The sequence below is a fragment of the Cygnus olor genome, chromosome 16, assembly GCF_009769625.2.
Source record: "Cygnus olor isolate bCygOlo1 chromosome 16, bCygOlo1.pri.v2, whole genome shotgun sequence".
In the NCBI taxonomy this organism is placed as follows: Eukaryota; Metazoa; Chordata; class Aves; order Anseriformes; family Anatidae; genus Cygnus; species Cygnus olor.
The window spans coordinates 10,842,080-10,913,349 of NC_049184.1; the positions used below are offsets into that span (position 1 = coordinate 10,842,080).

Here is a 71,270-nt window from a genome sequence, read left to right on the forward strand (position 1 = left end):
GCTGACCTGAACGTATGTCTTTATTCGCTAAAAAGCCCGTGTTTCCTGTAGCTGGAGGCCAGCGCGGGTTTCCACCAGCCCTGCAGCGCTCCCTCCTTTAGCCCCGCGGTCGGGACCCGGCCTGGAGCCGTCGCTGTGCCGAGCCGCGGGGGCACCCAGCTCGCCTCTCCGCGTCCCCCGCGCCCGGCCGGGCCCGGCCCCCGCGGCAGGAGGCGGGCAGGCGGCAGACGTCAGCCGCAGCCTCTCTCTGGGCCGCTCCGTGCTGCATCATCCCCGCCTCCGGCCGCCTCCCTCCGTCCCTCCCGGCCTCTCCTCGCGTCCCCGTCAGGCCACCGGGAGCCGCCGCTGCCCGCCCGGCCCGGCCTGGCTCGGCCCCGCTCGGGGGCGCTGAATAAAGCCGCGGGGCCCGCCCGCTGCCGTCCCTCCCTTCCCCTTCCCCTCCCTTCCTCCCTCCCTTCCTCTCTCCGCCTGGTGCCGCCACCGCCGAGGAGGAGGAGGAGGAACATGGCGAAAGCGGAGCAGGTCCTCAGCCTCGAGCCGCAGCACGAGCTCAAATTCAAAGGTACGGGGCCCGCCGCCGCCGCCCGCCGCCGCCTTCCCCGCCCGCCGGCCCCGCTCCGGCGGCAGCCATTTTCCGTGGGCCGGGGCCGGGCGCCCAAAATGTCCTTCAGCGCCGCGGCTTTCCCCGTCCCCCTCCTCCTCGTCCCGCCGCCCCCGTCCTCCCCGTTCCCCTCCCCGTCCCCTTTCCCGCACCCCTGGGGGCAGCGGGCAGCCGACAGCCCCCGGCCCCGCGGGGCCGCAGCGCGGTGCGGGGGGGTCCCGGGCCTGGCCCCGGCATGGCCGCGCTGCGGGGCCGAGGGCGGCCTGAGGGGAAGCCGGGAGGGAGCCAGGAAAGCTCCCGTTGTGCCCCCGGGAGGGGGAAGGACGGAGCCCGGTGCCTCGGGGAAGAGGAAGGGAGACGTGGTGCCGGCTGAGGCGGGGGCAGGCGCTCGGCCGAGGTCCCCGAGGAGCTGGGGCACCCCCGGACGTGTGCGGCGGGGCTCGGCCGGGCTGCGGGAAACCCTGGGCCCCCCGGCTCCATCCTTGGTGGCATTTCATGGCGTGGTTTTTTTTTTTCGTTTTATCTTTGTTACCATAACGCCGTGAGGCATTTAGACACATTCCTTGTGAATATTCCGCCTGCCCCAAACCCCATCTTTCCTTCAAGTCCAAAATTTGAATGGGTCGGAGCAGTTGAAATTCCAGTGTTGTGACCTGACAGCGCTGCTGTAATGCAATATTCGGGGATTACAAATAAGCATTCGGCAAGTTTATTTATGCTGCAAGAGTCAGAGGTTCTTTAGAGCTTCAGATGAATATCTGGCAAATCTTCCTTTTTTAAAAATAGTGACCTATTTGCTGGCATCTGGTAAAACTACTGCTTACTCAAAAGCCTTTCATATAATGTTTTTACATGTAGGAGAAGCCTCTACTTTTATTTAGTAGTAAATATTTCAATATAAGCTATTAGTATAAACTGGGCTTACAAAAAAGCATGATAATAAACAGTGGCTGGAGTGAATGTGTCTTTGTTGTAAGCTGAAGTCTTTGCATGTTGTTATGGCAGCAGAATCAAACATGCTTAAGAAGCAAACTGTTCTAATACTGTTTACATTAAGGCCTGATATTCATCTGATCGTGTTTGTTGTGAATGTGAGTAATGTTACTTCCATCAAGAAAGCGTATCCAAGCTGAGGCGGGCAAGAAGAGGGGCCTTACTTGGTACAGACTTGCCAGAGGCACCTAGTTGTGGTTCAGGGCCTTTTCTTATCACTTGGTCGCAAGCAGGTGTAAAACTAGCCAAAAACTGTGAGTTTTATTTGTTGTTGTTGTTGGGATAAAGCTAACTAGTCCGGCTGCCTGGTCCTCAGTTGAGGATCTAGAACTGCTGAAGTTAAATCCGCCAACCGTAGAGGTTTTCTTTGTCAAATCTTTAGCCAGCATCGTACGTTCCTTGTGATGTAAAATGTTGCTTGACTAGCTGCAGCTAATATATGGCTTAGTTTAAAAGTATGCTTAAATATTAATGTTTGAATAGGCTTAATGCTATGGATAGCCTTCATATGCCTTGGCAATAAATTCTGTCTTACAGCCCTTCCTGACAGGCAGTGCTGACCACTGTCCTTCATTCAGGAAAGGCCAATTTGAAGTATTCATGAAGTCAATTCCGCTCTAAGCAATTCTCGTCCTGTTTTTGTGATGGCCTGGTAACGTGGCAGCAACCATTCTCTCGCCTTTGTAAACAGTTGCGTTTCTTTGCGAAGCATTGCTTTGCTCAGTGCGCGCAGATGCGGACAGGTGCCAGTAGCGCTGCCGACTGGTGCGGCTCTGCTCCCTCGCTGGTGTGCCCGAAAGATTCGACGCCTTAGGGCAGCGGTGGCAGCGAGGTGGGATCCTAAACCGAGTTTCACAAACGCTGGAAATGGATAAAGGTCTCTGACAAAATGCAGACGGGTAGAAAAAGCAGAAAATAATCAGCTGTACTGTTGTCACGCTGGTCTGTATAATTCTTAAATATAAAATCTAGAGGGAGGTGTGACATTTATGAAAGGATGCAGGAATAAGATACCGAAGTGAGGATTCATTCTATGTGTCCCAATGTGTGGGATTGCAGCAGTCTCTGTTAGACGCCGCTTTCACTTAAAAGAAAGGATCTGAAGACCTTTTCTAAGAAGCTTTTGTAACCTCTTGTTTTGCAGCAGTTCTTCTAAATGCATTTAGGTCTTTCAAAATACCATTTGTGTCTTTTTTTGCACAAATATCAAAGAAGGTATTCATGCCAGAATTGCTTTTCATGGCATGTGAGCGTGAGCAGGGTTGTCTTTCCTCTCCATCTCCTACACCATAACACACGCTCCAAAATAGCATCACCATGTGCTGCGCTGAAATGCAGCTGTGAATAGCGGGAGGCAGGACACTCCTCTCCTGACCATAATGTGGCTGGAGATGCCTGTTTCTTACCCTGCTCATGTGAAATAGCAGCTTTGCAGCTGTGCCAGTGACTTCTGTTGGTCACTGCAGTTTTGCTGCCTAGGTGAGAAAGCATTGAACTACAAGTTTATCATTTAGACTTTATTGGTAATGAATGGTGAAAAAGACCCTTGTTGTTATACATGACAACGTTTGCGTTTATTTTTTCCTTCCTTTTTTTGTTAATCAAGGACACAGCATGCAACAATCAGATTTTCTGCCATGAATTAGATCACGATATTCGAGGTCCTGACTTAAGGAAGCACAAGCTTTAAACTTATGCAGGGATATGTAATTCCGGCCCCTTTTGTTAGATGGGTTTTGATAGCATTGGTAATTACAGTGCCACACTTGTGCTATGGGGCACTGCCTCGTTCACTTTGCGGGATGGCCCCCAGTCAGGCAGACCTATCCTTCCAGCATCACGAGCCCACCTGAACAGATTTATTTAATGCCAGCAAGTGATGTTTTGTTAGAATAGAACTTATTGTACGACCCACCTGGGTTTTCAGCTGCTTGAAATGCCGCAGCATCCTCTGCAGGTGCAATTTGGGGTGGGGGTGGCTAGCAGAGGGCTTGTGCCAGTGGGTGGAGGTGGCGTGGGCTGCGGTGCGTGTCAGAGGGGTTTTGGGGGGTTGCTACAGGTGAGCCCGGGCTTATGACTCAGCACTCACTCTGTTGCAGTGCTCCCCAAGTGGCAAGTAGCAGTATTGTGCAACCAGATTAATTCCTCGCCAACCAGCACAAGTTGTTGCCAGTTGGTAATGCAGTTTCCTGTGTCCGGTGTGTGATTTTTTCCACCTGCACGCCTGCAATACGCCTCTGTGTAGCCTTGCTTTCTGAAAAGGGCACAATAACAAACCAGAATGACCGCTACTCTCCATTCTTAATCGTACTGCTCCAGCAGTGGCTCCAGGCCCAGCAGTGTTCCTTCCAAGCCATCGCCCGTCGCTGGCTCTGCTGCATCCCCGGGGTATGTCAGAGCTGCGGACGACGGTGCGGCCTCAGCCCTTGCAGCACACTCCCAGGTGCATGGCTCTGAGCTCCTTTGCATGTCTCTGGGCAAGCTACAGCCAGATCCGTGCCTTGCAGGTTGGCAAAACCTCCTCTGCCCGATGCGAATGTCCAATTCTTACCGGAGACCAAGCGAAGGCTTTTTGGTCCAGCGGCTTGGCAATGTTTGGGACGTACGATCAGCCTTGAATCTGCTGTCGTCAGGGCTGGGAAGAAAGGCTCAGGACCTAGCGGGATGTTGTGACTCAACTATGTACTTACCGCTCCCTCCCTGTCATGATCTGTGTGTAACGGCCGAGGCACTGGAGGTATTCAGAGGGATTTGGCTGCCTGCTCATCCTGTTCTGTATTGGATAAACAGGGATTTCTCATCCCTGCCTCTGGAACAGGCTTTGTTTAAGAATGTAAAATACTGACAGTGTTATGAAAAGTTGCCTCTTTAGTATAATTAATATGCATCTTTTAAGTTGAAAATTTATACAGTGTTTCCTTTTAAACTGTTAGAGCCCTTCTGGTGTTCACAGCACAATGGCAGTCAGCGCTAGGATTTCTTTACTCTGTGAAGGCTGCTGTGTCAATGGCTGTCTGCTCTTCTGCTGGAAAATGTACCATTCTATGCTTGCTTCAGTTTAGCCCAATTCCTAACAAAATCATTGTTAGATCAAATATGAGTAAACCTTCACATCCTTCTGCATATTTGATCAAGTTTTACACTTAAAAATAGAACAGTATTTAAATAACAGGCAGGCTTCATAAATCCGTATGAATCTATAGTTCATTAGTCGTTTTTTGGTGACACTTAAATATTTGTAGTTCATCTTATGCTAGCTATTCTTGCAACTTCGGTAAAATCAGTAGTTTATTCTAACTATTAAGTGTTCACTATAGTCGGACAGACTTGCTGCATCTCATTGAATTATTCTAATTTCACGTGCGTTAATTTTATAATTGCCTCTTCGCTTTCCATAGACTCTTCACTTAAAAAGAGCAATGCTTGGAGGAAAAGAGCTGAAGATAAAGGCAACGGAATGATGCATTGTACCTATTTAGTGACACATCTCATTTTTTGAAAGGTGGGATAAGTTAAAGACAGCGTTTCCTTAATCAGCTGGTGTTCTGCACGCTAGAGACATGACACTAACAGCCCTGCTGGGAAAGGAGGAGGAATTGTACGAATGTGGGCTGCAAAAGTTTGAAACTTACAATAGGATGCATCTTTGGTTAGAGCGCCAAATAATGATTATTTGAGATGTGTGAAGCAAATAAAAGAAGTTTAGCCACGTTTTCTGTTAAATTTAATTAACGTATTTAGGTCTCCTAAGATTATTTCCAAAAATCTCACAATCTACTTGAAGGTTTCAGCCAGTGCAATGTATGGGTTAAGGGCTTTTGAATAATTTTGTACTGCATTGATTCTAAGAATTGCAGTTGAAGTAATAAGCATTAATGGGAGCAAAGTATTACTATCTCAAGGAAGAGCCTAATGCAGTGATAAAATCAGCATAAGCAATTATAATTTGGAGCTTACTTCTTCTCTTCAGTTTGTGGCATTTTGTGTTTTTAATATGATCAACTCCTTGCCTTTATTGGAAGGGGCACGTACATTCAGAATTTCCAGTTTCATATGAATCTGATGTTTGTGCACCGATTTTCGGCTAAGTTAATTTTTAGTGGGAAAATCATACAGCTGCTCTTTTAAGAGGTCATTGTAGTGGAAAGACGTGCTCAGTTTGAGCTATGGAACCATTGCGATGATGGGTGACAAACAAGGGTGTCCAGCTGATTATTGAAAGCTCCTTGGTGGCGGAATGCCAGTCTGAACTGGTGACGGCATGTGTCCTCTGTTCATCACTTCTGAAAATATGCCTGGGTGATAAACTGTATTGAAGGTAACGGGTGACTGCCTCTACAGATGCAGGTAATGTATCGTAGCAGATGTAGATTCACGCATGTGCATAGCAGTAAATCGTCTGTTTACCAGCTGCAACCCACCAGGCCGTGTGCGATGTCGTAGCACCTGTGAGATGGGAATGTGGAGTCAAAATCTGTGCAGGAGTTTTCTGATAGTTTCTTCTCCCCGGAAATAAAATGATTGCATCTGTCTTCTCACTTCACAGGTTTTATAAATCATTTGTGAATCAATGCAAAAAGAAATCAAATTAAAGAAATTTAAAATTTTATTTTAAAATAAGTGAGCTACATCTGAATACAAGGCTGAATTTTGCCTAATTGTACTTTAATTCAGAATTAGGATTGTAAAAATCAGAGCACAAGCCTTTAAATAGATTCTTGGATCTGTTTTGAAACTCAGCTGGAAAAATGGCATCATCGCCATAGTGAGTGATCCAACTTTATGAGCTCGGCTCAGCTTACATCTATGAACAAACACCTGCTTGAAAAGAAGCTTAATTTGTTGCATGCACCCTGCTCTAGAAGGTATTGATTGCATCAAATGAGCTTTGGATCAAGCGAGCAACTTCTGCATATGTTGTAATGCAATTTTTGCAGAAAACCGGGTGACCCAGGGGTTTGTCTTGTTTCTTGCTTTCGGAGTGCCTCCAAACAGAGCTTTTTGCCTAGCCGGAGACAATGCAGGAGTCAAATGACCCTTGCTAATTCTACCCACATCTTGCAGCCACACTCATTTTCTACTATCTTGTTACCATATTGGTCTTATGTTTGCTCCCTGCTGGGAACAACTAATAACTACTGAAAGCATTTCACAGTTGGTACAATAACAGCCTTTTTGCTTTTTCTGTCAGTGCAGTTGGTTGGCTCCGAGAGCTTTTATTGGTGATGTTTGCAACAGTTTTGTTTGTGGTACCAGCTGTTGTTTCAGGCTTCAATTTCATCTTCGTTTTTGTAGGGAATACGATCTTTCACATTATCACTGTGCCACTGCAAGCCATCCTTTTCTCCCTGTAAGCAAAACCTGAGTGATTTCAGTGGGGTCCCGGCCCAGTGACGTGGCTGAGGGCCGAGGCCTGCTTCCCTCACCGTGCCGGGTGGTAAGTGAGGCCGAAAGAAAGCCTGTGCTGCTTACATACATCAATATTTAAATGGCCCTTTATCTAAATTAAGGGCCAAACTCATGCCAAATCTCTTTTTCTGACTTTTGACACCAAATTTATTCAGTATATAAATCCTTTCATACCTGCTTTGTAGACTGAGAGCTCTATCAAAGGCACATGGAATATCTGTAATGTGTCTGGGTTGCTGGTGAAGTCTTGGCCTGCTAGGCGGCCCTTCAGAAGGAGGGATTTGTGCCATCAGTCCAGAGCAGCTGTCGCAATCTTGCTGTCACTGAAAACATATGCAAAGCAAATCACCATTTCCATGTTTAATTCAGTGCGGGATTAAAATGCACATGGATAGAAGTGATTGAGTGTTTACACTAGCAGGACAACCCTACTGAAAGTTGACCGAGCCTGTCCTTTCTGCGTTATAGCTGTTCTGAAAATTGCTTACCTCTACTGGAATCCTTCTTGCCCCAAAAACGTTTGTACGTGTTTGTACAAATTGGGTGCTGCTGCTGCATGCAGTGCTTTATCCCACATTATTATAAATACTTTATGAAAATAATCTCTTTATTAAACTACCTTAGTGTCTAGCTTTCCGAGCTGTAAACGAAGCCCTTCATACCATGGTGCTGTGGATGAAAGATTTCATAGTTCTAAATTTAATTCTGTTTTCTTGGTTGGTTTCCACGAGGTGTGGAAAAAATAGAGAAGGGGGAGGTTTGCCTGGTGATCCGTTTACTTTTGATGCAAATTATAAAATCGTGTAGGTGTGGGACTCACTATGCAGCTAAATCTTATGTTTTTGCAGACATTTCTAAAGACTTGATTCAAGTTAGTTGTGTTTGTAGAAGCCATGTCAAGTGACTATGGAACTCTTTAATTAAAAAAAGAAAAAACTTTTGGTTTTCCCCTGACTGCTTTTTTTCATCTAACCAGTTATTTCATCTTTGTTGTTGCTTCTAATGTTTCTCACAAGCAGGAGTCCAGCCCTCCAGTCTGCAGTTGTGTGTTTGGGCTGTCACCCTTGCCTGTTTATATTTGCAGCTGTTGAATTTTGCAGTATGTGACTTACCAATGCATTTTGCATCTTTTCAAAGTGTTTGCATGCATAATTTCCGCTGGTTTGCAATATCTTCTCATCTGGCCTTCCTACATGCTCACCAGACTGAGAGCAAAGGTCAAAGGGCTGTAAAGTATTTTAAAAATATTTTTATAGCTGATTTTACTCTGAACTTCTTGGTTTCAGTCATACAGGGATGCAGATAATGCGTATGGGAGTTTAGGTTTGTAGAATGCCACTTAGCACGTTTATCTTGTTCTATGCCAAATGGTATAAACTGTCAGGTATTTTTCCCCTTTATTAAGGTCCCTCACTGCTTATGACTAACTTTTTTATTTGTTTTTGTTTTATTTTTCCTTTGATCTTGAAAGCACAGTTAATGGGCTAGTTTTCAAATGGTTCCCAAGAAATGTATCTTGCTCAATTCAGGATTCCTCCTAATTTGTAGATATAATTAGTATCTTGCTGCCTATTTAGATTTTTTTAACTTGGAAAAGCAGCTACTCATTGTGCGTCCCAAAATCTCTAATTTTGCTCTTTTCTTCTGGCATTTACAATTTATGCATAATTTTGCAGTTAATATTTGTTCAGTTGCTATTTAAGTTACACATCAGACTTGTCTATTTGAAGAGTATATACGAGCATAAATTAGAGTAGTTATGTTGTTCCTTCCCTACCATTTGAATGTGCATCTGAAATGGAGATTAGTGATTAAATTAGACCAGGGAAAATTACTTCACAAGAAGTACAAGAAAAAAGGGTAATTTGGGATGGGGCGGAGGGGGATAAAACTGTGATGCCTCTTCCAGGGAGATGCTTCACACTGACTTCAGTCTTCAGCCAGCGCTGTTTTTGCTGGGGAGGCTGGGCGCCAGGCCGTGGTGCTGCGCTCCACTGCTGCATCCATGCTTCTCCCCAGGGCCCTGCGCTTTGTTTCAGTATCTTTTTGGTACCCACCCAGCAACCCGTGTGCATGAGGCTTCGAGCTGCGCAGAAATAAGTAGGTATCTTATTATATGTAGGTCTTAGTATTTCCTGGTTATTGAAAGAGATGTAGCTGCTATTCCACCATGAAAAGAGAGTATGCCACTATTTTTCTGAGCTGTTTTCCTACCTGGAGAGAGTTGATATGTGTGTATTTGTGAGTGGAATGAACAAAGAAACATGATATGTTTGGCACTTGGTTCTAAAAGGATATGAAAGCACATTTGAAATAGATATACCTCTAAAAGCTGGCCAGCTGCTATCAGTCTTTGGTTATTCAGTTGTACGCAGAAATCTGCACTAAATTGAGGATGTAGAGAAAATATTTCTTATGTGATTTTGTTGTTGAAGATCCCTGTAAGTAATGTTCAGGTCTAATGAAACTCCGAATAGATCAGTTCAGGGGGAAAAAAAAAACAAATGGCAGTGGTACCAAAATTACGTGACGGACATGTTCTTCCATTTCGCCAGGAACCTTATGTGTGGCCTCACAGCTCTTACAACTGTGAAATCAAACTGTTAATGATGCTCTGAGGAATAGAAGGTGACAAAAATTACATGGTAATAGATATTCTGAAAATAGTCATCAGACTCATGTTGGCTTTTTGTCTTTTTTTCCTCTTGAACATGAGGCATGCTCTGGCAAAAATGGGTTGTGTCAAAATAGGCCAGGGAAGGACACCGATTAATCCATCCAAATGAAATCATTTACTGCCAGCCTTGATCCATTTTGGCACCTGGATCGTGTAATTCTGCTGGCTTTCTGTGTCCTTTTTTTCCCCCGTTGTAGATCATTTTATTGATTACATGATATTAAAAAAAAAAAACTCACTGCATAAATTATTTCACAGAGAGGGATTTGGATGGCACTTCTTGTTATATTTTTTTTTTTCCAGCAAGGCTTCTACTGCTTAGCACAGCAAAAGTGGAAGTGGCCACTTCCCTCCCTTCATTTTTGCTTCAAGGGCTCTTTTGGGTGAGGATAGGCACGGTAAGAGTAATGAAATTGATTCCACAAGGGCACACTTTTCTAGCTGCTTCCCAGCAAAATCTGAGCTGAGACTGACAGGTTTATGAGTGGTTTATACAAGTATTAAAAGCAGCCTAAGTTTTTCTTTAACATAATTACCAAATTTGGGATAGCTGGGTCTTTTCAGGGAGTTACTTGTGAAATAAGATGTTTATGCAACACAGGCAATTCTTGTTTCTCATTCTTCGAGTTCTTTGATTTCAAAAGTTGCTGATGCTCACTTAATTATGAATGTCTCCAGAGCCAGATGGTGGTGATGATTAAAACTTGGCATACAGTGCTTTTTACAGAAAATCTTGTGAAGATTAGTGTTCTAATTAGGTAAGTATTCTCCTGACTTCACAGAGAGACAAACTATAAGGGCCCAAACCTGCTCCTGTTTTGGAATTGCTGTCAACTCTTAAGGCTTTTAATAGCAGAAGATCAAGCCCTTAAGTGATTTGTCTTAAGACAAGTAAGGTAGGGGGAGAGTTTGATTGGATCTTAGGTGTTCTTGATTCACAGGCACCTGGCTGATAGCTCAAAATGCATTGCTTGACATTTCAGAGTTTGTTTTTAAAGGTCATCAACTTTATATGTAACTTTAAAAAGAAGTGTATAGTAAGGCAATTCTACACCTGTTATTGAGCCTTCTTGCTAATGTTTTGCCAATAGTGTGTTTATTTTAACTATCTCTCTGCTGATAGACACCCCCAAAAATAAAATGGCAGAAGCTGTGGATAGAAAGTGAAATCAGTACTGCCAGATGCATAATAAATTGAGAAACAATTTGGATATAGTGGTAAGAAAAGCTGGAAGTTGAGGGGCCAAAATGCTCCAGTGTAGAGCTGACTGTGCTTTTGGGCAGCCCCCAGTCTGTCGGCAGGTTGATGCTGGCTGGGACCCAGCAGAAGGCTCACACGTACTGGGGCTGGAACAAGGGGCAGGTGTGCAGGCACTGCGTGTGTGTGGTAGGGAAGGGAGCCTGAAGCATTGTGTTCAGCCCCCACGCTCTCACTCGCACACGGAGTAATGTGGCTCTTTCAGTCGATGAGTTATTGCTCCAAGTGGACATCTAGTTAGAATGCATCAATGCGTGGGGCTTGGGCTCTTGAGAACAGCCACAAAACAATTTGTTTTCCCCTTCTATTGCTCTCTACCATCTCGCTTATTAAAGATTCCTTGGTTACCTTTCTAAGGTTGATGACTATATCATGTGATTAATGACTTTCATCTGACACATCGATGGGATTCAGCCGTGGTGAAATATGTCCTTCCCCTCCCATTGTAGCATTCGGCTGCTTTCCCCAACGGAACTACAAGCGGCTGCATCGCTCGAGGCTCTGGTTGTATTTCTGCCTGCATCTGGGTATTTTGCCTTCTGATACACGTCTGTGGTACTGAGATGAAGGGGTGAAAATTGTTGTTTAGGAAAAGGTGATGAAAGTGCATCTAAGACATTCTGGGAATAACATGGGAATTTATTCTTATCTATGCTAATTACTGATTGCCAGTTTAATCTGACTCGACTCTGGTTGTACCAAGTGCTGCTGTGTTGCATTTGCTCCGAGAAGCACCAGTTTGGGAAATTTGTTTTAGGGGATTCCCAGCATTAAGCAGATAAGAATTTGCATTAGATTTAAACGCACAACAAAAAAATTAGGCATGTGCCTTAATTACTTCAAAGGACTATGCCAGCGCTTCAAGGGAAAGTGTGACTGCAGAGCGTATACCTAGATGTGCCAGCTTTAACCTGCTATATACGAGACCTTAGTGCCTTAATCTGGCAGAAGGCTGCTGCGCAGGAAGATGCGGTTTGCCTGATGGCAGCTTCTGAGTGCTGCTCGATCTGGCTGAAAACTGATTCTCCTTTTTCTCTTCCCCACTACCCCCTCCCTCACTCCCTGCCTTTAAGTGGATTAATTTTCAGCCTAAGCAGCTCCCTGGCTCAGCTCTCCGTGCAGCAGATGAACACCGCAGCTCGTACAAGCACTTGGTGGAGAGGAGAGGTCAGACCACCTCCCCTTGCAGCAGTGAGACAGACGTGCGAGGATCAAGTGGCCGTGAAACTGCCGCCCTACAAGTTTTCAGTTAACTATAAAGAAGAATTATTGGTAGTATTTGCGCATACAAATCTGCAAAGTTCCTGCCCAAGCATGTGGCATCAAAGCTCTGCCTCTGATGCCTACACTGACTTTTCATGTGCCAGACCATGCTCCAGCAGTAGTCTTGCAGCACTGAAAGTACATATGTGTAAGGATTGTTTATTTGCCATGCTAAAGCAAGAAGTTTTGGTTAAGATGAGAAGAACCCTAACGCAGTTTTGTTCTGTTCAAGTGCAGTAGCTGTGTAGCATGATTACTGGGAGCAGCCAGTGGTGCGAAACTTCAAGCAAAGCACTGTGCTAACCAAAAAGTTCTCAGCCTGGATTTGCTGTTACAGTTATGTGCACTTCTTTTTATCGCAATGAGACTTATTTAAAATTTAAATAGAGTTGACATCATGTTCTTCTGACCTAATTCTCAGCTTTTGTATTATTACTAAAATGATCTGGGATATTATAATGCAGTACGCTGCGGAATGACACTCTTAGGGAAGATTGATACGGCACTGGTGTTTGAATAGGAAATGGAGCGTGGCAAATTCTGAGATAATGCTGTGATCTTCAAATGTGAAGGCTTGTATGCATAGCTCCTGGGTGGAAAGCCACAGCTGTAGCTTGAAACTAACCCTGGTGAAAAGTGACCCTGTGAAAAACCGTTACACTTGCTGTTGCTTGTTGTTGCATGAATATGACATCTGTGGTGGTTTTTTTGGTTTCGTCTCGGTACCTCCTTGTTTATGTTACGAGATGCCCACGGTTTGCATTAAAACAAGTTGACTTTATCCTAACCGGCACGAAATTGTCATTGGTCCTTGTGGAATATTCCAAACTTTCAGCACCAAATTCAGTTTGCTGCATTCTTCCTCCTGGACAGCTCGCTCTCATGGTGACCCGTGTCAGATGATGCACGTACAGCCCGTGAGTTTCTCATAACTTTGTCCTTGGGATGACACCAGTGGCATTTTTCTCATGATCTTTAAAACATGGGAGAAAAGTGTTTTCCTTGTTTGTTTTGTTTGTTTGTTTTTGAGTGTGAAATGTCGTTTGGAAAGCGCCCTGCCCTTAAACTTGCTGGGTTTGTGTTTACAGAAATATAAGCTTCACTTTTCCAGCAATATGGAAAACAATCACAAATACATTCTTTTGCTTTGAGTTGACCCCAGAAGTTTCGATGCCTTGCATTGAAAATTGAAGCTCCAGGGTCAGTCTGTGTCTCGTGTAACCATTAATGCCCAAGCCGCCCTTACCTGAAATGCTCAGATCCAGCCATTAGAAAGCAAAGGCGCCTCTCCGGTACAGAATTAGGCTGTGCTTAACCCAGGGTCTGTTCCTACACACCCCAGCCTCCCCCCAAAAGCCTAACATAGGCTGGGATCCTTTAACAACAGCTGTTGAGGTTTCACCCAGCCGGAGCTGGCAGGCCGCAGGCCTTGCTCTTAGAAGGCAGGGACCAGGCCGATAGTATTTCATCGCCGTGCCCTAATTATCCAAGTAGTACTCGGTTGCCCTGTTTCTTCTTCTGTTACACACTTCAGAACACCTATAATGGCACTGTAATCCTGCGTTTGTCTGTTCCTGTTGCTTTGCCTACGGTATTTGGATAGCGGTGCCAGAAGGAGCGTGCCTGGCACGCGTCTGCTGAAAGCAGGCATCAGCCTTGTGCAGTTGTGCTGGCTGATCTGTGAAACCTGGAATTTGGGGAAAATGCATCTAAAAACTTTCTGTAGCCTAGCGGGCAGAAAAAGAGGAAAAGTCAAGCAGACAAGAATGATTTCAGTCTGCTGAAAGGTTTGCTGCCAACGAATTCGGTATGGTCCGTGTTAGCAGTAAGTAAATCCATTTGGAAATTATTTTACACGCAGACTTTTGTCGTATTACTATTACAAACAGCAGCTTGAAGATGGGGCGCACAATCCCGCACGCGTTCATGGATCAGCCAAGTGAAAACACGGCATTTCCCCCAGGAAATTATCCCAGCATGCAGACTGGTGAAGCTGTTGAGGACACAGCTGCACCCGTAGGGCTGCAAGCAGATGACCCTGACCCTCCCTGTGTGCTGTGCTTGAGCTGTGGTGTTTCCTAAGGCACATCCATAACTGTGAGGCATCAAGTAATTCCTTCGGAAACATTAGACTTCCCCCAGTTAGATCTACCTTGGAGATCTGCTACTGTCTTTACATATCTAAATGTCTGCTGGATTTTTCTGCTAGCTTGGCTTGTTTAATGTCTTTAACAACTCACAGCTGCTCTGCCCAGTTCTTTCCCATTAGACCTGCAGACTCCCTGCCTGCAGCACACAGGCAGAACTCCTGTTTCATTCTTATTCACATCCTGGCCGTTTCATCACCAGGCACAGATTTGGTGAAACCTTTGTCATCGGATCTGAAAATTTCACTGCTTCACTTTTTTCTGCCAGGTTGCGTTGTAAGCTCAGGACTGGCTTGTTGGGAGCACGGGCAGCACGGTCCCGTGCTGCTGTCAGGGTGCTGTCTTCTTGTGTTTGTTTAATTATTGCTTAAACAAATTGGATTGAGGGCTATGGCTGCAGGACGGTAATCCTTGCACAGCTGTGTTAAGTGGCATCTTAGGAGATGAATTTATGTCATAAATTAGAAAAGTAAACAATCCTAAGTGCTTTTAAGCCAACCATGCTGCAGTTGAGAACCAATCCTATTTTCTGCGGAGAGCAGGAGGATGACAGGGGGATATTGCATGTTTTTATTAGTATTAATTATAAAAATGATCATTCACCTATTTTTAATTTAGGACTTTCACTCCTGAAGGTAGATGAAAATATTTTATTCAGGCATCAAATTAATGTTTTTATGCAGAAGACAGTTGATCAACCGTGTTTAAATTTCTTTAATTTTAATTCTCTGTGATCCGAGCAAGCAGTGCAGTCGCATGCTACCTGCCTGATTTATCAGTGCCTTACAGAAAAACAGTAGCCAGCCTTTCCTCAAACTGAAGGGATTTGGGCAGTTTCAGGTAGGCAGTGAGCCTACAAAACACCCATTTGCCTGCACTTGGTGTTGCAGAAGTTGACGGTGGGTCGGATCTGGCTGTGCTAATACAGAAGTCACAGGCGGTGCTGTCAGCTCCCGGGAACTTTCCTGTTTCCACAGGGTTGTTTCCTGTCTCTGAGGCAGGATTTTGTTTATGGAGATTGCTTCTGATGTACCATTTCTAGCAGCCAGCAGAACTATTTCCCCCCAGCCCACCTATTTTCGTCCTTACACAAGTGTACGTGGTACCCGCGAGCCTGCCTTTACTCTGGTTCAGTATCGGAGGGGAAATAACTCCGGTACAGCAGAGGACTTGGCACCGTTTGAATGCCATGCTGCTGTGTTGGCAGCATGTAGAAATGATCCCCCTTGTTGTTTGCTATTAATGACCAACTTCAGCTGTGGTGCAGTGAGCGTTCGGGCTCGCTGCGTGGCAAACTGCTCCGAGGCCTCGCTGCATCCCGGGCTGCGTGCGCCGTTACCGTGCGTGCCACAGATGGAAGCCGAATGTCTCATTACTTTGAGATTTGTGAGCAGAGATCTGGAGCCTGCTCAGCCTCTGCTTGAGAAGTGCTTTCTGTTGTGATTTAAAGGCTGCTCTTGCTCTCTTCCGCAGGTCCTTTCACAGATGTAGTCACTACAAACCTGAAACTCGGCAATCCTACAGACAGAAATGTGTGCTTCAAAGTCAAGACCACAGCACCACGCAGATACTGTGTAAGGCCTAACAGTGGAATTATCGATGCAGGAACATCAATTAATGTTTCTGGTAAGTCATCCAGGTGTCTTTTTTGGTAATTGAAAATAGCTTCATCAAATGAGTTATTTCTTGGAATGCTTTGCCATCTGAAAGTATTTGTGGAATGCTTGTAAAAGCAAGAGGTGGTTGATTTCATAGGGAAGCAGCCATTTCATCTGTCTTTACTTCCCTTATTCCTGTCTAGCAGTAATGGGCTTGTTTTGACATCTTGTTTTAGGGCAGGGGAGGGGGACTATATAAATAATTTATGTAGTTCCATAGCAGCCTTAGCCAGCCTATCCAAGTCAGTACCGCTGCAGCCCTGCCCTCCCTGTGGGATTATTTTTGTACGGCTAGTTTTTTGCCAGCTTAACTTCCTGAACCAGCTCATTGCAGGGTCAGACAAGTGCTTGGACAGGCACATTGAGGGAAGAATAGAACTGGTGGACTGCAGCCACACAGCTTAGACTGATAGGCTTTTGCCAAACTGCCTAATACAACCAACCAGTAATGCAAACATTTACTTTGCAGCCATGCTTGTTTTGTGTTCCTTGGGATGCTGTATGCTTTGGTGCTAGAAATGTCAAGTGACTAAATCTTTGCTGTTTCATAGGAAAACTTAATGATTTTCTCTAATGAGTCAGTAGCTCTTGGCTTGCCTAAGTTTGGTAATGGAAAAATAAAGGAGTGCGTTACATTAAAAGCATAAAGGACTGATTAGTTTAATAATCTAAAGGACTCTGTCAAAGCATTTAATAGTGTCAGGCTGCAGAAATGAAGTCTGACTTCTGAGTTAAGAAAATGATATCTGTAAACATGCAGACTTGTTTTACTATTTTTAATAAATTTTAATATTGCATAATAGAAGCACACAAGGTACTGGCCAATGGGAAGACCATCACAACAAAAATTACTTACTGATAGGTTGCATGGTTTGCCATTAGTCTTACCAAACTTCCTAACATGTACTAAATAATTTTGTGGTCTCTACTACTCTGCTTTATACTTCAAAAAAAAATCAAAATGTAAAAAGCAGGACTTAAGTTACTAATGAATAAAATGTAAAATATTTAAATGCTTTGTTCTTGGAGACCTTGCTTCAACAAAATAAAAACTGATCCCAAAATACTTCACGTTATAATATTTAGAGACTCTAATGTTGTGAATCTTCTTGTACATGCCTGCATTTGCAAACTCACTGGTCTTTGTCTTTGAGGATTCTTATTGTGTCGAATTAAGTGTGCATATGATTGCAGAATTGTACCTCGCTTGCACTTAGTATCTGGAGAATGTCACAGAGTGAGGAGGTAACCGGTGCACTGTGGTACCTACAGGTGGGACAGGCAAAGCAGTTCTGCTTCAGGAGAAGCCTAGCACGTATGCAGTAAGCTCTAAAATGACTGATATGTAAATGAAAAAGATCTCCAGAGAGGAATCGAAATTCTTATAAACTATGGACAATTCCCAAGTATAGCTGGTCCGTCATCTATACTAGCTGCAGGCAAGCATATTAAATGCATTGAAATCAATGAAGCGATAAAGAAAATTAGTATGGTTTCTAGCTACAAATTATCTATATGCTATAAGATGGCAATTCTTTCATCTTTCAGATGAACTTTCAAAATTAAAAGCCCTTTTCCTTTGCTAGTGCCTCATATACTTTTTAAAATGTTCTTTTGAGCTCAACATTGATTTTTTTTCTTAAACTTCTGCTTACAATGACCCTTTGCTCTACCTTGAGCAGTACATAGGATAGGCAAGTCTTGTGTGAACCACAAGACTTATTATGCTACCAGCATGATTACATCTTACGTGCTTTCCAACCTCGCTCTTACATAGCAGCCTGCTGGACAGGATATGGATCTAGTCTAAGACTTGACTTAAAGTACCCAATTTTGAGAGATTGCTGTGCTTACCGTAAGTTATGCTTTGCTCTTGCTTACAAAGCTTTGAAAAACTTCCCTTTTGATAATTTCCTTTGTAGTGATTTATGATTCAGTTTTGCAAATGGCTTTGGTACATTTAATTACAGAAGTCACATTTGTGGTGTACTTCCATACTGCTCTTGACTTAGTAGTAATAATAACTATGCTGAATTGCCAGCCCTTCTATTAACATTGCATATTAAATGCAAGCAGTACACATGTTGTTCCTCAGGTGGTACGTTAAGTAATTAATTTATTAATAGGTAAATTTCTAGGTAGATATGTTACAGAATCTTCAGGGTTTAAGCATGTTAATTCTTCATTTCCTAAATGTTCTAAATAGAAGCTGTCTTCGCCTTGTGCTGTGGGTGAATTTCTCTTTAGCAGAGTTGTATTCATTACAGTCTTGCTTCTGGCTTTTATAAACCATGTGTGGGACTTAATTTTGGTACTGAAGATGGCAGCATCATTGGTTCTGATTACCAGAAGGGATCTTTTGGATATGAGGGACTGAAAGGGGGACTTTCTGTTAACTTACAGATCAGAATTGTTTTCAGCTCCTTGGAAAAGGAGATGTTTCACCTCTGCTTTGGAGTAATACTGCTTAGGAACAGAGGGATGATTTTGGATTTAATAAAGAGAAATATAAATAGAAAATGTTTTCTTTGCCTCTGAATCAGTTATTCTTCAGTCATGGGATTCAAGTCTCGCATAAGGCATAAAAATAGGACTTGAATTCTTCCAAACCTGTATATTCTAGCTGCATTTTCGCTAGATGTTATTAGAATATAGTTCAGTAATAACTTCCAGACACTTAAACTAATTGGGGTGTGTGTAGTTTATGCAACGTGTTCTCTTGAGAACTGCTGACTGGCTTTAACACCGTGGCACTGCGTTGGTACTGCACCTCGTGTCTCCATTAAAATGCAGTGCCAAAGCACAATGGAGTTGAAGCTCTGGAACAATTTGTGTTTCTTAGAATATTACGGACTGATTACGGCTTTGGGACAGCCTCTGTCTTCCTTGCGCTGTAGCAACTCGCTGCCTCTCTTCCATACAGTCCCACAGGCGGATCCTATTTTAATGCAAGCTCACGAGAAGGTGTTCTGTCCTTAGACAGGCAGCCATCTGAACATTATTTCTTGCTAGTATGTTGGCTCATTTAACACACACAAAACACTAGAAAAGCAAAGCTTTCCTTATTCTAGTGAAGTGTCAGATACTGGCTGCTTATGCTGTACCACAGCTTTTCCTAAATACCAGCATTTAAGGCTCTGTCAGCATGCGCTGCTTGCTGCGATGGCAGGTTTGTAGTCCGTGTTTTCACCTGTTATATAATGGCATGTAATTTTAACAGCTGAGTTTATGTAACTGTCGGGAAGTGTGCGTATGTGCTGTCACCCTCTTTGATTGCATTTGGTCTGAAGCACTTGGAGAAGAAGGGTATTTGCACACATTCTGTTTTTTGTTAAACATGCCTTACTCGAACAAAGATATCTGATTGTGCGGCTCCCAAGAGGCTGAAATCTAAATAAAAGGCATGAATAGATTACAAGGGAAAAGTGAGAAAATATAAGCAGCTGCTGATGAGTCTTGCAGCTAGGTGTATAACGGGAGAGATGAAGTACAGATGGTGCCATGTGCGTGCAGCATCCTGCCGCACAGCGCAGAATGAACGTGCTCCCTGGAAACTGGGGGCTGAGGGCATCCTTAGGGGGATTGTTAGTCTTTTATAAACTTGCCTGAGTTGGAAAAGGCAGTTTGCGTTTTCCTTTAGGACTGTTCTGGTCACAGCGGGTCTGCACCCTCTGCTAAGACACCAGCCGCTGCTGTTCCCCTCATCCCCCAAGGCTACGTGGTGGTCCCTGAGTCTGGGGTTGGTTTTGTCCGCTTGCCTTAGAAGAGTCTATCTTGATCTGCAGGAGTCAACAATTTTTAGTGTTACTGCAGTATTTACAGAAAGAGCTATGTAAACATTGAACAAACAAAGGGATGCAGTGGCTTCTGCTCGTTTGTTGACACGGGTGTCCTTCGTTCACCTCCGGCACCGTGACCTTGAGGCTCATCCCTGTAGCAGCGTGGGTTGTTTGTGTGAAGGTGAGGCATGGTAGTTCTGATCTAACCAGACCATAAAGAATTTCATTCTGTGTCATATAGGAAAACCATTATTAAAGCTAGAAAAGACACAAATAGATTCACAGACTACTGAGGGGGCTGCTAAAGAGTAAGCAGTGCTGCGGTGGATGGATAGCTTTTGAACTGTACCAGGAGGAAGTGACCAGTGATGTTTCTCAAGAATGATGTTTGGTATTAAGCTTGCTTCATGCTTTTGTAAGCAATTCTGGCACAAAGAGTACACTAAAAACCCTGATGATGATGTAAAGTTGGGAGGGCGAAGATATGCAGCAAGAACTAGGCGTCCTTGAAAGCTTCAGTAAGAGAAACAGGATGAGTTTCGTTGCAAAAACTGCAAAATCATGTACTTGGAGAATAAAATACTTCTGCTGTAATTACAAGCTTGTTGTACAAACTGGGAGGGTTATTGGGATGTTGTGACTAATCATAGGGTGACCAAACTGTTAACATAATGTGGCTGTGAGTATGGCAAATGTAGTACAAACAGTCTAGGTAATGGAGAGAGAGCATAAATGCTATTGTCCAAGGCACTAATAAAATGTTGTGTTTGTATACGTAGAGTAACTGACAGAGAGGAATTCGAGGCGGAACAGGTGCCGAGGATGAATGGGGAGCCTGACCCAGAGAGGACTGACAGTCTGGCTTATTGGTTCGCCAGGAGGCCAGGAGTTGCTGTGATTGATGTCTTGGAATGCACTGGAAGTAAAGGACTCTTCCCCTTCTGTGATATTTAAGCATAAGGGCAGCGTTGGTCCAAGACCAAGTAAACAGCCATTAATAAATTTAGATGGAAGGCAGAGGAAGGTTGCTGACGATCTGAGCAGGGAGACTTTTCTGTTCCTTCTGCTCTTGGAAGGGAGGGGTAGATCCTGGCAGGCTTTTAGAGCAGAGTTTGGCCTTCTATCTTCCTTTCTTGCTTCAAATTTCCTCTGCCCTTGATATTGATATTAGCTTTGCCCTTAAACCACGCTGGGGAAAAAGGAGCATTTTAGCTCTGCTTTGCTATCTACGGATCCTCGTGTAACAAATGAAGGGGTGTAACAGGAGCCTGAGAGGAAACTGGTGGCCATTATGTGGAAACGTTTCAGGACAGGATGTACATCAGGTTGGTCCTTTGAATTTTGGAAAAGGCAACTGGGCTAGCAAGTACAACTGATGTTATTTCTTATTCCGTTGATCTCCCAATGGCTTCGCAGGTTTTGCTTGTGATAGGATGTTGCTGGTGCTTAGCTGTAGGGCCATCAATGTGGGCAGAGGGATGCATATCCCAGCCACTTCCTGATGGATGCTGGTACCAGTGTACTTGAAACTCATGTTAATCATTTTGTTGGATCACTGGCTTCTGATGACAGCTGGTCAGAAACTTCTGACCAGCTAAGAAGGCTGATTTTTTAAGGTATTTCGTAGGAATGTGCCCTTTTCATGTAGTTCTCGTGCAGGGTATGGAATTTCCAGGCAAAGCAAAGGAGCCGCACTCACTGTAGCCACCTCTCTGGCAATTAGGGCAGATCCATGGAAGCGCTCTTCACAGAAACCCCCGATAGTACGTGAATAAATGTTGAATGCTTTGGTTTCTTTTTGAACGAAGTAAGTATTTTTGAGCTTCCCATCTGGCTTACAAGACATTTGCTGAATAATTTGTGTCGATGTGGCTTTCGTGTATTGATCTAAAAATAAAGTGCTAACAACGTTTATACAGCCGAGCCCTCTCTAGCTGCTTGCTGTTAGGATTCAGTGAATGGAATTCAGAGCAGCGCTCATTTGGCGTTGGAAGCACGGCTTCAGCACTACCACTGGGGAAATAATGACTTTCAAATGAGCTTATAGTTGCACTCCGCAAAGCAAACTGTTAAAACTGCAGGTCTGGATAAGTTCCAGAAACAGTGGATAGCTCTGACAACCCAGTTGGCTCTTCAGCGTTATGTAGACTTGAAACAACAGCTAGGTGGCTACAAAAGGGACAAGAAATTATTTTGCTGCTTTTCAGTGATGTAGCATGCAATGTTGAAATATCCATGCTTTCGCAGTTCAGTCGCTTTTGTTTGGAAAAAGAGTTATAAATGTAGCCTGTTAATAATGCAAATATTTATTTTGGACTAGTATTTGATTACTGCAAGGCAAGTTAAAAATGTATAATAATTTTCACAGCATATTTGAGACAATTGGCTGTCTTGCTTTTCCTGCAGCTTTAAAAGCCATTTGGTTGTTGATGGCCACAGACTGTGCATAATAAAGATGGCACAAGGGTAACATATTTTGCTTATTGAAAGGGGCAGATTGGTTTGTTTTTTCTTCATTTGTAATAAATGGGATCTTTGGATATCACTTGTATACTATAAATCCCTGCAATTAGCACACATGAATTTCAGCACATGTTAATAGCACTACTACTTGAAAGCAATCCTAATTCTTGAACTGTTAATATTCATTGTGATTGAATTGAGGGCCTGAAGTAGCCTATGGGTCACAAAATGTGAATTTTTAATTCTTACACCATTTTTTTTAAATGTTAGCAGTAATTGCAGTTCACAAATAGTTCATTTTAACTATCTGGTTTTTTTTTGAGGGGACATAACTTTTTGCAATGTCTAATAACAAGTTTGTATAGAATTCCTGGTTTTTACATTTTGTGCTGTCTGATCTCGAAGCAAGTCCCATGTTTTGTTAATATCACTGTTGAATATCCAGGTGTCATTTGCAAAATGTAGAGGTTCTAAGTGACCACTGTGATTGAAAGAAAAGCCATGGAAATTCCCAATATGTTAAAAAATAATAATAATATATAATAATAATAATAAAATTAAGGCACTCATTCCCTTCTCATACCATTCCTTCCCTCCCCCCTGCCCAATATTTCCTTTTTCTTTGCCCCCTGAACATAGCTCTTCTCATTTAACCATAAACTTTCAGCTTTGTATTTTTAACAAACTTTCAGCAACTTATTTTGGAAGGGAAGTAGCTGTACTTGATAAATATCATGAGATTTTTCTACTTTGTAGAGGAAATTTGCATTCTGAATCCTCAAGGTTTAAAATCTTTCTTTGCCTCTGTAGCCTTTCTCCTGAACCATCCACAACACCGTGCAACTAATCAGAATGCCAGCTTGTTGCTTCTGCCCTAGGGATGGAGGAAAGACACATGCTTTCTTTGAGAATTTTTTCCCTCTGTCCCAGATATGTAAATTATCCTGTTCACTATAAATTGCTACTACTGTATTGCCATAGTCGTGTACAGAATATTGTATCGTGATCAGCGTTTCCAAAATTCTCAAGATAAAAAAATTTGTGCAGACTGAAGAAGTCAGTTTCTATTACCTTTTTATTTTAATTTTTTTTTGAAGGAAGTTCCTGATATCAGCTGCTACTTTGGTCAGAGAGAGTTAACACTTGAAGTCATTTTAATGTCTTTATTTCTCAAATCTGTTAACTGTATCATCAGTGCATGACTATGCATCCAAGCAATGTTAACATAATGTGTTTTTTTTCTTGCAGTGATGCTACAGCCTTTTGACTATGACCCTAATGAGAAAAGTAAACACAAGTTTATGGTTCAGTCTATGTTTGCTCCAGCTGATACTTCAGATATGGAAGCAGTAGTAAGTATAGAAGTCAATTTTAATTAATTTAATTCTGTTTCTATAATTTTTAAGACCTTTTACCACGTTGCTTAAAGTCTGTTGCAGACAACACTGGAACGTTCCTTGAAAGCATGACTAGATTTCCATCTCTGGGCATGGTGAGGTTTTCTGTATTTATCTGAAGCCTCAGGATTCTTGTGTCAGCACTGTGTCTTTCAGCACAGCACAACAGTCTGTGGTTGCTTCCTTAGGAAGCTGCTGTCAGTAATGGGATACCAAGCCATGAAACATGTTAAGTAGTTGTAACTTTTTGTATAAAAAATGGTTTTTTTAGAAAAGGCGGACTTGGACTACATATTCTAAGAATCAGGTCTGTGGTATCTCCTATATTTTATGCCTCTTGAGTCTTCCTTTGAGCAGCTCCTTTTCCCAGTAGGAACTGGGAGGATGGCTTACAAATATTGAATTTTTCTTTATCCTTACTGTTGTGGCTTAAATGAACTGCCCTTACAGATCTTGTCCGATGGATTACAAATGAGAGTAACAGAAGCATATAAGCTCTGAGGTAAAGAAGGACAAAAATATGTAGAAATAAGATGTCTGGCTATGTTAAGGTGACCAAAGAAGGAAAAAAGCAGTATGTCTGGTGGTTTTTCATAACAATGAGATATTTGCTACTACAAGGAAGCTTTCTCTGGTTTAGCTTTGTTAGTTTGACAGAACATTTAGTAACTGTTGAGGAAAGTGCCCTTTATTCTCTAACGTATACAGCTCTGTGTATGTTTGAATGTATGTCTAACTTAAAAAAAAAAAAAAACTCAGAATGCATATATATATTTTTTTACAGTAGTCTTTACAATACATGTGTTCTGAACAGCTCTTTAAAGCTGAGGCACTTTGTAGAGTTAAGAATTTCCCTTTTAGAAAGAGATCTATGGAACTGTATTTGTTTAATGACCTTAAAATAAGATCCAGTGGGAGAAAAAGCAATAGTAATGAAATGTCTGCATCACTAGAAGAATAATCCGGTCTGCATCTCTTTCTAACTCTACGTGGTATAAAGTAACTCATTAAATTAAAATGTTATTCTGCTAGCAAAAATTTTTTAAGGATCTAGATGGTCCTTTCAGTTTTCCAGAGCTCCTCAGACCAATACCATTTCTTTTCCTGTAATATTTGATCACTTCTCAGTTTTGTTACCACTCTCCAAATATCTTCCTATTCTGGATAAACAGGTGAGACAAATTACTAGAATACTATAAAGCTTTCAACACATCCCCAGCAGCCAACAAGCTCAAAATAGGATTGTGACTTCAGCCACAGAAGAGTTGAAGTACGATTCAGCTATTTAGGATGGGTCAAATTCTTCTTCAAGTTGCACAGGGGTTAGCCATAATTTGACACCTACTTGAGATGTGCTGAGCTGTACCATGCTACCAGAAGCATGGTCAAAGTGAGGAGAAGCATGAGCACTCCAGGACATAAAGTGTGGACGCTTCTCACTCTTTACCACTACTATGAACCAATTTTTTCAGTTCAGGGTTAGGGCTGATATTGAGCATAGATTTATAACTGTTAATCCCTAAAAATATTGGAAAGAAATTTGTTATGGTGGACTCTCTAATTGAAGAGCAAAGAAGGATGAGAGGGAGAGTTACCCATTTTGATTTGTAGCATGTTTGTTATTGTTTAGGCATTGATGCTGAAACATAAGCAGGTGCAAAATATCATTCCCTTCCTTTAAATATATACCCCTCCTATGTTTTTTTTATTTTTTTTAAATCAGGACCATAGCTCCCCCTGTCTATGCTAATTACTCTTACACATTTCCCAGTTCACTCATAAGTTACCTGTGAAAGTTTCAGACTATCTAGAATTATTTAAAGGGTCTGGTCTGGTCTTTAACATACTACTCAATTATGTACTTGATTTTCATTTTTGGTCCTGTATATGGTTAATGGTAACATGATAAACACCTGTGGAGTTTTTCATGAGATGATGTAATTTGTTTATACAATACACTACATTTTCCATGTGTCTTATTATACTCTGTTTAATATTAAATTATTACAGTGGAAAGAGGCAAAACCAGAGGAACTCATGGATTCGAAACTTAGGTGTGTGTTTGAGCTACCAGCGGAAAATGATAAGCCTGTGAGTATTTTCAGCTGCATATTGTGTGACTTAACTTAATACCACAGTAAATCATGTAAAATGGCATGTTTATACAGACAGCTATATAAGCAAAAGACAGAACCCTCTGTTTCACCGTCTGGATTGCATCCCTGTTTTAAATGGTTTTGTTTTTAAATCCTAGTAATACTTAATATTACTGGCAGCTAACTTGAGCAACGTGAATGCAACACAACCATAAGGAAATCTTTGAGTTGATCTTCTTCATTGAATGAAAGATCACATAGGATAAAAATATTAAAACGAACAAAAAGCTGATTGGTGTTCATTACTGCTTCCGCGTAAGCTCCGAGCTTAATAGCCATGAACAATACAAATTTGCCTGTCCAGCTCCCCTTTTGCTTCCTTGATACAACACTGGTTTTAGCAAGTAAGTTGGTAGACACCTAGTAAGGAAGATTAAAAAAAAAAAAATGCAGTTAGGGGTTATATTGCAATAAGCAATATTATATTGTAGGATCCTTTGTTTGTTAGAGCTGTGAACACACTGATCAATTTCTAAAGGAAGTATGTAGTATTAAGTGTAGAGCTGGTAATAGAGTGAGTAAACTGAGGAGTGTTTCCTAATATGCAGATACTGAAGGCATAAGCACCATATATTGCACTGGGCAGCTTGTGCTTACAATTATGTGGTGTTAAAATTGCACTGTTGTGGTCTCACTGTCTTCTTTACCTGCTCCAAAGAGTGAACACCTGCTCTAAAAGTAGGTGCTTCTGTATTAGGCCAGGATACTTGTGTTTCCCATTTAGAGGTGTGACAAGAGGAAGGAAAGAAAGAATTTTTTCCTATAATGCCTAAAATTTATTAGAGCAAAATAAAGCACAAGTAGTAACAAGTTCCTATGACTTTATAAATACAAGCTTCATGTTAAGACTTTGGGGGCAGTTTGGGTGGGGAAAGAGCAGTTTGTTTTTGTTAGAGCCGGGCCTGTTGCACTCTGGCATGCAGAACAGAGAGGATCCAAAGCCAGGAGAAGGAGGGGGCTTTGGAGCTCTGCAGCTTCTCTTTCCTAATTTGGGCTAAAAGTTCCTCAATCACCATAGAAAAACAGAAAGGTGGAGAGGTGATAGCTGTGGGGAGCGAAGAGAGAACTGCAGCAGGGCAGCTGGGTGGTGCCTTGCAATACTCTGGCTCTTGGAGGAGCTGCTTGTGTTGTGCTTGGAGAGGGAAAGGTGAGGGGAGCACGAGGACTCCATACGCAGAGTGTGAGCAAATAATTCAAGTTCCCTTTCTTACTGTGGGACATATTTCCTTTTTTACATGACTGAAAACTAGGGGTCATTCTGTCTGCACTTATAGCTGCTGATCTGGTGTTTTCTGTGGAAAAACAGGAAGGGGAAGTGAAGCTTGCAGAAGGAAAAATGTTGCTTATTTCTTTTGATACAGGCACGTTGCAAGTGTGCACAGAAAATTTTACCTGATTCTCCTCCTAAGTATCAGGTTTGTGGTGTGGTGTTAATAACTAACCAAAAATCACTCTATCCTTTTTTAACAGCATGACATAGAAATAAATAAAATTGTATCCACAACTGCAACAAAGACAGATTCCTCTGTAATGTCTAAATCAATAAGTTCTTCTTTGGATGACTCTGAAGTTAAGAAAGTAATGGAAGAATATAAGAGGCTTCAAGTAGAAGTTCAGAGGTTACGGGAGGAGAATAAACAGTTTAAGGTAAAGAGATTTTTTTTTCCAGGTTTACCCCTTTTCCGAATTAGAAGATTCAGACTGAAAGGCTTGGTTACCTCTTTTTAGCATAATATTTTATTATTGTGTTATCAATTAAAAGATAGTGTAGGTTTCTCCCTATAAAGTCAGAAAAAAGTGTTGAAATCAGTGGTTCCTTATTACAACTCATGAAGTCAGAAACTGATTGGATAGCAACCCAAAGTAATAAATTCACATTCTTTTTTTTCTTTTCCCATCTAATTTCCCGAGTCTGAAATAAGCATTTAGTGTTGGATTTGGCCATGTTCACCCAAACTGATGGGAGCTTGAGGGCAATGTTGTACTAATATTAAGTAATTGCACCTATAACATTAGTTGAAATGACCAAAGTAACACAAATTAAAAGGAAATATGCTTCCTGTCATATCCAGCACATCACTGTGAAACCAAACAGAAGGCTTTATCACCAAGCTGGCAAAAAAAAAATGCAGTAGTTTCATTTATTATAAATGTCTAGTTTCATAGATAACAGCACCAATAAAAAATTGAAATTCGTGAGCACTGGACCTCAATGAAAGGAACTCTGTTCTGTCAGCTCTGATGCTGCATGGCTGGCTGGTGCATGAAGAAATTATTTAAACATTTGTAAAACAATTTTGTTTTGCTCATAGAAATAACATACATGTATAGTTAAGACATAAGCTTAGCTTCTTGTGTTCTGGTTTTGCCAGTGTCTCCCAGTACTATGAATGCTATCTGTTTTTTTGTTGTTTTTTTACAAGTCAGTCTTAAGTAAATCCTGTATGGGAGTTATCTAGAATTGAGCTCACTTCAGTAACATCTTAAAACTATGATCTCTTTGTTCCCTTTAGTGAAGTGTTAGGAATATCTGTAAAAGGTCAGAAAACAATGTTAAATTACTACCAGCAACCAGGTGCTGTCAGTGCCAGAGTAGATTTCACTCAAGATGAAGTTTAAATATTTAAAATGAAAAGTTAAATTTTAACATTAAAAATTTTGTTTTCTAGCAGTAAAATTACCATGTAGTTAAACATCTTACTGTTCGTTTTTTATTTAAAAAAAAAAAAAGTTAGTTGTTCCCATCCAGATTTGTAGCAGCAATGAGATATCAGGTAGTCCATGGTTTTTAATATTTTCCTGGAGGAAATGAGTTGCCCCTTTGAATTCAAAAGTGGAAAAACATTCACATAGACAAAGCGTTTTGAATTCCTCTTACCTGTCAATTTTTAAGGCTGCAGTAACTTTCATTACAATTTTATTTCTGGAGTGTTTTTTACGTATAGACAGGAGGCTTTTGCTTCAATAGCTTATACTTTTTGCACTCTCATAGTGTGTCACGTAAAAAAGCCTAACACTACTGCTTCAGTTGTATACCAGTTAGGTCACAAAAGGCTTGCTTTTTACCAGCTCCTAAAGTGATGTGCATGTGTGTGGGATGGAGCGCGCTAACACCCAGCTGTGCTGCACAACACTTTAGATCAAGAAGTGTAGGACGTTGTCTCCACTTGAAATGATAGTATCTGGTGTTATGATGTTATTATGTGTTCTGTCATGCATCTTTAAATCAAGAGAGCTGTCAAATTCATACCAAAAGAGCATCCTAATAGTTAACGTTAGTTTTGTGACAAAACTTCAGTATTAGTATGATGGAGGAAATAGTTTTCTCTTTGAGTGCTGGCAAAAATTTGCTTGTGAAATCTCCCTAGGGGAATGATGAATATAATTCCCTTAAAGCTGCATATTTTTCACAACCTGTCTTAGTGAGTTATATTTTAAAACGTTTTCCCCAACAGCATTATATTCAGTTTTACAGAGCAAGACGAGCATCTTCATGCCATTCCCTTTGTCTTTGCTCTTAATGCTCTGGACCTGTCTCCAGACTTCAGACAAGTGTTCTTGCAGGCTTCCTCATTGCTTCCCCTATTACCTTAGCCAACAGGAGAAACCTTGAAGAGTATGTAGTTTTTTCTCTGCCAGTCAAGCAGACAGAGAGCTCCTCTCCTTCTTGGGGTTATTTAGCGAATGGAACTCTAAGCTGTAAATTAGTGCTCCCCTATTTTAATTCACACCTAAAATAAATACAAAAAAGGTGGATAATTAAAGCTTTTTTTTTCCAGTAGAAGTAAGCAATGTATCTTCCTGTAGGAAGAAGATGGACTTCGGATGAGGAAGGCACCCCAGACAAACAACCCCATATCTGCTTCTGCAGCTGCTGTGAAGGATGAAGGGCTCAGCTCCAGACTACTCGCTTTGGTGGTTTTGTTCTTTGTCTTTGGTGTAATTATAGGAAAACTAGCCTTGTAGAGGCAGCATGCTGGAAATTGTAAATTGATTTGATGGTTCTGCCATATCATTGGATTAAATTTATTCATAACAATGTTTAAAAAAAATTAATGTATGACATCTCACAGGTCTTGCCTTTAAATTACCCTGCACAAATATTATGTAACATAATCTAGAAAGTTTAAAATGTACAATGAATGAGTGAATGAAAGAGAATAATCTTCAGTGATGAAGGCAGGAAGAAAATCATGATTTAACACTACAATGGAATATTGTATATGTCATTTTAAACATTCTTAGACCCTGGTACATGTTGCTGAATTACCTCTTTTTAAAAAAAAGGGAGAAAAAAAAGGAAAATAGAAAAGAAACTATTCCTCCACTGCTGGAGCTGGCCCTATTGGATGTTTGGAGCTGGGTTAGGCAGGAGGTGTTGATAACTTCTGTAAAATACGTTAATCCACCATTCTGCTCATAAATTTAACAGTTTCTGTCAGTGTCTTCAACTCTGTGCAAGTTACCAATTTTTTGGCACTTAAATGAATAGTGAGAAGCTGAGAAGAATTGTATGTGGCAATGCTGAATGTGCTAGGCATCATTAAGAGGCGTATATTGACTGGTATGACGCTCATTTGGAATAAAGGTCAATGCCTTGTTCTCATGAAGGGACCAAGCTACATTGCTGTTGGTTCATTTAGTTGAATTAAAATGTTATTCAGAGATGTTTAATGCATATTTAACTTATTTAATGTATTTCATCTCATGTTTCCTTATTGTCACAAAATTGACTAATACTATATGGTATGAAAAGACACCTGTTCTAAAGCCAGTGACTAGAACTAAACTGCTGCTGTAGTGATGCGAGATTCTTCTGCCTCCTGGTGTTTTGGGCACTACACGTAAATTGTTGGGAGTTTTGATCATCCGAGCATTGGAGAAACAGTGGTCAGGAAACTGTTTTTGTATGTAAATAAGTCTATCTAGGGGAAAAAATATTAGTAGTAAACTAGTCCTATGCCGTAAAAAGACCAATCCTGTTTGATGATGTAGCATCTTAAAAAAAAAAAAAAAAAAAGAAAAGAAAAAAAGAAATTAAATAAAGCCCCCAAATTAATGTTTCTTTTGTTACTTTTGTCATGTTCTCAGTTTCGGAGGGGGGGAACAATATTCTCTGTCAACTGAAGTTTGCTTATGGCATAAGGAAACTAGCAGCCATGTTTCAGGAAGAATTTTTTTTTCCAGCCTAATTTTAAAATCAGTCTAAACAGCCCCATCCTGAGCATGCTTTACTGATTTACCGTGAAATGTGGTGTTTGCAGTAACTGTGCTGACTGCTGAGGTGCTGCATAACTCCTCGTTTTTCAGCTTAGTTGGATTCAGTAGTCAAGACACTCGATAGCGTATTGAAAGTGAAGCTAAGGTAATTTTGTTTCTAAGCGTACTTTTATTACAAAAAACATAAACTCAGTGTGTTGGACTTCAGTAGTTTAAATAGGTTTTGAGCAAGTGAAGTGTGTGTAATCCTAGATGCTAGGTTCAGAAGCTGTTGCTGACAAAATTTTTGTAAACCCTTCAGGGTTATGATACATCTGTAAGAAGTGGCTTCTTCCATTCCTGTATTGTTCCTGCGATTCCTTGAGAAAGGTGTTTGGGTGGCAGTCTGCCTACTACACTCTTCTACATCATTGACCTTTATATTGTTCCATTTGTTTCTCAAGGGTTTCTCCTTTTGCAAGTGCAAATAAGTGAAGTTTTATCTGAGCTTTAATAAGAAAATGGACTCGGAGGAAATACTAGCTGGTATGTTCGGCTTAGGAACACAACTCTGGAAGTAACTCTAGGAGATCCAACAGAAACAAGAGGTCTGTCTTTATTCCTTTAAAATGTTAGTGCCTTCTTGTCTGCTCGGGATGGAAGGGGCAAAGCAATTAAAGTGTGCCTGCAAAGGGCAGGGAAGTGGGAGATGAGCTGGAAAGAATGAAGCCGTGAGTTCAGCGTGACAAATTGGGCAGAACCGATCAAGAAAAAGATGCTTTCTGGGCTGTAGAAGTTAATGAAAACTTTCCCAGGAAACATGGTAAAAGAACCTTTTCGGACAGAAAAGTGATGTAAGTGATGCAAAATTAGTTTTCTTGGCTTTGAAGAATGTATTTGAGAAAAACTTCACTGAAGGGAGACTGAACCACCCAGTACTTTTTAAGAGGCTGTAAACATCTTTATCTAGCTAAGAATGTTATCAGAACAGCTGAATTTCTAATTTGCTTTTTTCTTTTTTAAAAAAAAAGTATAAAATTTTTATTGAGTCCTTTGTTCTGCCGAAAAACACCCTCAAAAAAAGTGTTTAAAAAAATTTGCTGTCTTTGCAGGACAGAGGGATCGAAGCGTTAAACTGGTCTCCTGTGAGTATATCTGTAATAATGCGCCAGGCAAATTTTACACATAGTTAGCTGCTGAAGTTGGCTTGGCATGGGCAGCTCCTAGATGAAGTGGAAAGTCAGCAAAATGTCTGTCCTACTTCCAGTGTTCGATAGTCGCACTTCTCAGTGATCTGTGACAATTTGGAGCTCCAAGTCATTTGTGAGCAAAGTTGTTTCTGTTCATGCTCCAGGATTGCAAAGAAGTGCAGCAAAAATGCTCTCATGCTCTGCTTGGTGCCTTACAAAGGCACAGTTAGAGACCAACACACAAGGGACATTAGGTAGGTAAGGATCTATTGATAGCAACCGTATTCTGCAATAGGAGCAGGCCCACATTATCAGTCCAAAACAAGACTCTAAACTTAACTTTTTAATTTTGGAATAAAAAAAAAATTGAGGTCTTTCCTAGCCATTTTTGACAACAGCCTAAACAGATGGTAGCGCTGAATTGTATTGATAGTGCTTTACTTTTGCTGAGCTTAAAATAAAATGACTGATCAGTGGAGTCCGTATTGCCTGTCTGTTTGACTGGGCCCTTCGTTCATATGCAACGGAAAGAAAACTAAAAATATTTTTCTTGCAAAGGCTCATAAAAAGCCAGTTTGTGGATATATTGCAAAAATAATTTCTATATTGGGTGGATGTTCTAAAGCCACTTTGTTCTCTTACAAACCGTCCTTTATTTGATGACATCAGAAATGCTTTCCTGAAGTATTCATAGAAAATGAATTCTTCTGGAGGGCGTTGTAGATCTCAGGAAGTTATGCATGACACACAGCTTATAAATAGCAATATTGTCCGGTGTCTTCACACAACACCAGATATTAGAAAACTGATAGGAGAAACCAAGTTATTACTTTTAATCTAGTTGTTGTCCATACTGTTCTTTTAGGTTTACTGTTAATTTTCGAAGAGCCAGTAGAAGCTGCTTAGGTCTTTGCTGTGTGGAGCTTCACGCTTCTGACTGTACTCTTCGGGTCCACAGTACAAACAGATGGCTAAAAGGGCTTGAAGTCTAGTACTGAGAAATGAATGAAAAAATAACCGTGAAAATAGTTAAAGTCACACCTTAAAGTAAATGTTCTGTGCATGAACGATCATAATTATTGCTCTGCATTAGCTGTTGTTGAGTGTGAATGCACAGCTATAGCAATGCATGTGCAGGCTGGGCCCCCAGTTTCAAGCTGTTGTTAAATAGCCTTAGGGATCACAGAAAAAGTTAATACCATGGATGTCACGTCGAGAGGGATTGATGTACCATAATGTAATTTCCTAAAAATATAGGATTGTAATAGGTTGGTAATGGTATTCCATGTTAACTTTTTACCAAAATTCTGGTAGTGGGATAAAGTTGGAAACTTGTTTCACAAATTGCTAGAATTTCTTCTCACCAATAAATTATTAAGGGTGTCTAGTTGCTGCACATGTAAACTTGCAATTCTTATGATAATCATGAATTAGAAGTCAGCACATTTACGTAGTGGTGTGCACACAAAAATGGATTTTTAGTGTCTTAAGATACTTGACATTGCAGTTGCCTAAGGCAAGAAAACTTTTTAGAAAATGCGTGTCATTTTCATTTCCTAATTGGAACATCTCCTTAATTCTTGAGCACAATAGCAACCTAACTGTAGAATTCTTAAGTTTTCAAACTATTCTTATTTGCTTTACATACTGTCCTGAAATGTCATATTCCGTGTTCTGCTTTCTTTATAAAGTAACTGAGAAAAAACACAACCAAAAAGCCCTCTATTTGAAATTTAAGAACACACAAAAACAAGTCCTCTGAACCTTGTGTTTGTTGTGGCTGTGTTACAGCTGCGATAGTACTCAGCAGCACTAAAGCAGCTTGGGGTTAGAGCTCCTTTTTAATTCTGTCTGAAAACAGGTTAGCATCCATTACTTAGATACTCAAGTGAGCAAGTTGAGAAAGGACAGGTGGTGAGTGAATTGCAGTGTACGTATTTGAGATTTTTTTTTGATTCAGAAACTCATATAAAAAGAAGAAAGTAATCTGTATAGGAGTGAGATTAGTTCAATACCATATGTGGAAGTTAGTTTTCCTTATAATCAGATACATATCTACAAATTTAATTTACTGTTTAGAAAATAGAAATATAAATCAATGTGTAGGCATTTTAGAAAGAAAAGCGTCTACTGAGCACGGGTGCTTTGCTTGCTCGTATAGAGTGAAACCTAGCTGTTCTGTAGATTGACTTGATTAAAGATGACAATGGGTTACGATGCCAGTATAAATCATCTGTTGCAGTTAAATAGAGGGATTTATTGTTAAAGCAGGGCAACGCAGATCCTTTGAACATGTCCAGCTAAGATTTCTTTATGCTATGCTGACAGCTTCATGTATACTGAATCACTTTGTCTAATGGGTGTCAGTGCTAAAGTGACACTGTGCATTGTACTGCTGCCTTTTGTTTTGATTAGCTTCAGAGAACAAAGTAATTGTGTATTTCCACTACTCAAATCTGCTAAACTATAAAATATGTTTGTTTTATTAATGGATTGATTTTTTTTTTACTGTATAAATGTAGGTTGTTTTTTAAAATAACACAAGTAAGAGCTGGCCAGAAATCTCTAATAAGCGTGCATTTGTACTTCCAAAATGAGTGTATGTCTGTCGTCAACTCCACTGTTTCCCGTGGCTTCATTTCCTTTTATAGAACTGCTTTCACATTTTTACTTTGAAGAGTAAAAGGTTGAAAACTACTAAATTTCCACGTAGATTTTTTGCTTCCCTGTCTAGGCCGAAGTCTGTCCTGAAGCATCTGCATGAATGAAGACCACAAAAAGGAGCACTCAAGTCAGTACAGAAACAAGGCTGCTTTTCCTTGAAGCAAACTTGAACTTTGGATCTTTTCTCGTATGATCTGTCAGTGGAGAATGGCCTTTTCCAGATGGCAAAACAAAAGAAGTTAAGCAAACAAATGAATTAAGAAGAATTAATTGAAGCTGCATATTACAAGTTGACATTATACATCTGGCATTTCTGTTTATGTTTCTGCATCGGTACATTTCATTCTTATTTAATAAGTTCCTAATTTTGTGATTTTTTTTCAAGCTTTTGAAGTGCCTACGAAGAACTGAAGAACAGCCCGCAGTAAAGTATTGTCCTCAGTTTAGCTGTACTTCATTTTTTTAATCAAATCTTTTTCTTCAGTGGAGAAACAAGACCAGAAGAGCCTCCTGAGCTCCCTCCTGTTTGAGTTGGCAGAATTCCCATGCGTAATTATCCACACACAACTCCTTTTAAAAGAACTTTATTAAGGCTGTACAAAGTCAAGTACTCAGAAGTTAGGAAATGGCAAAACCAAGTGTGTCTGTGCACTGTTAGTTTGGCTGCTTGGTGTGAGTACCTCGCAGTATCTGATCGAGCCTTTGGCACCTGGTCGAAAAGCGAACTTAGGTGGACCAGAAGGTGTCTAAAACTGCCCAGTGCCATGTGCCTGACCCTGCATAACCTTACGTTCTCTTAAAATGCATATAATTAAAGTTTTGAAAGGTCGCCTTAAAAAAAAATGGTGTTACAGCATTATGTATAACCCATGTATAAGTCAGGATCGGCTCCTTTGCATCCTGTGCGTGGATGCCCATTCTCAACCTAAGCATCCGATCTAGCGGTGAGTAACGGCCCGAGCTGAAGCAGCAGCACCTAGGCACACATTTCACTGGCAGGCCACACAGAAATATGACTGGAGCCAGGAATTTTTGTTGCAGTTCTGAGCCCAGAAGAGCATTCCTGTGATGGCTGCAGCCTCTCCTGCCCAGTTTATTTTCTGATGTATTCTGCCTGGGCTGTCAAATGAGTCCAGTCCCTAGCCCCTTGGTTCAACCAAGTCATCCTCATTCCTGCACCACTCCTTGGCAAAGACAGTGGTGTTCAGCCCAGCCTTTTTCATTTTCCATCTCTTTCTTCCCATGGCTCCTCTTCCAGTCTTGCTTTCCCTGTGACCTTCCCTGCGACCTTCCCTGCCTGGCCCAGACTTCTGGCCCACAGCAGCCCTTGGCGGCTGCTCACAGGTTGACTGGTGGAGCAGTCCCTGATGCATCTGACTGCTCCCAGGTGCCAGCTCCCACCCTGGGTTACAACTCACCCTTCTGCTTCCTCTTTGATCAAGGTTGCTCGTCCCTCTTCTCTAGGTAGTGTAGAGCCATGAGTCCTGTCAACCGTCTCCTTTCAGTCTGCAGCTTTTCTCTGCTGCTTCACTGCAGCACATCTGTTTATAGTCAATAACAGGCTTTTCTATTGAGCGTGGATTGTTTATCAAATGAAGCATTAACTCGGTGCTATTGATTTATCCAGAAGCGTTCTAAAACTACTTCTGTGTGTTTCAGTTTAAGAATTGTTTGGGAAGTTAGAATGCAAAATACATCCTGAAGCATTTTAAACAGAGAGGACGTGAAGGTGGATAACTGGAAAATCAGGAGATCAGACCCCAGTCTAAGTTTGTCCAGCAAACTCAGCTCATGCTTCAAATTTTTGTGCCTGCTACAGAAGCAGAAAATCGGAAAGGCAACATGTCTGAGTAGCTTATGTGCTAAAGAAGGTATGAAAGACTTTCATGCTCAGACCCAGTGTAGGAAGCTAGTAAATGTATTCAGAATGTTTGAAATTTCTTTCTTTTCTATTTTTTGGGGATAGTTAAAAGTGATAAAACTTGAAAAGTATGTTAGAAGTTGAGGGGGAGACTTTTTCAAGACATGTGCCTGTTACTGTTGACTTTCAGCTGGTACCCCTGCTAGTGCTTCTGTGTTAGCTTGGTTTTTCTTTACAGGTACCGTAAGAAGGCAGATACAGATTTTACAGTTGAATAGAATCTAGTAGTCAGGACTAATGTTTGTTGTTTATGTCCTAGATTCTAATAAAGCTTTAGACGTGACGGTATTCAGCTTTGTCTTGGTTATGTTGGTTAAAGGAATCACAGAAGCTGGTGGTTTCTGTGGAATCCTGACTGTATTCTGCTGGGCATGTGGCCATGCAAACTGCTAGTGGATGCAAGTGCTGCTTCAAAGAGTGGCATAGCTTAGCAAATTTCACATCAGATCTGGTGGTGAAGAAATTAGATGGAAAGCTGAAATAGGATTGGCCATTTTCTAAGAGAAAGGTAGTAAATGGCCAAAAAACCAACAATGATGCAATTGAGAATGACTGGCTGAAAGCCCATCCTGATTCAGTGAAAAGGGAAACATAGATGTAAAATAGTAAAAAACAAGAAAAAGGGAAACAGTAATCAACACAAAATGAGTTAAGAAGTGTAGAAAATGAATAAGGAAAGCAATAGCCAAAGGAAGAGAATGGGCCAGATTGCTTGGAGGGGGTGACAAAGAGCTGAAGTACAGGGGGAATCTTTGCAGTAGGATGCAGACTGTTACTAGATGCAGGTGGTGAAACTGCTAGTGATGAGGTAAGAGAACTGAATTCATTCATTAGCAATGCTTAATTAAAAAAATAAATAAATTACATTCAGTAGGTCTAGCAAACCTGCATCAGTACTTCCACAGGAGATGTGTGAGGCCATCTCTTACCTGCCAATGAGAGGAGTGACAAACAGGACAGGATGAGCTGGGTACAGCGCCTGCTTAGCCTGACACCCCAAAGAAGGGATGGGAAAGGAGGTGAATGTTAGCGAAGGAGCATAATCTAAGTAAGTAATTTCATTCTATCTTTGTTTTTCAGTTTTATTTGGGATTAAAGTCAATTGTTATATCTGGACCCCTAAAAAGCCTGATATGTTGTGATAATCACACATTTCAGAAGTGGTCTTTTAAAGAGAACCGTAATGAAATGGGGATGCTCACAGAAGGCTCCTGCTGGGATCTGATACAATTCAGTGCTTCCATATCACCGGTGAAAATACACAAAATCTCTACTGAGAAAATGGTAACGTGACAGAAATACCCATACCCAGGACCAGAGTGAGTAAGAGCTCCACATGTGCTCCCAGTGCAGTCCCAGGGTGAAAGACTACTGAATAAGGACGTGTTCTTGTTTTGAATTATCGTTAGCAGTGGGTGATTATACTTCTGTGTGTCTCAGCTGTGGGAGCTGGGAATTTTGGATGCAATTTGGATATTTACATTTTAAGAGAGAAGCTGAATAATTGGACTGGATGCAAAAAGAGATTGAAAAATTACTAGTGGAGTGTGAAAATGCCTTAGAGAGAACTCAGTTGGCTGAGTTTATCTACCAGAATTGAGAATGTCTTGATTACAGTGCACAAGTACCTTCACAGGAGAAAATAATGAACACTGCAGCTCTCTTTGATCTTAAAAAAGAGCAAAACAAGAATCACTGACTGGCAATCAGAGCCAGGCAAATTCAAATTGGAAAAAGGCACAAATTCTTGAGAGAATAACTGTATAATTTAGGAATGTTTCTCTAAAAATTGTGAACAGAACAATAAAAGTTGCAATATTTATGCAAATATTATTTTCATGAATTTCCTTTCTTTTCAGAAGTATGCTTAAAGGGGTGGAAACAGGACAAAGAGGCTCCTGATGAGGCTTTCATAGGGAAGCGTAGTCAGCACATCCCATCTGCTGTGCGGGGTTGTGGAGCTGGGTGTAAACAGGTTCCCAGCTCCAGGAGCTGAGCTGCGGTGACTGCTGCTGCAGGAGGAGCTGGGGCTTGCTCCAGTCTTGGGTTGTTTTGTAACTTTTTACATCACATTAATGCCATCACCACTTTGAAAGGATGCGTGGTCTCTTAGGTGTTTTTGCGCCATGCGGTTGCAATGCTGAACACTTGCTAAGTTTAAACAATTTCCCTAGTATGTAAATGGGGGAAAAAAAAAAAAGTATTAGCGCACAGATCTCATTTTTGTGTGTAAGAATGTAGGGCAGGAATTGCCTTTCCCCTCTTCTCCCCACCCTCCCAAGCACAAGGCTGCTCCCTGTTCTTGCCATGGACACCTCTGGGTCCTGCAGAAACGCCTCTTTGCTGATCTGGGGAACAAGAGCCTTTCCTTGGGGCTGCCACGAGTGACCGCCTTAGCACAGTGACGGCAAACACATCTGCTGAGGGAAAAAATGTGTGCATGGCTCTCATGAGATGCAGCTCTGCTACCCCGGCTTGCCCCGACTTGTAGAATTCTAACAGGGCATCCAAAGATGACAAAGCCCTGCTCTCCAAAACATGCTTCTAGTCCTTCAAACGTTTGCCCATGGGTTTCCGTGCAGTAGCAGGCAACAAAGAACAGCAACCTTTAGAAACAGGGAGCTGTTCTGCCTGCTCGCCTAACCCCCGGAGAAGTCTCCCTCTCCGTTGTCTGCAGATGGAACTGAAGATGAGTTAGCCAAGCTTGGCCTTTTTGTGTATCAAGTACATCTGTTTACATGCATGATTAATAGTTGATCGTGCCTGAAACATGCAAACATGCTGACAACATTTCTGTCACAATTGTACGCATTTAATAAGCATCTCATTTGAATTATTAATGTACAATTTCCCCCAAAAAAGTGTTATAAAACCCATAAATTATCTAAGTACAAGCTGCAAGTTTGTAAATACAGCATTAAGAAGGTAGCTATTGCATAGATGATTTAACAAAAATATCCTTTGTAAGATATATAGGTTTATGTGGAGGGGATTTAGCTGCTGGGAGGAGGTCTTCCCCAAGTAAGTTATGTGCTTCTTAGCTGCAGCAGACAAGGGAATGTAATTTCTTACTTTGTCCTTCTTGCTGGTGGAGCTCCAGTTGTCCTGGAGCTGGTCAGTTCTCTCTTCAGCCCCCTGTTTGCTAGAGGCAGATTTATAAGCCATCTTTACGTGAACACCTGGAAGTGACTTTTGATTGAAAAGACAGCTGGATTAACAACCCATATGCCAGTACGCTTAGAGAGGAGATGGAAAATAAATGGCCTGAGAAGCCTCATGAGTGATCTTTTGCTTCGCTCGGTGCCTGGTGAGTCGGAGTCACGACTGGCAGTGCCTGTGCCTGCTGGACACGCGTGCAGCGCCGCGCTGCCTTTGCTGACGTACCGAGGCGCAGGCCTGCACTGCACTGGGACAGCCGGACTAACGCAGCAAGGATGCAGCGTCTGTAGCGCTGTAAGGCTGAAAGTCAGAGCAGTTGTGCACACACACCTTCTCCATTTACTGCATCGTCTCTTATGACCAGGGTCAGGCATAACAGTCTGTCAGGGTAATGCTCTGAGGGCTGCTTTTTGTACGCACGTAAGTGAAAGACTGTACGTTGCATCTCCGTGTGTGTACATACACAAAAACTGCAGAAAGTATCCATAAACCGAGAGAGGCCTGATTAACTGTGCCCTTACCAAGAGCACTTGCTGACTGCGGAGCTGTTGCTGACTGACACGGCAGATCAAATTTGCACAAACAGCAATAAGGAGTATGATGAGAGGGAACTTAACCTCAGAGAAACTCAGCAGCTGACACTTTGGATGTTTGAATTACATCTGAATCAAGCCCTTGATTAAATCTTTGCAGTGTCAAAAGCTCCAAGCAGCAATTGTAATTGATGTTGCTCTTTTTTCCCCTCATATTGCTAAATTATCTACTGAATGTGCAGTGCATCCATGTCACCACATTAAATTTTTATGCGCACAAGAGGGGAGATTAGGCAATAAAGCCAGAGGACAAACAGTACATAGGCATATCTTCTTGGCTTCATTCACTGTGTTTTGTTTTTGTTTTTTTTTAAAAAAAGCGTTTCCAAATCTAAGTAAAACTGATTCCAGATGTACTCATTTGGAGGATATAACAATCACGCTAGCACCAAGACTATCTGGATTCTGTGCTTGTACCTGAATAGATTGCTAGTCCCATCTTAAAAACTGCAGTGCTATAAACAATAAAAAGGCCACAGGCAAAGGTTTTAGTGCTTCACTGCCATTAGCATCCTCTTCTCCCAAGTACTTTAGACTAACATAGTTAGAGAACTCCTCTGGCGCCCCAGCACACTGGATCAGAGGCGCCTGGTACGAGGTGGGTCGCTTGTCGGGACGGTCGGGACTGGACCCGTCCGTGGGCCTCTCGCCAACGTACAGCAGGCTGCGGTCTCTCGTGTCGTGCTCCGTTTTGAAGAGCTCGTACTCCGTGTGGGGCAGCTTGATGCCCAAGGCCAAGCAGCCATTCGTCGGTGTTATATCCTGCTCCACCCCGGCACTCCAGGAGTTTGTCAGCCCGCAGCTGCCTGGCTCGGAGGAGTTCAGCATCATCACCGTTAGCTGGTCCATCGGCGTCACCCGAGCCTGCGTGACTTTAAAAGCCAGCTCCGTGCCGCCTCTCACTTTGGAGGAGGGGACGCCTTGGGTGTAACGCCCAGACGCATAGATGGTGAAAGTCGGCTGCTTGCAGAGCGGGTCGGAGTAGTGGTAGTAGTACCCTTCCCAGGTGTGGTTGTTACCGTGGAAGATGAAGTACCTGGTGAGGAAAAGCACCGCGGGCCGCACCTCGCAGTGGGTGCTCACCCAGCTGCCGCTCAGCTGCATCGGCGGCTCGGCTCTGGCAGGGAGGATGGGGGGGTGGTGTTCGTCAGCTCTGTATATAATCCCACAGGCCGGGCAAGGATGCACATGGTGCTGCAGAAGACAAAGAATGGTATTTTTGTAGATTGATAAGCCAAAAAAAACCCTTTCCAGAATATTCAAAAAGCTCACGCTCCCCTCTCCCACGCCAGGGTGTTCAACTGCAGCAAACTTGGCCCAAGGCAGCCAAACAGATTAAGTGAGATAAAGAGCTGCCCGGGCTCTTTGCTATTCTGGTCCCCTGGGGAGGACAGAAGGGCTGTGCTCTGCGCGGGGCCGCTGAGGACATGCGGAGGACGGGAGGAGGATGGGGCAAGGGCAGAGCTGCTGGACAGGCAGGGAGCGCTCGCCGGCCACCCGGGTCCAGAGGGAGGCAGAGGTTCGCTGTGAGCAGCTGGAGCAGATGTGGCAGTGGAGAAGGAGAAGAGAAGGAGGAGAGGAGAAGAGAAGGAGCTGCCCCATGGCTCTGCCTGTGCTTCATGCAACACTCCGAGTCAAAGCAGTCCTGCAGCCGATCAAATGCCAGAGGGTTGTTTTGGGGTGGCTTGGAACTTTTTCCTGGTACTTCATACATCACAACTGATTTATTTTTAAATAACCAGGGTTTGGACATTATATCATTTTCTAGAACACGAGGTAATCTTTACTGAGCTGTCGTATGCAGCAAGGTTGAATAACTCAGTAGTTAACTGTAGGGTGGGTAATTTACATGCGAGTTGATTGGAGTCTACTGTAATTTAGTCATTTTCAGCTTGTTTTACTGCTACTGTCACGTTAATGAGTGCTGACAGTACACAGTACATTATGGCTAAATAATCCCAGAAGTTGGCAAATATATATGCTCTCCTTAGACAGGAAATTCTTTGATAATGAAAGGTAATTTGGGGAGAATGGGTTTCTTTAAAAGAGGTATAAATTTAAGGGAATAAGGGTAATATTTTCATAAAGAGGGTTAAAAATAATTCCTAACATAGCTGTGTAGCTCTCACTAGTGCAGGCAAATGGATATTAGTTCAGTAAGAAAAGAAAGAAAAAACCCTGTGCCCAATAAAATTATCACTATAGACATGAAGCCAAAAATCTTACTTGCTTAAACCAGTTGTGTGAAGTTATTTCTAATGTATGGCAGCTTCTAATTATCGCCAAGCGGTGACATCATGTGCGGGTACATTGGAGAGCTGTTAGCTGATTAATTACAGTGCTATATTCAGAGAGTGAATTTCAGTATCTTTAGGTTTGGTTTTAAATTAACTTTTAAAAGTGTTTATGTTTACCATCTGGTTTTGCTCATATATACGGTTTTGGCCCAGGATAACACAAGTTTAACCAATTTGAGAAGGTTATTTTTGAGGGAGGAGAGGGGTGTTGCTCTGTGGTTTTCTTTTTCCAAGTCCAGTTGCTGTAGTTTGGGGTGTGGGGAAATGTTGCCCCTCGAAAGCTGCACACAAAAGACTTTTCTTCAGTTAATTGAGTTCCATCTAAACTGTAAAGTTCAAAGATGTTTTTACCCCATCTGACTACTCAATAATTTCTGAATTGATAAGCTATGATTCAGATAAAAATGTGCTTTCCTGGAAACAAAGCAAAATAAAATAAAAAGCAACCAGGTCTCCTGCTCAGTTTTATTTATGTCAAACTAAAAGTTAAATCTCAGTGTAATAGTGTTACTCAGAGCAACTTCCTCCTCTAATGGCATTACGCTGAGGAGCAATGATTTAATGGCAGACACTTGCTTCCTCGCTCCTCTCTAAACCTGAAAGACATGACAAAGAGCTAGAGAGGGATGGAAGACAAACAGCGCGTAGGCAGCCTCTAATGATGTGCAGCCCAAAGCTTTCACTGACTGTGGTGCAGGAAACTAGGAAATTGCATTTCCTAGGAAAACAGAGCCAAAGAAAAGCCATTAACTCCATGCTCATGCCATTGCAGGCTTACTTCTTATGCTGTGAACCCACACCCGTACCCTGCATCTCCTCCTGTGGGTCCGTGGGATAACAAGGGCTCGAGGTGCAGGTGATCAGTATTTTAACAGCACAAAAATAACGTGTGCTTCACAAAGCCCAGTGAACTGATGAGGGGAGAGCCGGGAATCTGCTCTCAATAGGGCCTGTGCTAAAGCATTGTTCTTACCACGGCGCTCTGCATCGGTCGCTGGTAACCGGTCGGTCGGTAGTGGCGCCTCTCTACCCAGTCCGTGTGAATGTCCCCAAGGTACAGCTCTTCCACCAGCTGGCTGCCGCTCTGCTGCGGCTCCAGCAAGGGCTGATAATGCTTCTCCACCCGCACGAGGCTGAGCTCGTGCATGGCAAAGCCCAGGGCTGCGGTGCAGTCGCGCTCGGACTTGGCACTCAGCAGTTCGTAGAGGGCTCCGGGAGCCCAGGTGCGCCCCGGCGGCAGGAACCCGCTGCAGCCCTCGCCCGAGGTCTGGTTGATCCAGGAGGCCACCTCCCGCATGGCTTTCTGGCTGTGGAAAACGATGCCGACTTTGTGGAGGTGGTAGTCGGCCTCGGTGGCCCCGCGGGTGATCCAGGAGGCCTGGCGCAGGCGCAGCTTGCCCTTGATGACCAGGGAGTACGAGGGCTCCCGGCAGGAGGGGTCCCAGTAGTAGAACTGGTAAGCCTTGAAGAGGCGGTTGACGTAGAAGAGGTAGGATCGGGTGAGGAACTCGGGTCCCGGCCGCACCTCGCACCTGGGGACGAAGGCAGGCGTGAGCCACCCACACACGGGGCACAGCAGGTGGGCACCCCGCACAGAGCAGGATGGGGAGCAGAGGGGTGGCGTGGGACGAGGACACCTGCACTGCCCAGGATGGGTGAAATTGGGGTGCAGGGAGAGCAGCGGCGAGTGTGGGTGCAAGCAGCGCTGAAGTCAGGAGCCTCCCACAGCTGGTGGCAGTGCTCGGTGGGTGATTTTGAGCACCTGCTCCCCAAACCCTGGGCAACCCGATCAAGCGGGTGGCGTCCCTGCCTGTGGCAGGGGGCTGGAACCGGGTGACCTTTAGGGTCCCCTCCGACCCGAGCCGTCCTGTGATCCTGCGAAATCCCATGGGTGCTGGTGGCACTCTTTGGGCGTGACACCGCGCTTCGTGCCCCGGGGACGGGAGCTTGGGGAGGGACAGAGGCAAGAGGGCTACCGGGGGGCTCGGGGCGGGGGGCACCGGGGTGCCGGGGGTGAAGGAGGAGGAGGAGGCGGAGGAGGAAGGGCCTTACCCGGTGGACACCCAGCGGCCCTCCAGGCGGGGCGGCAGCCGCGCCGCGATCCTGGCGCCGTCCTGCAGGTGGCGGAGCTGCTGCCGGCACCGCGGCTCCCAGCGCAGCGGCGGCTCCGCGGCAGCGCAGGCTGCGCCGGGTCGGGGGAGAGAAAATGGGGGCGAGAGAAGAGAAAGAAAAGGGGGAAGAACTCGTCAGCAGCGCGGAGGGTGCGAACCCTCCGCATAAGGCCGACCGCGGGGCCGCGCAGAGCTCCCGGGAAGGCCCCGGGGGTGCTCGGGGCTGGGGACCCCGCTGAGGGGCCGCGGAGGCGAGAGCCCACAGCCGGGCCCAGGCACTCACGGTCGGGCACCCACGGCCAGGCCCTGCCGAGCAGGACGTGCACTTCCTCACAGACACAGACCCTTTTACGCACCGTGGCCCAGAAAACCCCCTGGGTTACGTTCACCAGAAGATCCAGTCGGAGTCTGACACCCCAGCCGGGTTAGCGAAGAAGCGAACAGTTGGTTAAGGATACTGAAATTTTATTTACTGTTTTCCAGCTTTGGTTTGAACAAAATGCAGCCACTTTTTTAGATGAAATCTTCGAATAAAACTGAGCGTGCTTTGTTCCTGTTCTCTCTCTGAAGCTATTGTTGAAGCAGTAACTGGAACAGGGAATTACAGCATGGGAACATTAGACTCGCCTGTCGCCCGCCATAAGGACAGTAATTCTGTCACTTACCTCATTTCCCATAACAACGGATGTTATTGGCTTAGGGAATGTGCGAACACTCAGCTAAATCCTGAAGACCTTTGCATGCACACACAATATATGCATATATTCCTATATGTTATTCACTCTTTGCTTAGGCAAACTTCTGTGGCACTCATCGTGAGTTTGCTTCAGTAAGAAACATGGGATTTGCCTCTGTAACGATGTGAAACGAGTTCCCAGCACAGCTCCTGAAACCCCACCGATTTTCTGCAGTTGGACAAGTGTCCGTCCGGCAAAGCCAGGTCCCACAGCCTGGTACGGTTCCAGTCCGGCCCAGCGCTGCCCCGGGTTTATTAGCCCAGCCGGCGTTCACTCGCCCTAGCTGTGCTTTGCAATTTTTGTAGTAGTGTGCTGGAAATTTTCAAGCCAACTTTTATGGCTCATGCACATGTAATCCATTCCCCTCCTCACTCGAGATCACAGCTGGAGAGATCTGATCTTCATGTGCTCCACAACAAATCGCAACTGCTCCTCTTAGTCCCTGTGAGCCAACGCCTTCATATAACCTGAACCACTCCGTGATCTTTGTAGGGAGATTTGTTTAAACCAGACCTCTCATTGGTAGGGAAACCCAAACCATCTGATTGTACATGAGGGAAGGAACCACAAAGGGCCCGAGCCAGGCTGGGAGGGCGCAAGCACCTCTCTGAGCAGCGCCCTTGTAACAAGAAGTGTTTGCAAAGGCAGCTAGCGCATGTGGGTCTGCTGTCAACCATGGGCAAGACTACATACAAGCTGCTGAGCAATGTCAGCAAAATTCCCTGGCTCAAAAGCTTGGGATGTAACACAAATATAAACACTTGGGGCCAGATTCACAGCTGGGGTCTACCAGGGAGGCTCCCTCGATTCCCAACAGCCAATATATTCCGAGACAGGAGCCTCTCCTCTCTGGCATCAATGCGTCCTCCACGCACACAGGGTCAAATGCCTGCTGAAAATCTTCAGCATCTGCCACAAATATACACAAGGCCTACACCAAGTGAAACGGCAACTCAGCAAATAAACTCTTGTTGTGCAAGTCAGAGGCTCCTGAACATGTGGCAAAGCAGAGGCATTTCCACTCAAATGGTATTTTATTACTAAGCTAATACTATACAACTTAAGACTTATGACGCACAAATTTAGTCTCTTCATTACAGAGCTGCCATTTGCCAAAGGTTTACACATCACAGTAACAGCATCTTGAATGCATTGTGCAGATTTAGCACACAAACCCTTAAACTATCACAGGTACAAAGGGAATAACCACATGGAAAATGAAGCCCCGCTAAGCAGGGAGCAGTAAAGAAGCAGCCTACCTACCTAAAGGCTAGTGAAACCAGCCGTGGATGTTCTGGTACCTCACTACGCACTGGAGTGCTAAACTAGCTGGAAAGACATATTATTAGTGTTAGGGGTTCTTTCGGAGCAGACTTACAATTGTACTGTTTTAATCATCTGTAGGGCTTGACATGGTGAGCAGGGATAGCCAGCTCCTTCACAATTGCTTCATAGTGCTTCATAAAGAGCAGTTCCTGTGAGCCCTCATATGAAAAGCAACAATATTGAATGACAAAACTCATTGTTATTAGTATGCCTTCATTCAGCATCTCTTGGGTGCCGAGAGTTTAGAGCTCTGCACTTTCATCAAACTTCTGCCATGACTTTGCTCTGTGCCCTCAGGAAAATTTACTCCCGTGTATGCCTTACTCCTGTGTGCTCTTGTACACAGCTGCAAAATACACCAAGCTTCATCTGCCTGCCCTATCACAAGGCCTAATTACTGCACAGCTTTTGGAGATCTTGCAGTTCAATGACAGTCCCAGACTGATTACGCTTAAAAACACATGAAATCATTATCCTAGAGAATAACTGTAAACTAAAAAATAACTGTATTTGGATTAGAGGTAACAGACTATACAGGCCAAATTTGCTCTTGCTCATAACCACAGAAAGAGACTCCAGAGGTGTCGGTGGTAGTCATAGTTCTACCGAAATAACAGTGCAAAATAGTAGCCGCATTCTGAACTTGCTAACTGCTCTGTGTGTGGTTTATCGCAGCAGAGCTTCAATATTTGACTGAACCCTTATTCTACTTTTGGCAGAAACACCAAAAGTCTACATTGGTTTGAGAGCACCGACACTTTGGCAACACCATCACAAGATTTTGACACGTTCAATAGAAAAGGGGAATTGTTATAATCAGGATCAAACTCCATGGAAAAAAAAAAAAAAAAAAAAAACAAAAAACACTCAAACTCAATGAAATATTTGACATGATGGGAATTCCTAAAGATTTTGTCTTACTTACTGTACACAAGACTCCAAGCTGGATCATCCTCAAACCAAAAGCTACTGGCTTGATCCAAATTTGTGGCTGCTTTCTCTCTCAAATACTCCAGCCCAGTCCCACCAGATCCAAACAGTCTTTCAACTTGGAAAAGTTCAGTTCCAGACCTAAAATCTGTAGTTAGGCACATTTCTATTCCAAGAGCAGCATAAAGTGGCTGTCACTCAGATGTCACTCTGTTACTCAGCCCCTGGGAAGCGCATCAGGGCAGCTTCTCTCTCCATCTTAAGAGACTCAAATTGACCGCTTTATAGAGTTGTTATGGGGGGAGGAGGAGGAAATTATTCACAATTCATCTTCAAGACAAAAATACCCATTCATAGGAAAATCTAAAAAAAAACCTCAACTGTGATCTCTTCCACTCACTCGTTATCCTGTCTGTCGGTATTGATTAACACAAGCGTTCCAGAGAGCTCCTCAGTGCAGCAGCTATACAAAACAGTATCTTTTCAGCTTTCTGGGTGCGTGCTGCATCCAAAGCACTGGCCCAAGGTCTCCAGGCAGTAGGGCTGCACAAGCTCTCAGGCAATTAGGAACGCCAGTACCCAGGAATGGAGGCTGATCCCTGGAATCAGCAGAAACTGGATCAAGCCTTGAGGCAACTGCAGTAGCAAATACTAATCAACTATTCCATACACATCATTGTATAAGCAATTTTTAGAAAAATCAGACCCACAGCATCAAATGATAGAAAGGCAGAACTGGAAATTCCTACGCAAAGTAAATTCTTGGTAAAATTAGGACGAAAGATTCCTAGGCAATGGCCAAGCCTGAAATGAGAACCTGCCACAGGGGCTGTACTACAAACTACCGTATGCTGCAGATTCAGACCCACTTCTCATTATGAGGAAAAAAATACCAGCCAGGAGAGAAATACTGTAACATGCCTTGTTTGGAAACAATCTTGTTTGTGTTCCTCCACACAGATTGACTTTGGAAAAATGCCAAAGTTGAGTCACACATCTTGTTTCTTATAAATGGAGAGAAAATTGCATACATTAGAGTTTGCACCAAATTAGTTACTGTAGATCAACTCTTCTCCAGCAGCTAGGTTGCTCAATCTGTTACATGTTATTGCCTCCTATGGCCAGAATTTATTATTTCAATTATAAAGTCTAATGTTTCAGTTAGTCACACATTCACAGGGATAAGATCAGTGCCTGAAGTCATGGAGCATTACACATTTCTTCATTTAGAGATGACCATAAAACCTTTGATATTTTCTAAGGAATGTTCAGACTGGAAATGAAAGGGGATGATAAAAAACATATCGATATATTCTGCACACACAATTATTGTACTTATCCACACAGACATCATTAACAGAGCAAAATAGTGTTTCCTTAGCGTTTTTCTCTCCTGAGAGCACGCAGAATTGATTTTGGGTTAGCCACTAAAGGAATAAGCATTCTTTCAAAAGCAAAGATGTCTGTATTAAGCAAATCGATTTCTCTTGCATTTGTGTGGAGATTAAGTTAGTGGTGCTTTTTATTCGCTCAGAATAAGGCATTCCCAAGAGAACAATTCTGTGGAAGAGATATATTTTATTTTATAATACTATAAAGTTAAAAAACTTAAATATAACCCACTGGGGGTGGAATACTGTATCACATCACAGTTTTGCATTTTGCTTATCTGCAAACTAACCCAGTTCAGCACAGGACTTAAGCACACGCTTAAGTCTAATTGGTTTCAGTGAAACTTAAGCATCAGCTTCAAATTAAGCCAGTTCATGAACATTTTTCCTGATTAGTAATGCCTCCCTGAACTGGTGCCAGAATGTGGTCAAGTGGTTGAGGGATGATGCCAGTGCTTTCACTGGAGTACTGTTTGGCTTCTGGAAAAGTATTTCTATTATTCATCCCTTCTCTTATTTGTCAGTAAAATGGGTATAGTTATATATAGCTTTTTTACCAGTTTGATGCTCAGTTCATGCTATTTGCAAAATGCTTTGAATTCACTAGAAGTTTCTCAGTATTCTTTCAAGGGTGGCACAGTAAGTGTATTACATATGTTAGCTATCATTGCAGAATAACCATATATGAAATTCTGCAGATCCTAGGAGGGAACTCAGCTCACTCAAAAGTCCCAAGGAGCTCAGGATTTTAGAGAAGAACTTTTTGAAACATACTTTCACCCCGTAGCTTTAAGCACATTAAAAAACAAGTTCAGACGCTGTATTAAATGGTTTTAGCCTAACTGTCTTCTGAGGCTGTGATCTTTGTCTGATTTGTCTTCATGTCCACGATTAAAATAGTGAAGCACTTGTGGGGAGTTGACTAGAGGTTTTTAAGGCACTAGAGAGGTAAATATTTTACTCTTGGAATCATGGAACCATTTATTTCTTCCTGTAAGTGTCATGTCCAGGGACAGATGACAAGACAGATGGATTGCAGCAGGGAAGGGAGAAGATTTTCTCTCCCGCATCCCAGAGATCCTCTTCAATATAAACTACATTTACATAAAAGGCTCTTAAAAAAAACTGCTCTCTCTGGCTGTTTACCCTGAAGAAGAAAACCAGGCCTAACACTGTCAATGGATTGCAGGGCTTGATCCCACTTTCACAGGAGTCATAAATAGAAAGATCCCATGACCGTTACTACACAGCGTCAGGCCCTTATTCAGAAAATGCCCTTCCCCACAAGCTGGCGGTGAACACTCACTGGAAGAACGAAGGGGACAAAGGAGAAATGGGGTACGGCCTACTCTCTCCAGATGGAGCGAGCAAAGCGAGGCACACCACTTGGCACAGAGGACCAGGGCAGCATGATGTGAAACAAAAGCCCCAGCGGTGGGTGTGAGCACATCCTCCCAAGAGATCTCCTGGGGTTAACGTTGCCCACGATGCCAGGCCTTTTGGTTACACGACAGAGCCTTACTCGCCATGCCCACGCCAGCCTGGCAGCCCACAGGCACTATGGCGCCACCTCACCCCTTCCTCCTTCCTCCCACCACCCAGCAGGCCTCAGCAAGAGGCCTTCTTACACGTCTCTCCCACAGCTAAAACAGTCCAAGGCGAACGATTTCCTCAAGAACAGCTGAGCAATGCCATATGGCCAGACGGTCCCCAGCTGGCCCAGCCGCTGTGGGCAGCAGCAAGCTGTCCTGCTGCCAGCCCCGTGCCAGGGACCAGGGAGTGGGCAGGTGTCCCGTGCCAGCTGAGAGCACAGGGCTCCCCGCAACCCCGGCTGCGGCCACCGAAACCCACAGCACAGGGGGGAAAGGGGTGCTTAATCAGAAGAGTTAAGAACTAATGGGATAATTGCTACTTGCCTTCTTTTTTCAGCGTTGGCAAGCACTAAAAAAAAGCAACTGGGTTCAGGCAACACTAACACATCGTGACCTGTGTTAAGCTCTGACCAGTATTGCCGCAGAAGTCTGGCACAGAGAAACACTGAAGTAAAAGGCAACAGAAAATGAAGGGAAGAAGGGGAATGCTCGAGCTTTTTTCCTTGAACACAGGTGAGAGTTTAAATTTGATTTTGGTTACATGGGGGAGATCTGAATGCGCTGATCTCTAATCCCCTGGACACCTGGATGGTGGGAGACCGGTGAGGACAGCTGGAGGAAGACCATTCCTCTCAAAAACAAAAGCAAACCCGCTCAGTCCAAGGCTGAACAACACCCCAGGGGTACAACCATGACTCAGTTAAATTCTAACCAGAATTCATATTCTAACCAAATGGGAAATATTACATCTATCTTCTTTAATTTAGATAAGATGAAAACTCATTAGACAATATAGTGCATGGTTTTGAAATTCATGGCACACCATCATTTTGAATATAGAGCACCCATGCAGTTTTGGCAATTCCTTCAAAACCTTGCACAGGCACTTTATTAGTGGCTATTGTGGCCATTTTTAATAGTGATGGCTAAGCATATTTTTTCCCGGAGTGCTTTGAAGAGCGGAACTGGTAATCAGGCAATGGCTTGGCTATAAAATGCCCACGTCATTTTAAACATCTAAATCACTCACATGGACCGTAAGCACAGAGAAGACCACCCACCACATAATATTAACATAAATATAGCATTTACCCAAAGCAAAATGAGCAACTGGAACTGGCGGGAGTTGAGAGCAGAACAACAAAAAATGATTAGGGGGTGGGAGGCATTGAGTTATGAAGCAAGATTTAAGAGAGCAGAGTGCATGTAGCCTGGCTGAGTGACAGCTGGGGAGAGATGGACATGATAACAGCCTATAAATATTCACAAAGCATAAACACCAAGGAAGGGAAGGAATTCCTTACACTGAATAAAGAGGTTCTGTTGGGAGTGAATGAAGAGGGGAAAAAATGTGGCTTGTATATCAGGGTGAACTTCTCGAGGCACAATCCAGTAGGCAGCACAAGTCCACTTGCTTGGCAGGATTTTGAGGGGTTGAACAAAGCTTTAGCACAGCAGGGAATAACCCGCTCTTGGCAGGGAGTTGGCGGGATGCTGAGAGTGGCCTTTCAGTCTCCCACTGCCATGGAGCAGTCCCAGTCCGTGGCTCCCACGGGAGGCAGCTGCTCTCCTGTGTAAGCTCATTGTTTGTCATCCTCCTCATTGAAAATCGCCTCCACGGGACCAGAAGTACGGGCCAGAAGCACCAAGGCATTTAGGTCCGTAAAGACATAAATGACCACAGTAGGTTCTAACTGCTGGACACAGCTGGGAATCCCAGTATGTCCCTGCAATGTCAAGTAGTCACTGCTGAAAATCTAAGTCCAGGAAATTAGATTATAAACCCTCTAAAAAAAGAACGATCCTTTTGTTCTCTCCTTATTTAGCACCTAACACAATAGGAGTCTTGGCACTGCTGCAAGTATACTGTTTATAGTAATAAAAATAGGATCTAATGGGATCTAATAGTCTAAGACTACTTGGCTCCCACAAAATCAAGGAGGAGAAGGGCATTCAAAAGCAGTCGTAGTGGAGGGTATCCTCAGAGAAAGTGGTTCTGCACAAAGGTGGTAAACTGATATGCATCCCACACCAGAAATATGCACGCATGTTTAACTTAGAATCACAAGTGACCACAGAAAAAGGTTACTTGTTCAGCTGAAGCAGAGAATTAAAGTTACTTCTAACATGTGTTTTGGGGTCTGGGTGTGGTTTCTAGATAGCCTGAAATTTCAGTCTACTGTTTTGCCTGTCAACATTAGCCAAGTTTTGATGTGTTCCAGTTCTCTTAAACGCTGCCGACAGATGCTGAAATCAAAGTTGACATTCAGCCTACGCGCTGCATAATCTAATAAAGGGACTCGCGCTACTCAAAATTAACAAAACTTAGGAATTTTTTGCAGCAAAACTTTGCTGTCAATTATATTTTCACTCACCTTTTCCAGGGAGTCTAACCAGGAAAAAATATTTTTTCTGCGAAAAAGAGCTTTAAAAATAAAGTGTCATCATGGTTTTGTATTAGCAGGGCAGAAGAGACACTTAAAAGCCATAACCTGCCAGTGTCCAGCACCTGTGGATTTAGTAAGTGTGAACAAGGTGAATCCAGTTCTCTCAGTGGGGAGCTTGGAGTATACGTTGTTCTGTGTACAGGGGCAAAAGCTCATTTCCAAGGATTTCTGTCTTTGACACAGACAAGACCAAAATGTCACAGATTTGTCAGTGCTTCACATGAACACAGTAGAAACCCTGGGGAGGGATTTTTTTAAGTGACTGATCAAACGGGTGCACTTATGCTTAAGGCTTTATTTAAAGACTAGACTTAAGCAAATCTCTCTGAACCCTCAGTGGTGAGATTTCTCTTGTTGATTTATGTACCATCACACCAGTTCTGAGTCAAGAGATGTTGCTGAACTGATCCAAATGTCTCTCTTACAGTGCCACAGGAGCTGAGCTTCATAGCAGCATTCTCACTTTCAGTTCAACTCAAACCATGATTATTTAAAAAGCTGTTCAGTGAAAATGAGAAAACATCAGCATGAAAGACATTATTATCACACCATCACCCTGGTAAAAATAAAAAAATAATGATGTATTTGAACCCCTTTATCACCTAACAATCTGGAGCTTTGGCTTTTCACATAGACATCAGATTTTTTTTCCTAATACACAGAAATACAACTTTCCCAATTTCACACTTTACAGCATGAGACCTTTTAGCTCCCTAAAGAAAAAAAAAGAAAAAATAACAGATTGCAGATTACTAACCCCTCAGATGTTACACAATTTAAATTGGTTAGAGAAGGAGCTGTCGTATGAATCATATTTTCAGGTTCTGGAGGAACCCTTAGCCTACAGGAAAAGGGTTATGTTTTAAAATTCCCACTTTATCACTGTCAGTTTCTTGGTATTATTGTATCTTAGATGCTCTTTCTTAAAATCACAAAGTTAGGAATTCTCTGTTTTTATAGGCTTATCTTCCTTAGCAAATAGGTAAGAAAACCAGAGGTACTGTGTAACAGTATTGTGTAGGTGCTTCCTAATTTTGAGGTTGATTATAGCAGTGATGGTATCTCATCCATGAAAGCGTTGTTTTTATAGATGACATATGCTGTGTTGTGGGGAAACACAGGATCCCATTGAAAGCAAAATCTCTTTCCAAACTTTGTTCTGCCAGATGCAGCCTCCCCTAGCATTGGATTCCAGCTTTGGTTTTCTTCATAGCAATTTCTGGCTTTTGAAAATCTCCTTACTCAACAATTTGTGCTTGTGGGGAAAATATAGAAACCACACGATATTTTTTTCACTTGTGCTTTTTTTAACATCTCAGCCCTGTTTTTATCTATATCCATATACTTTGAAACATGGCTAACCTATCATTATGGAAGAACAAATAGAGTCAAATCACACGACCCAGCATAATACATTAGTTGTTGATTTTTTGGCCAGCTAGAGAAATGAAGAAGAAAAAAATGCCAACTTGGAAAAAATAAATTAGCAAAGTAAACATTGCCCAAAACAAACATTTGATCCAAAGACAATGATATTAATTTAATAGTGGGTATAAATATATATGTAAGTGCAAATACATACATCTAGATTTAATTCACTGCTATCATTTAGAGGATTCTCTTCCTAATCACACAATTGAATGCAACTGCTGATCTTATCTTACCCCATCACAGTTATTTTCAAATTTAAAATAAACTTTGGAAGCAAGAATAGATCTTTTATGTTAAAACCATGGAGGAGAAGCTACACGTGAAAAATATCAGTGTGGTGTTATTGGAATATAAAGACTTTAATGAAAGCTTAGGTAAAAACTCAGCAAGTCTCTCGGGACATTTCCAAGAATGAGTGATTCTTTGCTGGAGGAGACTCCAAAATCAGATCCAGTTACCTAACTGAAGTATTTTTTCAACTAATTATGCACTGGTGTCACGCTGATGTTCAGTTTTATGCAAAATTCAGAATACCAGTCTTGCTCACACTGAAGTCACTGGCAAACCTTGCTTTGGTTTTAATGAGTTCTGGATCTGACTTAGCTATTTAAACATATGTTTTAGGGTCCAACTTCTGTTCTTACTGAAATCAGTGGAAAATCTATCACTGACATTAGATGGAAAAGCACTGGGTTTTAATTAGATTGGACTAAAACTGTATGATAATTTAAGAAAGCAGTATTCTAATTAGACTTAGATGTGTAATCTTTCATAATGCAGTATAACAGATCTGTGAGCAGAGCAACTTGAATTAATGAAATCTGTAGAGAGGCAGAATACATATTTCCCAACCTGTGAAGCCTTACATTTGGGAAACAGTGTATGACAAAGGTCCCAGATAAGGAGAGCAGAAAAATAACCCTATACAAGTACCATGCTTAGAGATTTCTTTCTGTAGTGTGGTCCTTCACTCTTAATGCAAATAAGTTCCAATAGCTGTCACTACACGATTCTACTGCAATGCTCACTAAACAGAGCCCCAAGTTTAAGAGGCAAGTTAGTGTGATATTGTGCTGCCCAAAGACTCAGAGGAGTAAAGCAAGTGGTAGGGAAGGGAAGGGAAGGGAAGGGAAGGGAAGGGAAGGGAAGGGAAGGGAAGGGAAGGGAAGGGAAGGGAAGGGAAGGGAAGGGAAGGGAAGGGAAGGGAAGGGAAGGGAAGGGAAGGGAAGGGAAGGGAAGGGAAGGGAAGGGAAGGGAAGGGAAGGGAAGGGAACCCAGTTGGCTGGATATCCAGGGTCCAGGCTGCACAGGGGGCATGGGAGCTATCTCCCCACCTTTCCCTTCACCTGTTTAGGGGCATGGGGTTTCACTCAAGGGTCTCCCGTGCATTTCATAGGAAAACACTCTGTCCAAGGATGGGGAAGCCTTCCCCAGACTCTGCTCTTTGTCATAAACAGAAATCACTTTGCCTTTTTCACAGCACAGTTGTCTTTGTTCTCCCATATGGTCTCTTAAGCCAGAACCTTTTCTTCTGAAACTGCTCCAAGAACTGTGGGGTTGCAAGAAGCCTTTCCGAAAGGCGGCCGCAAAGATGCAGCCTGTGCTGCTCGGAGGGTCGGCACAGCTGGGGCTCCGTGTCCCTGGAGGAGACTTCTGAAGCAGTCCCTGGCCGGGGCAGGTGCTGGGCTCTCCCAGGGATGACTCCCAGCAGCAGCTCTGCAAAGCCACTGGGAATCCCCTGAGCCCTTCCTTGAGCCACGCCGAGCTGCAGCGCTCCCCGTGCTCCGCCGGCCGGCCGGGAGCGAGCGGCGATGGCCGGGGGGCTGCTCCCCAGCCCTGCCGCCCCCTGGCACCCCCAGGCTGCAGGGAGGCGAGAACGGCAAAGGTTTGGGCAGAGGGTCCCGCAGCCTGGCACCCTGCACCCCGGGGCAGAGGGGGGACCCCGGGCGGGTTGTGCCCCCCAGCACACACACACACACACGCACACCGGTCCCACAGCCCGGCAGCATCCCCGGGACTCCGGGCTCCTTCCCGGGGCTCTCCCTGCGGGAAGCGGCGCTGCGAGGAGCAGGAGCACGGCCGGGGACGTCCCGGGGAGCGGGGCTGGGGCTCCGGGTGCCTCCTGCCTGTCCCGGGGCTGCAGGGGCACCCCGGGACCCCCGTCCTGCAGCACGGAGTCCCGCCGGGCGATTTCCTAGCAGTCCTTTCACCCCCTGCAGCCTCCCGGCACCCTCCGTGCTGCTGCTTCGCACCCGCTTTGCAACCTCCCCGCACCCGCCTCGCATCCCTCCTCCTCAGCTGAGGAACTGCCGCGCTGCGCTCTCCCCTCGCAGGCTTCACCCACACTCCCTGCAGCCTCCTAACAAACTCCTGCCCACCTCCTTGCACCCTTCTCGCCACCCCCCTTGCTCCCGGGGAGCTCCCCGAGGGGGCGACCCCTCTCCCCCGCCACCCTCTCCCACCCACCCCCCTTACCGCCACCCCCTGTGCCACCTACCTACAAGCAGCCCTGCGAGCCACCAGCACCGGAGCATGGTGGGCGCCCTGCTTCCTCTCGCCGAGCCGCCGGCCGAAGAGGGGCGATGGCCGCCGGTGCCCGCGGAGCTCAGCGGGGCGCGGCGCCCGGTGGCGGCGCAGCCATGGGCGGCCCCCGGTGCCCGCGGCGGGGGGACCCCGGCTTCAGCCCGGCGGGAGCTGGGAGGGAGGCCCCGGAGAGGTCCCCGTGCTCAGCCACAAGCTTTCGAAGAGGGGGAAAAAATATATATTTAAAAAAAAAAAAAAAAAAGGCAACTCAACCCCCGCCTTCGCTGTGAAGTGCGTCCCCCCCCGACTGCTGATAGCTCTAATGGAGCTTGGCAGCCGCAGGTTCAAGTTGCCAGAAGAGGTGGAGACTCCGCCGCCTGCGCCCCACATGCGGCCGCGCATCGCACACGCCGAGGGGGCTGCCCCGCCGCGGCTCCCCCGGCACCCCCGGGACCGGCTCCCCCCCGGCGCGGCACCGGCAGAGCCTGAGGGCCGGCCTCGGTCTTTGTCGCCCCCGCCTCGGCCCTGGCTGCCCGGGGGCCAGCGCTCTCCTCAGCGGGGCGCCCCCGGCGTCGTCCCACGCAGCCCCACAGTCGCCATGGTCCACGGCTCCCTCACATGTTCTGGGCATCGTTGTCCCGCTATGGCCCACTGCTCCCTCAGACCCATCTGTGCACCCTTATCTTCAGCCTCCGCTGCCGAGGTCGTCAAGAGATGCTAGTGTGCCCCTTGAAGGGTTTAAACCCATTAAAAATCCTCATAATATTCCACACTGAGGAAAAGTAGGAGCCTTTGAAGGGTGCTCCTGGCCTGGTGGCTCATAGGGGCCTGTGTCAAGCTCAGCTCACCCCACTGCAGGTGCTGGAGCCAGTTCCCCACCTTGCCTTGACCTGCCCCAAACTAGGCCCGCAGGACGGCCATGATGGATAGAGGGCCTATAACCACCTCCTGGCACAAAGTTGAGCGCAAACCTGAACTGAAATGTGCCTAGGACAAAATAGCGCTTTTCTTTGTCTGTGCTGGTGATTAGCAATGAGCAGGAAACGAGATGTTGGCTGAAGGTGAAGCTGGTCATTTGCTACCCTTCAAGCAAGCAAAACAATGTGTTTCCCGATAATGTATGGACTGGGTTGTCTTGGGAAGCTGTGAGAGGAAGAGGCCAAGCTGTAATGACTCTGATAGTTTAATACTCATTCCAGTGTCTGCACTAAAGGCTGAGGTTTAGCACATATTTCCGGGCTGAAAAACTAGGCACAGTTTTTGCAAATGAGACAGAGAGCTCAGGCGCAAACCAAAATGAATGCACACCCCCAGCAGAATCCCATGACTCTGCAAACTTACTTTTTCTAATGAAAGTGGCTATTTCGCTCCATAAACAGAAACTTTAAGGTGAAAAAAAAATAGTCTCCCAGTTCACAACAGCAGTCCCACTGACTGCAATGAGAAGTGGAGGGCTCATTGTGCAGTCCCATATTTGCTGAGCAGAGGCATCAGAAGGCTGGAGTGAGGTCTCAGTGCAGTGATTTTATTACTTTGTCAAAACTAACGCATAACATCTTTAAAGCAAAGTGGGACAAACTTATCTGTCATGGGTGCCTAAGGAATTAAAGTTTAATGATACTTGCCAAGATAAAAATAACAAAGTCCATTTGTAATGCAGACACTCCTTTTTCAAGCTGATGTTTTTATCTCTTTTTGTTTCTTAAATTCTCCAAACCAGTCATTCTCGGTGAATGTCCAAACCACTGTGGTTTTATTATATTTACAAATACATAAATCATCAAATGCGTAGGCAAAAAGCTGTCCTTTATAATGCTGTCAGAGAGAAATAAATTATTTTGCAAGAAGTTACCTTTACAAAGCTGGACATACTCCTTTTGGATCTAGGCCACTGAAGCACTGACAGATGATGGCACAGGTTCTACCAAGACCAAACTCTGTTCCTGGCTCTGCACTTCTCCTATGATCCTTCACATATAGAAGCTTCTAATGCTAATCTCCTTCATTTCTTCTGCAATATTCTGAGACTTTTTATTTGTATTTTTTGAGGGAGTAAAACCAAAGCAATCTCAGAGTAGTTTTTACACAGCTGTCTGAAAATTTTAACACGGTTACGTAAACTATCCTGAGTTTTATCCTATAATATCTAACAGGACTCAGTGACAGATTTCATTCATATAGCTTCTTCCATCTCCACAGCTCCCAAAGGGCTTTATCAAAGTAACCAGGTTATAGGCACTCTTTCTTTGGAAGATTCCTCTTGCCCCCATTGTGCTGCAGGGATGCCTGCACACCACCATGCAGCTGTTTGCAGCACGCCGCCTCGCAAGGATGAGAGTGCCACAGCCTGTTCGAAGTGCCGGGAGGCTTTAGATAGGAGATTTAGTCTTCCAACCTGGAAGACTGCCAGGACATCAGGCTTAAATTCTCAGCTCATGTAAAAATTGCTGGGTAATCTTCAGCTCCTGCAGAGGACTAGCGATGTAAAAGTGCTTATTATTTTTATTATCAAATAATTACTGACTACCTGCTGGGCAAAGCACGTGGAGGGAAACAAATGATTGCAAATAGCCTGTAATTCCAGCAGAACTATGTGGCCTGATTTATGCATTCAAAGTGAATATAAATGGTTCCTATTCTGATTCAGGAGCACTTTACTCACTGTGCTGTAAATACTAACACAGCTGCAGGGTAACTGGGAACCAGACCAAGGTGTTTTTACATTAACTATGCTTCACTTGCCTGGCACCTTGTGTAATATTCATTCCTGTGCAAAATAGGTACAGAATATTTGAACTCAGATTCATGCACTCTTGTCAGCAATACAGGGCAATGAGTTGCCTAGCCCCCGAAGGCCAAATATTTTCTCTTCCCCATTCCAGACTAGCAAGGATAGGCAACCACACATGAAGGCAGAAGGCCAGGAAACCAAAGATTAATAAGCCAACAGCCATGAAAATACTGTTTGTCTGAAGAAAGATCCTCTGAGTAGATACTTGGGTCCCCCAAAAGCCATGGCTATAAGCCATAGCAACTTCACTTCTGAAGTTCAGTCTCTAAGAAGTAATACCAGGAAATATTATGTTTGCAGAGCTGAAAATGCTGGGTGTCCTGAAAGTGCTGAGTATGTGCATTTACAACTAATGTTTACCCTGTAGAACCTCTTGCACTCTATTTCAGTTCAGGGGTGTATTTTATGGGGCTATGGGAATTAATATGCCCTGGCCGCTTTTTAGGATAGCCTATATATTTAGGCACAAGACTATGGCAAAAGTATTAGGGAAAGTACAGTATTAAAAAGATATATATTTCTTAACATTCAGACTCTGTTTTCGTCCGGATAATTTCATCTGTTATGGATGGTCACCTGTAAAATGTGGTTCCGCATTTGGACAGAGTTTAAAGGCATGGCCAACATCCTTGTCAGGGTCTGCAAATGGCTTTCAATCTGAGGCTTCTTTTGTCAAGTGTGGAATAGATAGAATTGAATAATAAACTTTTAGGGGGCTTGTGGGAGAAAAGCTAGGCATCCCTCATGACAAGAAATTCATTGAATCTCACTGGGAAACTCTGGAGGGAGCTATATACATTTAACACTCTTTGACTCACCAACAGATGTACCATGATGCAGAGTTGGCAGGTGGGGACAGAAAAAGATATTAAAAAGGCTATAAAAAATAAACAAGTCTGTAAAGGATTCTTGAATCTCTCAGAAGAAAATAAATAAATAAAAGGTGCAGATTCTATATCTTTCACTCTTAAATAAAAACAGTTAATATGTGCAGTATGTCTTCATTTGAAGAACAACATACAGAGCCTTTGTTCATTAACTCCCATAACATGGCCAAAGGGAGCTAGCATTATCTTCCCCACAGGGACACTGGGTTCCAGGGATGATATGATTTCCCAAAAACATAGCTGATGTCATCGGTCTGTCTCAGGACATCTCTCAGCTATAATGTGCAGTAATGAGTACCCTATTTCTCTCTGTTCAGCACAGCATAATGCTTCCCCTGCTGTGCAACATACCATATTATTGCCACACTCTTTGACATTAATAAAGACAACATGACATTGCCCACCTTGATCACGTCTGATTTCTCCTGCCAACCTGATATCAAGCAGGTGCTTTCCTCTTGCTTTTCCATGATTGGTGACAGGCTATTTGGACATTGCTCTTTGAGGCTGCTAGTGGATACACACAGAGATTGTGGCTGTTTGGGCTGTCTTTATCAGCCACCAGAGATGAGAGCCTTCTCACAGTGGATCTGTGAAGGACATGTCACCATGCATACAGGCCTGTTACCTTGATTCTATTCACTCAGAAGTAGCATAAAAAAAAAATCTTGCAGAGTCATACAGTAAATACCCAGTGCACTTCAATGAGTAACAATAGGAAAATGTGAATAAACCTTCTAGGGCACCTGGCTCAGTGTATGCATTTATATGCTAAAAAGCACTGGAGTATTATTTACATGCTTAGCTGGGGCTTGTCTTTTCTAGAGAAGTCTGGACTGCTACCTGTTATACTTGGCTCATGAAGATTTAAATAAGAATTTATAGACCCTAAACCATCTGCAAAATGTCCCAGTTCTTCAAGGCCAATGTAAATGCAATGAAGGGGGGAAAACCACAGAAAGAAAAGGTTAACAAGGTTTCTCCTTGCCTCCCCCTTGGCACATTTTATAATTAACTTCATAATGTCTGAGAGCAAAGGTTTGAAGCAGATAAATCTCCCACATCCCCGGAGATAATTGCAACAGTTTGTGTAGGGCATTATACCAGAAGCAACTTTGGTTTTATTTCACTGCAAACCATTGAGAGTATATGCATTGCGGGGCACTGTAGAGAACTGGCTTTGCATCTCAACATGAAAGCAGCTTGCTGTGATATATATCATCGTGCTAATCAGGAATGTGCATTAATTCTGGGTCCCTTTTGGGGCTGGGGAAAGAAGAAAGAATCAGAAATGAGCCAGCTTTCTATCTTGTGCAAGGTGCCACTGTTTTCCAAAGTGTGAAGAAATTGTGTCTTCAGTTTTTACAGATACTTTAAAAGGCAACTAGAAGAGTGATCTTGCTGCATGCTGCAGTGAGAGCTACAGGCAACAGAACCTTTTGCCCCCAGACTCTATCAGTATTAGGGAAATTTAAAATTAAAATAGATCTTGAAACTCTAGCTCACGTTTTCTTATGAATGACAGATCCTTCCTGCCCTCAGTCCACCACATTTCTCCACGTTTGAAAACTGACGCTTCCTTCTTAACAGTAAAAAGTGGGAAAGACGTTTGTGGTCTGGTGGTTACACCATGGGGTTGGAAAGCAGAAGAAGTGTTGCTTCACATCTGGGCCAAGTTTCTTGTTCACCATGGCCTTGATCCTGCCAGATACTGAGCACCCATTGATTTTTCAAGGCCAAGCCCTCACACAATTCATGTGATTCCAAGTTCTTGTTCCAAAGCAAAACCTGGGCCTGTATTCAAAAAATTGGTGCTGATTCTGTGGTTATGCTGCTTCCTTCACAATCCCAGCAGCCCGGCATTAATTTCCATTCTCCCTTCTAGTGGCAGGAGAGCTGGGACAGTCATACTCTAACACTTGACACCTCCAAAGCTCTGATTCCTCATTAAAATTTAATTTTAATCCTCTTGGGTTCAACTTTTTCAGATCAGTGGGAGGTCCTATTCCCTTCCATTTCTGCCCATATCCAGGAAGGGAGAAGAATAACAATCTGGAAAGAAATTACTTTTATTCTTATGAATTGCAAAAATCACCACTAGCTCTTGCTAGAGGAGTGGCTACTATATACATACAGATGTAGGTTGTACTGAGACTTGTGGCTTAGGAAGAACAAGCAAGCATAATCATGTATTGAGCCTGCTGGGCAAGTAATAGAACATCTTCAAGGCTTATTAGCGTTCACCCATTAGGACTGCAGGAATTTAGGTGGTAGTGTCTTTTAAATACCATAGTTGTGTGATTTTAAGTCTGTTTTACATGGACCTGGTGGTGATTCTGAACTACTTCTAAGGGTTCTGCAACAAATAACTGAGAGGCATGTCTATTGTAAGTAGACTCCATGAGGGTCCATGAATCCTAAAAGGTTGAAAACCACCACTGAGATCAGTGGATGGATTGTTTAGATTGGATATGGCCCTTCTTCTGTATTCTTATATGTAATCCGATTTTCAGTGTAAGGTTTCAATGTAAGAAGTGCCAATTGCACCACTGCATGCAGAAAACTGCACAGAACTGGCTGGCTGCAAAGGTCTGTGGCTCCAAGCGCAGCCCCTGCCATCCTGCAAAGACAGGGGAAATAAGAGGGAACTTGGGCCATCAGTAAAGAAAGGTAAAATAACCATGTATTTGTTCAGTGACTATAGTAACCATAAACAGCTGTTAAAACAGATTGAAGCGTGTTAAAAATCCAAGCCTTTCTGTAGTCCCTTGTCCAGGGCTGTTACAATAAGGCTTGTTTTCTCCTCGTTAAAACAATCATTTACTCTTTATGTTCAGGAAGATAAATGTTCTCAAGGCAGAGAATGGTATCACCATAGATAAATTACAAAGGCCACCAGCCAAATTCATGCTACTGTGAGGAACGCATCATAAATCGTTGCAGCAGACATGTCTCCTCTAGAAGTAATGTTAGCGTGCACCTGCTCACTGCATGAGACCAGTCCCTTGCATGTTCTGTTCCTGCAAAGAATTGGAATAATCTATGTAGGAATCTGTGAACAGCAGTCAGGACTGGTGCCCTGTTCAGGAAAGCACTTAATCACTTCTTTAATTCTTGCTCTACCCCAAAAGTACTTAAGGACACAAACTTCGGTTCAAGCCCTATATATGTAGTACTTTTATGTGCCTGAAACATTATTCCACCATTTGCATCTTTTCTGCTTTATGTGTGCACTTTGCCTGCCAGTGTTCAAACCTATGGCAAAGAGTTTTCAAAGCATTTTTAAAGGCAGAAGCAAATGATGGAATAAGGGATGTCTTTTGAGTGCCTTGGCTTATAGAGCACACTTTCATCTGTGAGTACCCTGTGGTATCTGGCAGTGCAGCATGCTTTCCAGTACGCCTCATTGCACAAACCCTCCTTGCTGCCCCATAACAACCACCAACTGTCCCAAACTGCTGACCTATTAACCAAACAAACTCTGCTAAATATTGCCATGTGTAAGTGTCCTACTATTTTTCTAATTGCTAAAAACATGTCCTTCCTGCATTCAATAGCCTCTAGAAGAGATTGTTAACAGCTGGGTATTTAGCACAATAGAGGCTTTAAACTTAAAGGAACATTGTCCAGGGTAGCCAGTGAATTTGGCCATATGTATTTCTTTATAGATGGTTCTTTTCATGCTATCCATGTTACATTTGAAGCTGTAAATCAATGACTCTCAGGAGGATTAAGGCAGCAGACAGCGTAGTTCATTATACAAAGAATAGACCTGAGAGAAGATGGATGTAATCTCAGACAGGTGAAGAGGGACTTGGATTTGGACTGCTTTTTGACGGATGCACAGCTTTCTTCTACTGGGGGAAGGGGGAGAGAGAACACAAAACCTATCTTGGCATTTTCTGATGTGGTTTTATGAGATAACTGAGAGCTTTACAAACAAAAATGTCCCAATCATTCCCAGCTATTTAGGGACCAGTGTGTGAAGAGTAGTCCAGACCTGTGTTTTGCCTGTGGCTTCAGTGGGAGGGAGTCCATCTTACTTATGGCTGTAATAATTTCGAAAAACTAATTTTATTTTCCACCACTAATTGCAAGAGGCTTTTTCCTCCTGCTTTTTGCTTGCCTTGGAGGATAAGTCATTTTTATTCTTGTTTCTAGACAGTTTCAATTCATGCAGTTGTGAACTGGTTTGCTGTTACAGCATTTGTATTTTAAGCATGAAAAACAGATGTCTAGACCCAGTACTGTTGGGGAGAGAAATTTCTTTGGTATTTGAACTATAAATACGGCAAATTTCCCCTCATGTTGTATTTAGTAAAGCTTTGTTTTTACAAAAATATCTCAACCTAAATCAAGCTATGCTTCTCTGTTTAGTCATACCAGGGCTTTTCAGCCAGTACAGTCAATTGCATCAGTGGCAGTTTAGGTATTCCAAAATAAGATTATTATAAATCTGAGCTCTGTATTGCATCACTAGAAAGCCTGTATGTCCCAAAGTCCCAAAACCTTAGGGCTAAGGTACCGTGCATTTACAGAATAAAGATCTTTACCTCAGTATCCCGGAGAGTTGTATGTGTGCTGTAAAGAATGATATTGTTAGGGTCAGGAACCAAGCTTTCACTGAAATAAGTGACTTCTGTGACTCTCAGTGCCAGCCTTTCCCTTTCACTGCATCGCCACCGCAGCGTCACAGTAAGTAGCTGCCTGATTGCATGGATGCTAAGAAGTCTCAGATACAAGAACATTGGAAACACCTTGCGATGCAGGCGGCAGGAGCCTGCAGCTGCAGCTGGGATGCAGCACAGGGGAGGCAGAGACCTGCACCAGGACCCCAGCTCTGCGAGGAGCTGCCCAGCCTAAAATGCAGAGCTGACAGGGGGACCTTTGATCCTCTGAAAACAGAAAGTGCAATTGATTCTTTTCACTTACAAGCATGACTGGTGTTACATTTCCTGAGCTGGACAAGGGTGGTCCAGATGTCCATGACAGATTTTTGCATAAGCACTTTACATTTTTGTTTTTCTAGCTGTTTGCTCTTCTTCTCTTACTTAAAAAGGCTCTTCATACACAGTCACTGTTGTTGAAATCATCGCCCTAAAAAAGAAGTTGCATCAGCCTTTAGCCTTCGATAGTGCATTAGCTGTCCAGTTGCTAATGAGGAAAATAGACAAAATTAGGAAGACAGAAAAATAGAACTGTGGATTCTGGGTCATGTTCTTGGAAAGAAAACCACCAGCAATCCTCTGCTGTAAGTCTCTCAAGCAGAAACAGCAATGGGCTTTCAGCTGTACTCATGTCTGGACGTCCCAGTAAGTGTTCGTGCACAAGCCGGTATATGTGGAAATTAGCATTTACTGCCATGCATAATGCAACTGTGAGGAAACAGCCACCCTCTAAGATCTTTTTAAGCCTGGAGAATGTAAACGCTTCTTAATCCTTTTAGCAAGGTCTTTCTGAAGGCGTAAAGTTCATGCTTCTCATTAAATAAATAAATGTTGCTGGGAATGTAGGAATACACTCCCTTTAAAAATATCATTCTTTATGCTGGCAGTGCCACCTTACTCGATGCATCATTTCTCTCAGTAGTTACGTATTTCCTTCTGGAATTTTTGCACAATTGTTTCTTATTATTCCTCTTTGTAAGGCCTCTCAGTACAGCACAACAGAATATGATGGCCTTGATAAATCTCCCCGTTGAGCCTTTGAGATAAAAGGTTTCTAATATACCCCAAAATATTTACCTTTCTAGGCAACTCCAGTACATGGACTCACAGGGTCACAAGCAGGTTAGCATCAGATATTTGTAGTAATAGACAATACATTAGTGCAGATCATAAATACTATTAGAATTTGAATCTTGCAGGTTATAACATTTGAATCCCATCTTTCCTTTTACATAGAAGAAAACACAAAATGGAGAGTGTAAAAATATTTGTCCGCTTTCCAGCCAAGCCCAAGCCAAGGTCTACTGAGTTCGGTGGGAAGTCTGCTTCAGTCCTTCGTGAAAGATCACAGCTTCACTGAGCTATGGTCACCCCTGTATGTATATAAGACACTTATTTCTTTGATAATAAAAGTTAAGTTAAAACAGTTTCTCAGCCACTTCTGTGTTCAGTTCTGGAATAGCAAGTGTAGGTTTTCATTCTCTTATTTCTTGATTAATGCATTGAACATCAACCTTTCTGTCCACTTCTAAACTTTAATCAAGGAGAAATGACCCCCAAATGGGTATTTTAATCTTGTTTCTATATTTTTAAAGGAAATTAAATGTTAATTGCTGCTAGGTAAATTCATCTAAAACAATGATTTTCAATTCATCCCACAAACAGTAAGAAAATAAAGATAATTGTGTGGCATTTCCTGCTGAATAAAGAGAGCAAGGACTTTTTTTCCCAAATAATATTTTTAAAATAAAGTATTTTTAAAGATTACTATTATTGTATATTTTTAAATGTCTGTCACTTTCAAATGGCCAGCTAAGCAGACTGCAGTAATTGTTAGGAAAATATTTCTCTCCCTGTCTCAGAGGTGACTGTTTAAGAACTATGACTTTGTTTAAGGAGAGATTAAAAGGTAACAAGAAATTGCCATTCTGTATTCAAGAGCAGTCTGAAAATATAAATCCCAGCTGCACTAGTGGATGCAGTATGTAATATCAATGCCGCTACAGTGTGTGCAGCTTGAGTCCATTGAAGAAAATAATCACACAGTGGTTATAGCACAGCCTGTTATCAACTTGCATGGCAAGACCATTGATTTGGGTATCTCACCACTTGTACTTGCCCTTTCATTATATGTTGGGACTGGTCTTCAAATGTTCTGACTGTACCATCCCAGGAAGCTTGGAATTTCAAAAGATGTTGCAAGCTGGCTACCCTGAAATCAAGGCAACCCAAAACACACACAAATTGGGATGCACACATCTGGATTTCCAGCAGCATTACCCACAACTATCCAGATTCTAGGACTGAATTCTTGTATTGCCAAAGCTGTAAACCTTAAAAATGGCTTTGGAGTAAAATTTCTGTAAGATTTACCACTAAAACCAGCTCTGTAAGCAGCAAGAAAAATGCCTATGGTTTCAAATATTATTTTTTGATCTTCTTGACAAAAGAATTGGCATTATTCTGTGAAGCAAAAAAGATCACAATGTCTTCCACATCAAGTACAATCATAAGAAGGGAAAAAAAAAAAAAAAGAAAGAAAGAAAAAAGAAAAATGTCTTTATTATGTAATCTACATATTAACAGGTGGAAAAACAGCAACATAGTTTAGCTTTCGACACAGAAATGTCTTCTTTGGAGCCAAGCAAATTCACTCTGGTGTTTAGTCTGAACAGTTGCCAATATTCTGTCTGTAATGGGAATCCAATGGAAACTTTGGGGGAGAAAGAATTAAAGATAAATGCCACTTTCAGTGCAGCAGCTTTATCTAAGTATATTCCATAGGGGTTAGCAAAGCTCAGTCATAGGGACAGGTTTCAGAGCAGCAGTAGCACTGCCTGAGGGACAAGTGCATTGGTTTGCATTTGGGAGAGTCCGCCTGAGTACAAGGGTGACCAGCGTAGTGTGTCCATCTACCAGATAGGAGAGAAATGACGGCTGTTGGTTACATTTCTAGAGTTCAGGTTCTCATTTTTAGAGTTCATCCCATCATGCAGTCCTTGACTGATGCTGATGCTCATTTCTCTCTGTCTCTGGAAATGATTAGAGAATCCACCCAGTATGGTTCTGAAAGGTTCTCACTTTGAGGAAACATTGGATTTCAATAAACGTTTCCTAGGACTAAAGAGAATTGCTCATAGGCAATTTAAATGTGTGGGAAGAGTTTGTGAGAGAGGAGGATAGGTTTGCATTGGATCAATATACACATTTAAAAAACAGAAGGTGACAAAATTAATATTTTTTTCTAAAATTCCCAGATTTTTTTTATTAATAAGAAAGCTTGAGATGTTCAAAGGAAGCAAGGAGCTAAGCTGCTAGTGTCACTGAATTTTAATGATATATGTACTCCTTGGGCTCTTTTAAAATCCCTGCTTTAATGTGTTCCTTCATGCTAGGCTAGAAAGCTTGATTCCAAGTAATAATTAAAAGCCTTCTAATCCCAAGAAAAATTAGATTCAACCAGAGTTCCCCTTTATAATGATTATACTACCTCTACTAAAATTGAAGCCTCCTTATAGAAATTACTTTCTATTTTTTATTGTTAAGATTATGCACTCAACACACTGTCTCACTGAATTAAAAGCTGCTAATTGGGGTAAATATAATGTTAAACATGTTAACAATAAGGTTTTCTGTCTAATCAATCTCTCTGTTACTGCAGCAAATGTAATTATTTTAATGGAGTGCCAAGATAAGTAAGAAACTGCAAGTAATCTGAAAATTTCTCTAACTGCCTGTTAATGGTGGACTTTCCTTCATTTTCTCCTTTGAAAACATTCCAAGAGTGTTCAGAACTTGAGTGAAATATCTCCTTAAATATTACCTAAGAATGATTTTTGTGTTGGCTGGTTTGAATGAAAAGGATTTAAAAAAATACTTCTAAAAATTGCTGCAGTCTTTCATTTTGCAAAGATCTTGAAAAAATCTGGAACTTTCTTCTCCTTTGTTTGCATTGATAGATAAGTTATTGGGTTTCTGGAGACCGAACAGACATTGATCTTTTTACCTTTGGTTTAAAACTTGAAAAAAAATAATAGGAAAATAAGTAAAAATACATGAGGGGAAAAGTATAGAAGAAATCAGTTGGGGAGTAAAGCAGTAATAAGACAAAACGCTTCTGATACCAAAGTTATGTGTCTGTTTCTTTTTTCTCTCCTCATGACCAGTATTCCCCTCCGGTTGTGGTTTGCTTCTCACATACCCACAGAGAGGTGTTTGCAGGAGGAAAGTCAAGGTGGAGAGGTTTTCAACTCCAGATTTAAATTGCTTGGAAATGCTTTTTTAATAGCTCCATCTTGTTTGGAAAAGGGCCTCAGCGTGACTGCCATGTTGCCGTGACAAACAGCAAGAAATCCTCTCACACCATTTGTGCTTCTGGATGTGGGCTGCACTGCACTGCCCGCCGAGAGGCCTCGTGCCAACATCAGCTGGAAAGCACATTAAGGATTTGTTGGCAGATCGCTGAAATCCATCAAAGACCAAAGTTACCAGGCAGTATCATCCCTGCTAGAGTCCTGCGCCACGGCAGCGCTCAGGGAGCTTGCAGTCACCACCACCTTCTTCCTCGCCCGGGACACCAACGCACGGTAGGCCATTGTGAGACGTTGCAGCCTGCAGCCTAGTTGGAGTGCTGCTACTGCTGTTTGTCCCTCAGGAGACAGCTCCCTGCTGAGCCCCTGGTTGTAACGCCTTATATTGTAAAGCCTGCGTGCTTCCAGGGCTTAGCCCAGGCTTTGAGACGTATTGGCCATGACAAGAGCAGGCCTCAGCACAAAGCCTCCAGAACCTGCCCATTGAGGCAGGAGTGGGGGCCCTCCAAGGTAGTGACAAAGTGCCAGCAACTGGAAGAAAATAGGCCAGGACAGCTCTCCTGTATCCTCTTTGCTCTTATCTGTCACACTGCTCAAATATGTTTTCAACATGCAGGCCTTAGAACAGCTGCGGCCTGCAGAGCCCAGCCATATGAATGGTTTCCAGAGCTTTGCCTCTCACAGCTTCTTCCCTGGAGTTTGTTTTTTTAAAGAGGAGGAATTTCTCTGTGGAGAGCAATTTCATTGCATTTCTTTGTTGAGAGTTTTTTCACCTGTGGTTTGCAGTAAATTGAGAGTCCAGGAAAAAAACACCATAAACTGGTGTTGAGGATATTCTTGATGTAGCATGAGCAGGGTAAGAACCAAGGCCGATAAGCCCCCAGTGAGGGAAGCTCTGCTGTATGCGCTTTTACATGGAACTAGTAAATAACAGAGTGTTTAAATAAATTGTTCAATATCACCTAAGGAAGAGAAAAATATAAGAAGTAGAAAAGAGGGAAGTGTAGGTGCTCCAGCAGCTGGCTGTAGGGCAAGAGGAACCCAGGCTTTGCTGTGATGTTGGGAAAAGCCAGGCTTGAATCTCCTGCTGTTTCAGTGTAGCTGCGATATAGGCACCAAGCAGCCACCATCACACAGAAGCAGATACTCAGTAACGTGTCCTAAGTTACTGGCCATCTCTGTTTCTTAGGGCTTTTCTTTCATAAAGCCAAGTGAAGCATAGTCTCAGCTGAGGCAGAACTCCTCTACTTCTCTGAATGTATAGACAGAATATAGCATTTCATGCTGTATGGAAAAACGAGTA

The 71,270-nt window shown here is 43.0% G+C and overlaps 2 protein-coding genes across 3 annotated transcripts; one reads left to right on the forward strand and one right to left on the reverse strand.

Annotated features, from left to right (window-relative positions):
- Positions 1–224: 224 nt before the first annotated feature.
- On the forward strand, positions 225–30,856 carry VAPB (VAMP associated protein B and C). 2 transcript variants are annotated; one of them, XM_040575934.1, is made up of 6 exons: positions 225–562; positions 15,822–15,974; positions 23,497–23,600; positions 25,656–25,736; positions 27,272–27,448; positions 29,609–30,856. In XM_040575934.1, the coding sequence occupies exons 1-6, from the start codon at positions 505–507 to the stop codon at positions 29,765–29,767; spliced, it is 732 nt and encodes a 243-aa protein (XP_040431868.1). In that variant the 5' UTR covers positions 225–504; the 3' UTR covers positions 29,768–30,856. The 2 variants fall into 2 exon arrangements, with proteins under 2 accessions (XP_040431868.1, XP_040431870.1); XM_040575936.1 differs by lacking the exon at positions 27,272–27,448 and adding an exon at positions 27,163–27,216 and having other exon boundaries at positions 294–562.
- APCDD1L (APC down-regulated 1 like) lies at positions 30,714–57,649 on the reverse strand. The gene is made up of 4 exons (XM_040575930.1): positions 57,287–57,649; positions 44,877–45,006; positions 43,798–44,356; positions 30,714–41,721 (listed from the first exon to the last, which is right to left on the reverse strand). The coding sequence occupies exons 1-4, from the start codon at positions 57,321–57,323 to the stop codon at positions 40,957–40,959; spliced, it is 1,491 nt and encodes a 496-aa protein (XP_040431864.1). The 5' UTR covers positions 57,324–57,649; the 3' UTR covers positions 30,714–40,956.
- Positions 57,650–71,270: the final 13,621 nt, after the last annotated feature.

Excerpts from the sequence above, each read along its gene's own strand:
- APCDD1L (XM_040575930.1), bottom strand. The coding sequence starts at position 57,323 with ATGCTCCGGTGCTGGTGGCTCGCAGGGCTGCTTGTAG. Across the intron at positions 45,007-57,286 it reads GCTCGCAGGGCTGCTTGTAG|CCTGCGCTGCCGCGGAGCCG; the intron begins GTAGGTGGCACA and ends GACCCGGCGCAG. Across the intron at positions 41,722-43,797 it reads GACCGATGCAGAGCGCCGTG|CACCATGTGCATCCTTGCCC; the intron begins GTAAGAACAATG and ends TGTCTTCTGCAG.
- VAPB (XM_040575934.1), top strand. The coding sequence starts at position 505 with ATGGCGAAAGCGGAGCAGGTCCTCAGCCTCGAGCCGCAGCACGAGCTC. Across the intron at positions 15,975-23,496 it reads AACATCAATTAATGTTTCTG|TGATGCTACAGCCTTTTGAC; the intron begins GTAAGTCATCCA and ends TTTTTCTTGCAG. Across the intron at positions 27,449-29,608 it reads AGGAGAATAAACAGTTTAAG|GAAGAAGATGGACTTCGGAT; the intron begins GTAAAGAGATTT and ends ATCTTCCTGTAG.